At 31.2% G+C, this 72,089-nt stretch overlaps 1 protein-coding gene across 1 annotated transcript; it reads left to right on the plus strand.

The window, feature by feature from the left end:
* Positions 1-24,058: 24,058 nt before the first annotated feature.
* Positions 24,059-25,080, plus strand: LOC139889934 (uncharacterized). The gene is made up of 3 exons (XM_071872847.1): positions 24,059-24,468; positions 24,552-24,723; positions 24,769-25,080. The coding sequence occupies exons 1-3, from the start codon at positions 24,059-24,061 to the stop codon at positions 25,078-25,080; spliced, it is 894 nt and encodes a 297-aa protein (XP_071728948.1).
* Positions 25,081-72,089: the final 47,009 nt, after the last annotated feature.

Consider the following 72,089-nt stretch of genomic DNA (forward strand, 5'->3'; position numbering starts at 1 on the left):
TGTCGAGAGACGAATGGAAAAGATGACTAAAGATATACACTCAATACGAATTAGTTGTGAGCAGTGTGGAGGACCACATTTGACAAAAGATTGTCTTAGTATTGAGCTAACAATGGAACAAAGAGAGAAAATTTCATACATAAACCAAAGGCCTGGAAATAATTATCAGAATAATTATCAACCGCCAAGACCGATTTACAATCAAAACCAGAATTATAACCGAAATGTTCCATACAACCATCAACAAGGTCCTAGTAATCAACAAGTATCCAATAATACTTACAACCAGCAAAGACCTAATTTTCAAAACAAACCACCACAAACCGATGATAAAAAGCCAAATTTAGAAGATATGATGACGAAGCTAGTTGAAACTCAAACGCAGTTTTTCACATCTCAGAAACAAACGAATGAACAAAATGCTCAAGCATTTAGAAATCAACAAGCTTCTATTCAAAATCTGAAACAAGAAGTAAGTAACCTAGCAAGGTTAATAGGTGAAAGAAAACCGGGAAGTTTACCTAGTGATACAAATGCTAACCCCCGGAATGAAACAGCTAAAGCTATTACCACAAGAAGTGGTATTACACTTAAACCACCTGAAATACCTGTAATTTCTAATGAAGTTATTCCTACTCCACAAGAACCACAACCTGAACAAGATAAGGAAAAAGAACCGGTAGTTGAAAAGGTTAATGAAGATAACACAGTTAAGGCTAAACCTTATGTTAAACCATACCAACCACCACTTCCTTATCCGAGTAAAATGAAAAAAGAGAGACTTGAAGTCGAGCAATCTAAATTCTTGGATATGTTTAAATAGATAAATGTAAATCTTCCTTTCATTGATGTGATTTCAGGAATGCCTAGATATGCTAAATTTCTGAAAGATCTAATCTCGAATATAAAGAAAATGGAAGAACTCTCGGATGTTACTATGAATGCTAATTGTTCAGCAGTGCTGTTGAATAAGATACCAGAAAAATTATCAGATCCAGAAAGTTTCACAATTCCATGTTTTCTGGGTAGTCTTAGTTCAATAGAAGCATTGGCAGACTTAGGTGCTAGTATAAATTTAATGCCGTATTCACTATACGCTAAACTAGACCTTGGAGAATTGAAACCAACAAGAATAAGCATACAACTAGCCGATCGATCAATAAAATATCCTAGAGGGATAATGGAGAACATGCTAGTTAAAGTTGGTACTTTAGTATTTCCAGTAGATTTTGTTGTTCTGGACATGGAAGAAGATTCTCAAGTTCCTCTCATATTAGGAAGACCATTCTTAAACACGGCTAAAGCAATGATAGACGTGTTCGGTAAGAAACTGACCCTAAGTATAGAGGATGAGAGTGTTACCTTTTCAGTTGATAGAGCTATGCAACAACCACAATCTGCAGATGATACATGTTATTATATTCAAACTATAGATTCACATGCAGAATTGTTAGAAGAATTTCCATAATTACAAGGAACAGGAGAATGTTCTTTAGGAGAAGGAACTGAACCAATTGATGAAACTGAAATGTTAGCTACACTAATAGCTAATGGATATGAACCAATAACAGAAGAAATTCAAATGCTAAAAGAAGAAGACAGATATCGATATAAATCATCGATAGAAGAACCTCCGACATTAGAGTTAAAGCCACTTCCAAATCATTTGGAATACGCTTATTTACATGGTGAATCTGAATTACCTGTAATAATATCGTCTTCTCTTACTGAAAATGAGAAATCACAACTCATTTCTGTGTTAAAAGCTCATAAACCAGCTATTGCATGGAAAATTCATGATATTAAAGGAATAAGTCCTTCGTATTGCACACATAAAATCCTTATGGAAGAAGGTCATAAAACGTATGTGCAACACCAACGAAGACTAAATCCTAATATGCAAGATGTTGTTAAGAAAGAAATTATTAAACTGCTAGATGCAGGTTTAATTTATCTAATTTCTGATAGTCCATGGGTAAGCCCAGTTCAATGCGTGCCTAAGAAGGGTGGCATGACTGTCATTACAAATGAGAAAAATGAGCTTATTCCTACTAGGACTGTAACAGGATGGCGTGTTTGTATTGATTATAGAAAATTAAATGACGCCACCAGAAAAGATCACTTTCCCTTACCTTTCATTGATCAAATGTTAGAAAGATTAGTCGGAAATAGTTACTATTGTTTTCTTGATGGTTTTTCCGGATATTTTCAAATTTCAATAGCACCCGAGGACCAAGAGAAAACCACATTCACGTGCCCTTATGGTACTTTTGCTTACAAACGCATGCCATTTGGACTTTGCAACGCCCCTGCAACCTTTCAAAGGTGCATGATGGCAATTTTTCACGACATGATAGAAGAATTCATGGAAGTTTTCATGGATGACTTTTCAGTCTTCGGTGATACTTTTGAAACATGTCTAGCTAATCTTGAACGAATGCTTATTAGATGCGAACAATCAAATCTAGTACTTAATTGGGAGAAATGCCATTTCATGGTTAAAGAAGGCATCGTTCTGGGTCATAAAATTTCAAAGGAAGGAATTGAAGTGGATAGAGCTAAAGTAGATGTAATTGCTAAACTTCCACATCCCACCAATGTTAGAGGAGTTAGGAGTTTTCTAGGGCATGCCGGTTTTTACCGACGTTTCATTAAAGATTTTTCTAAAATTGCCACTCCTATGAATAAACTCCTAGAAAAGGATGCTCCATTCATCTTTTCAGATGAATGTACCAAATCTTTTAATATTCTTAAAGAGAAACTCACTAATGCGCCGATCATGATAACTCCAAATTGGAATTTACCGTTTGAACTAATGTGCGATGCAAGTGATTTTGCAATGGGAGCCGTTTTAGGACAAAGGATTGAAAAACGATTTCAACCTATATATTATGCTAGTAAGACGTTACAAGGAGCACAAACAAATTACACAACTACTGAAAAAGAACTCCTTGCTATTGTCTTTGCTTTTGACAAATTTCGTTCATATCTCGTTCTAGCTAAAACGGTGGTCTATACCGACCATTCTGCTCTTAGATACCTATTTTCGAAACAAGATGTCAAACCACGATTAATCCGTTGGATCTTACTATTACAAGAGTTTGATATTGAAATCCGAGATAAAAAGGGAGCAGAAAATCTCGCAGCCGATCATCTTTCTCGTCTTGAAAATCCTGAATTAGAAGTTCTAAATGAATCGGCCATACAAGACAACTTTCCTGATGAATATCTATTGAAGATAGATCATAATGAAATTCCATGGTTTGCAGACTATGCAAACTACTTAGTATGTGGATTCCTTGAAAAAGGATTGTCGTACCAAAAACGAAAGAAATTCTTTAGTGATATAAAACACTATTTCTGGGAAGATCCACATTTGTTTAAAAGTTGTCCCGATGGAATAATACGCCGATGTGTATTCGGAGATGAAGCTAGTAAAATTTTAAACCATTGTCACACAGGACCAACATGAGGGCATTATGGGCCTCAACTAACAGCAAGAAAAGTTTAAGATGCTGGATTCTATTGGCCTACAATTTACAAAGATGCACACCTTCTTTGTAAATCCTGTGATGCTTGTCAAAGGGCCGGAAAAATAAGTCAACGTGATGAAATGCCACAAAATGTCATTCAAGTATGTGAAGTATTTGACATTTGGGGTATTGACTTTATGGGTCCATTTACAAAATCTCATAATAATCTCTACATTCTCGTAGCCATTGATTATGTATCTAAATGGGCGGAAGCACAAGCTCTCCCAACTAACGATGCACGAGTTGTAGTCAACTTTTTAAAACGTCTTTTTGCAAGGTTTGGAACACCGAAAGCTTTAATAAGTGATCGGGGAACTCATTTTTTTAATAATCAACTTGAGAAAGTTCTTAAAAGATATGGAGTAACTCATAAAATCTCCACCGCATATCATCCACAAACAAGTAGACAAGTTGAAAATACCAACCGAGCTTTGAAACGTATTCTAGAGAAAACCGTAGGATCAAATCCGAAGGAATGGTCCATAAAATTAGAGGATACACTCTGGGCTTTTAGAACAGCCTACAAAACTCCAATTGGAACCACACCTTTCAGACTCGTTTACGAAAAAGCATGTCATCTTCCAGTAGAAATTGAACACAAAGCATTTTGGGCTTTGAAGACATGTAATCTTGATTTACATGAAGCTGGACGTCTACGGTTAAGTCAACTAAACGAATTAGAAGAATTAAGACAAGAAGCATACGAAAATTCGTTAATCTATAAGGAAAGAACGAAGAAATGGCATGATAAAAGAATCAGAAGTTCAAAAGAATTTAAAGAAGGAGACAGAGTTCTTCTTTTCAATTCACGATTCAAGCTATTTCCTGGAAAATTGAAATCAAGATGGTCTGGACCATTCATAGTCAAAAGAGTTTTCCCATACGGAACGATAGAATTAATAAATTCAAATGGGATTGAATTTAAGGTTAATGGTCACAGAGTTAAACACTACATAGATAGTCCGATGGAAGTCGACAACGAAGTTAATCACAATTTCAATACCACAGCTAACTAAGTGTGGGGAGAATCAAGTCTTTAAAGGATAATATGTATTTCTGTTAGAGTTAGATTTTCTGTTTTCGTGTAGTTCTCGAAAATGGAACCTGATGATGTAGCGTGAGGGTACGAAATAGTATTATTTTTTTACTAGGAAATACTACAAAATATGACACAAGTTTTATTAATTTACGGATGGGATATACCTAAACCTTGCTACAACACTATAGGCAGTGTACCTAATCGTAGAGTAGTGTAGTTTTTAGTAAGTCCGGTTCGTTCCACAGGGAGCTGGTGATACTTACTATATTTTTAACTATATTTATAAAAAATATATATAATTATATAAGTAGTAATATTATTATAAAAGGGGGGTTTTACCGTTTAATGACCGGTTTGTCGATTCTATATTTTAAGCGTAAAGATAAATGACGATAATTAAAGTGCGTAAAATAATGACAATAAATAAAATGACAGAAAATAAAATTGCGAGTAATAAAATGACAGTAAATAAAGATACGATGAGAAATATAATAAAAGAATTATGCTTATTTAAACTTCCGTAATCATGATGTTTGACGTGTTGATTTTAATTTATTACCATGGGTTAATTGTCCTTTGTCCTGGTTTATTTGATATGTCTATCTGGTTTTTGTCCATAATAGTCCATCGGTCATAAATATAAAGTGCGAGTATCCTCGTCAAATTACCCTTATACCCGAAGTCAAATATTCCAACTGATTAAAGATTTAAACTGTGACGCAGTTATCACTTCTGTCAACAATTACACCAGTTATCACTGTATGTAATCCACCCCTGTTTTAATTAGTTTATGAATATTAATTCATCCACTTGATCAGAATGAATAATCAATTACCCAACCCAATTGATTAATTAAATGATTATAACAGATTCCATATGAACATCACTAAATAGGACAACCATAATCATTATTAATTATTAGGTTAATTAATTTGAAGATAGGTTCGACAGACTCCAATGAGTTGTCACTCAATTAGACAATACCCCCCATCTATTAATAGCCCATAGTTCAATTTCCACAAGTGTCGTTCTTTTGCCCAAACCTTAATTATGGTCCAAAGTTCAATAACCCCTTCTTAATATTTTAGCCCAACATCACGATTACTTCGGCTCAAATAAGCATAATAATAACTTAGCTACGAGACATTAATGTAAAAAGGTTGAACATAACTTACAATGATTAAAAATAGCGTAGCGTTACACGGACAGAATTTCGACTTACACACTCAAATGATCTCTATCATAAATCTTATTATTATCATAATTTAAACTTAAAATTAAGATTATTGTTATATCTTATTACATTAACATTATGATAGAGATATAGAATATAGATATTGATAATTGATATTGATAATTGATCGAAGAAAAAAAGATCGGAGAAAAATTCTCTCCCTCATTCATCGAACATAGATCCCTTTTATAGCGAAATATGAAAATTGAATTTTCATTTACGACCCCTGAACTATGCTCAATTAACAACTTTTTATTATTTAATATTATTCTTATTATGAATTATTTAAATATTATATTTTATTCTTGTGCATAGTTGACTCGTAATTTTTACACCGTTGCGTCGAGCGTTGAGAGTTGGTTCATGTCCTGGTTTCGGATTTTCGAACGTCCTTGCGTACAATTTTATATTTTGTACTTTGCGTTTTGTAACTTGTACTCTTGTCATTTTTAGACGTTCCTCATCAATAATTTGAACCTTTTTAATTGTATCTTGTACATTTGAGCTTTTTGGACGTTTTGGTCTTTCAAATCTTTGTTTTTGTCTTTAAATCTTCATTTTCGAGCGATTTGCGTCTTTCGTCTTCGCACTTATTTATTTAACTATTACAACTAAAAATAAGGAAATTACATTTAAAAACTTTACATATTGGAACGATATTGCTACTAAATATATGTTCATTTGGAGCACTATCAAATATCCCCACACTTGAGCGTTGCTTGTCCTCAAGCAATACAGAACTTGAAATAAAAACATACATGAATCACTTTTTTTATTCATCACATTTTGTACATCAGTGATTTTGATATAGCGGTATAAACAATGATAGTAATGATGGTTAAAGGTGGGTGTGTCATCCACAGTTGCCTTGGGTTTAGGTCAACGACACTTGCAATCAAATAGCCGATTTACTTTCGGTTTCCAAAGCAAAGTGCACATTTGAAAGGCGGTTTACAGTCCCACATGACTATAAAAATTTAGATCCTTTAGGAAATAGGATCTTTATGAAAACATTTGATCTTTTGAAAATTCAATCTAGCTTTTACCCTAGATAAGTTTTCTGATTTGATCCACCATTGGTGTTGCAAAATATATTTGTGGATCAATATTTTGGCTAAAAACATTTAGGTTCGTGTAATCCACTGCTATCCCGGTATCAGAAAGCACACATCCAGTTTACTTGTTCCGTATATTACCTTTCGGCAAACTACCGTCCGGTTGTAAAGGAAAGCGATGAACAAGAAACTGTTAAGGCAATGTCTAATGACATGCTTTTGGTTATGGTCTTTTAACGTGTCGGATGCTAGTACTATCCTTGGTAGGAGCAATAGTAAAGATCATCCTATGATTTTTCGGTCTGGCACAAGGTCCTGTCTCCGACCATGCTATGCAACCACCGTTCTTACGGTTGACACCCGATTTGGTTCAGCTGACCTAATGAATTCCAGGTGAATTCCTAGGATTTTACGTTCAATGGTAATGAACGCATTGAAAATGGATTTTCAGAAAACAAATCGGTTTGCAATTTTGATCAAAATATTTTCTCGTTCAAGCTCGAGTTTAGATATCATTGAATTCCATGAGTTTGAATTCTCAATCTTTAAGGTCAATCTCTAGGATTGAGTAATATCAGTCTTAAAAGCTGATTTTTAATCTTTAAGGAGATTATCCTTTCTGGGGATCTGATTCATTAGTCTTATCAAGCTAATTTGCACGGTGCCCTCCCCATTTTACAAGACAGACCCTCTCATGGTTAGGATAAGTCTGACCACTTGGCGACCCTGTTTGATGCTGAGGTCCGTGGATTTCCTGCTGATTTTAGTGATGACTTTTCTAGGTTTTTCGTCAACCTACAGCTGGTCTGGACGACAACTTCATGACCTAAATCAAGAAGCGCGTGTCTTTTTCGGAAGACTTTACTTCCTTTTAATGATGGAATTGATTCATCGTGTAGATCCATCTTTCTTTCAAATGTATTACAGTAAACCGGGTAAAACTGATTAGTATCGTCCAAAGCAAAAGTACCTGCAATAATCTTGTACAAAAATATGTGATATTTGTTTTAAATTGAATAACTTGGTACATTCTTCCCACACTTAGTTTCTTTCTTTGCCTTTTTATTTTCTTTTATTTCATTTTAAATGAATTCAAGCGTTTTAGGGTGTTTCTCAATTTATGTCCTTTCCGAGGTAACGATAATTTCGGTATTATCACCTAGTTTTCATCGTTCATAAATATGTATAAACATGATTTTGACTTCATTTAATTGAAAATTTTTCAAATTTTCACAAAATTTGGCAAATAAACCAAGTATAAACCTGAGAGAATTTATAACCCTTCCCCACACTTAAGATCATGCAATGCCCTCATTTGCATGAAATCAGACTATAATTTAAATTCATGAGGGTGATTAGCGTAGAAAAGTGATTAAAAATACCGAGTTTGTAATTACAAAGCTCGTCGAATGATAGATGGCGCCTCATCGTTCATTCCTTCATTTGTTATATCATATTTGTTGTTTTGCGTCTTGTCATCAAAATTAGTACCTTTTGCTTAACTTTAATGACAGTCTTTGAAAGTGCATTGTTTTACTCTGTTTTGTACATAAGATAAAATACAAACATATATATATGTATATATATTTTTGAAGTTTGGTTTATAACCCCACTTTTCAAAAATTTATAAAGTATAATATTTTTGGCATACTTTAAATCAATAAAATTAAAAATAATGATAACAAAATTTGTCGCCCCGCCCTCGGGTAAAGTAATTTCGGCTCTATGACCTAGTCTTCAACTTACGACGAATTTTATAAATCATTTTTTTTTTTTTTTCAACTTAATGAAATAAAGTAAATTTTGTTTTTAAATATCACACAAAACTTAAAAGCATATTAATTTCATATAAAACCTAAAAAAAACAAAAATTCAGAATGGGGGGAGAAAACTAGTTCTTTAGTGTCTGCTAGCGGAAAAGACCAATCGGATTCCATTCTCGGAACTACACGAGAACAGAACAACTAACTCTAGATAGCATTTTTTTAGAACATTTGAATCTCCCCACACTTAGGTAGCTGTGGTGTCGAAATTGTGATTAACTTCATCGTCAATTTCTCTTGGTCCATAATCAACTTGCCTATCTGTGACTTTTTCTTTAAGCCAGTGCCCGGCTTCTTCCGTAATATCCCAAAATTCAACTAGTTTCGCCTTTTCTTTAGGCGACAGATTGGATACTAACCGGTTACATAACTTAAAGTTCCCCTTACTTCTAGCATCGATAGCCCGTTTAAAAAGTTTCTTCATTGAACTGTTAATAACGGGGTCATTTAATTTCGTATCAACAACGGGGTTCTTTATTATCATGTCATCATTAGGTGTTACTTCATTTTCCCCACACTTAGGCGTTTTATTATTATTAAGCACTACCGTTGGAGTTGGTAAAACAACATGGTTCTTACCAAGCGTTTTTTCTGGTTCAACGGTCTTGGTTGGTGGAGATTTAGACTTTCGAATCATAAAGGTGATAGATTTGTTACCACTTTTAAGTGTCATTCTTCCATTTCCTACATCAAATAACGCCCCGGTGGACGCTAAGAATGGCCGACCTAAAATTAGAGGAATGTTTGGGTCCTCTTCTATGTCAATGACAATAAATTCGACTAGAAAGGTTAAATTGCCTACTTGAACGGGTAGGTTGTCAGCAATTCCAACTGGGTGCTTAATGGTTTGATCAAAGAGTCGAACACTCATATCCGTTGGACTTAACTTACCTACACCTAATCTCTTATATAAGGAAAGAGGCATAACACTTACACTTGCACCTAAATCTGCTAGTGCATCATACATGACACAATCACTAAGTAGACAAGGAACAATAAATTCACCCGGATCACCTACCCTAGGTGGAGGTTTTGGTGGAACTGTATTCACCGGGTTTACTTCTACGGCTTTTGTTTCTTGTACTTTCTTATTCTTTTTCTTCTTCTTCTTTCCAGAAGTATCACAATCTTTATTTCTTATTACTTGCTCATACTCAACTCCTTTTCTTGGAAACGGGATGGGTGGTTTGTATGGTGTCACCACTGGCTTTACATACTCGGGTGGTGGTGGTGTAACTTCTTCATTGTTACTCTCATCTAAAACCTTCCCATCTTCTGATGCTGGTTTTTCAGAATTCGTTGACACCATATTAACATTCTCATTCCGAGGATTTACTTCAGTATTACTCGGTAGCTTTCCTTGTTCCCTCTCACTCATCATGCTAGCAAGAGTACCTACGTGTTTTTCTAGATTCAAAATGGAAGCTTGTTGAGTTCTTAATGACTGATCAAACCTCTCGTTCGTTTGGGTTTGAGTTTCAATAAATTGTGTTTGAGATTCAACTAGCTTTGCCATCATTTCTTCTAGATTTGGCTTTTTCTCTTCGGGTTGTTGTGGTGGTTTATACAAGCTAGGTCTTTGTTGATTGAAAGTGTTGTTTTGAGTTGGTTGGTTATTCGGACCTTGTTGGTTATACCAGTTATTTTCGGGTCCTTTTGGATTGTAAAGAATGTTTTGATTTCGATTTAAGTTTAGCCTTGGCGGTTGATAATTATTTTGATAATTATTTCCCGGCCTTTGGTTCATATAGGAAACATTCTCTCGTTGTTCCATCGTTGGTTCAATGTGACAATCTTTCAATAAGTGTGGTCCACCGCATTGCTCACAACTGATTCGTATTGCGTGAATATCTTTATTCATCTTTTCCATTCGTCTTTCGAAAGCATCTATTTTTGCGGAAACGGAATCAAAGTCAGGGCTAGAATCGGCTCTAGCCGCTTTAGATGATCGAAAGATATCTTTTTCTTGGTGCCACTCATGCGAGTGGGAGGCTGTGTTATCAATAATTTTGTAAGCTTCAGTTGCGGTTTTCTTCATAATGGATCCACCAGCGGTTATGTCGATGTCTTTTCGTGTGGCGATGTCTACGCCTTTATAGAAGATTTGTACTATTTGAAAAGTATCTAATCCGTGTTGAGGACATCCTCTCAACATCCTTCCGAATCTTGTCCACGCCTCATATAATGTTTCATTTGGCTTTTGCGTGAACGTAACAATTTCTCCTTGAAGTCTCACGGCTTTGGATGCCGGAAAGAATCGTTTAAGAAATTTTTCAACTAAAACATCCCATGTGTCAATCGCCCCTTCAGGTAACGATTCTAACCAATCTTTGGCTTCTCCCTTTAAAGTCCAGGGAAACAACATGAGATAGATCTGCTCATCTTCCACTTCTCGGATTTTGAATAGTGTACAAATTCTATTAAACGTACGAAGATGTTCGTTTGGGTCTTCATTCGGTGCACCACTGAATTGGCATTGGTTAGTTACCATGTGTAGGATTTGTCCTTTAATTTCATAATCTGGAGCATTAACTTCTGGTTTAATAATGGCGTGACCTTGGCCAGTGCGCTTAGCTCTCATTCGTTCTTCCATACTTAGAGGTTCCAGATTTTCCATAATTGAATTTGTTGAATACGAATCACTAGAAGATTCTGATTTAATGGTTTGTGGTTCAGGAGGAATGATTAGTGGTTCTGGATCTTGGAATTGTCCCTGAATATTCTCCGGATTCTCAATTGTGAGGTCGGGTTCAAAAGATGGATTATCGGAAATTTGAGTTGGAGTTCTTGGTCGACTGGATGACGATTCTAAAGAAAAATCAACGGCGGTTATATTTGCTAAATGTCTTGATCTAGTTACAGGTGGTGAACGTATGACCGGCGGCGAACGTCTTGCTCGGTGCATTCACTGAATATCCTATTAGTTTTTAAAAAGGAAAGAAAAATTATAATAAGTTATCCAATTAATAGACTTTTCTGATTTTGCCCACGTTTCGAATAGCCAAAAGATGCAGCAGAGGGGCAGGATTCGTTTGGTCTCAATATAATTGAGGACTGTTTGGCTCCAATAACCCGGTCCACGTACAAATCCAACTATTACTACGAACCAGAAAATTTTTATGTCTATCAATTTAACCACTTAAAATAAATTTTCGTAATTTTAAGAAATTTAGAGAAGAAGTAGAAAAAAATTCTAAGTCCTAAAAACTAGAATGGCGAGAAATAAGAAAGAAATAGATTGCGCGTCGAAAAATGTCGAAAAATAAAAGGTCGAAAAATAGGCGTCGAAAAATAAAAATAAAAAAGTAGTGCGAAATACGGCGTCGTAAAATTCTAAAGCACCTAAAACTTAGTCTAAGGAATAAGCACTTAAGGGATTTTACGGCAAAGCCTAAAAATTCTAGAAGTAAAAATAACTATGGCAAAACTAAACTTAATACTAAAAGTTGCGACTATAGTCTAAAAATCTAAAGGTAATAAAACTAAAAAAAAACATTTTTTTTTATAGACAAAATTTTAAAAATATATATATATTTTTTTTAATAATTTTATATTTTTTTTTTTTTTTTTTTACGTTTTTTTTTTTTTTTTTTTTTACGTTTTTGTTTTTACGTTTTTTTTTTTTTTTTTTTTTTTTTTTTTTTTTTTTTTTAAAAAAAAAAACGATTTTTTTTTTTTTTTTTTAAAAAAAACGATTTTTTTTTACAAATTAATAATTTTTTTATAGTTATAATTTTTTTTTAAAACTTTTTTTTTTTTTAATTCATTTACTATTCATGAATAGTAAATAAAAATAAATTAATTAATTTACTATTCACATGAAAGCGACATGATAGCAATTATTAATTATAAGTTACATAATATACCCCTGAAGTATTTAATAAATACGACTTTTTTTTTTTAAAATTTACGTAAAGATTCTTAAATATTATTATATTATTATATTCTATTTCAATATTATTATATTATTATATTTTATTTCAATATTATTATAATTAAAAATATAGCGTTTTAGCGCTCCCCGGCAGCGGCGCCAAAAACTTGATGATGTAGCGTGAGGGTACGAAATAGTATTATTTTTTTACTAGGAAATACTACAAAATATGACACAAGTTTTATTAATTTACGGATGGGATATACCTAAACCTTGCTACAACACTATAGGCAGTGTACCTAATCGTAGAGTAGTGTAGTTTTTAGTAAGTCCGGTTCGTTCCACAGGGAGCTGGTGATACTTACTATATTTTTAACTATATTTATAAAAAATATATATAATTATATAAGTAGTAATATTATTATAAAAGGGGGGTTTTACCGTTTAATGACCGGTTTGTCGATTCTATATTTTAAGCGTAAAGATAAATGACGATAATTAAAGTGCGTAAAATAATGACAATAAATAAAATGACAGAAAATAAAATTGCGAGTAATAAAATGACAGTAAATAAAGATACGATGAGAAATATAATAAAAGAATTATGCTTATTTAAACTTCCGTAATCATGATGTTTGACGTGTTGATTTTAATTTATTACCATGGGTTAATTGTCCTTTGTCCTGGTTTATTTGATATGTCTATCTGGTTTTTGTCCATAATAGTCCATCGGTCATAAATATAAAGTGCGAGTATCCTCGTCAAATTACCCTTATACCCGAAGTCAAATATTCCAACTGATTAAAGATTTAAACTGTGACGCAGTTATCACTTCTGTCAACAATTACACCAGTTATCACTGTATGTAATCCACCCCTGTTTTAATTAGTTTATGAATATTAATTCATCCACTTGATCAGAATGAATAATCAATTACCCAACCCAATTGATTAATTAAATGATTATAACAGATTCCATATGAACATCACTAAATAGGACAACCATAATCATTATTAATTATTAGGTTAATTAATTTGAAGATAGGTTCGACAGACTCTAATGAGTTGTCACTCAATTAGACAATACCCCCCATCTATTAATAGCCCATAGTTCAATTTCCACAAGTGTCGTTCTTTTGCCCAAACCTTAATTATGGTCCAAAGTTCAATAACCCCTTCTTAATATTTTAGCCCAACATCACGATTACTTCGGCTCAAATAAGCATAATAATAACTTAGCTACGAGACATTAATGTAAAAAGGTTGAACATAACTTACAATGATTAAAAATAGCGTAGCGTTACACGGACAGAATTTCGACTTACACACTCAAATGATCTCTATCATAAATCTTATTATTATCATAATTTAAACTTAAAATTAAGATTATTGTTATATCTTATTACATTAACATTATGATAGAGATATAGAATATAGATATTGATAATTGATATTGATAATTGATCGAAGAAAAAAAGATCGGAGAAAAATTCTCTCCCTCATTCATCGAACATAGATCCCTTTTATAGCGAAATATGAAAATTGAATTTTCATTTACGACCCCTGAACTATGCTCAATTAACAACTTTTTATTATTTAATATTATTCTTATTATGAATTATTTAAATATTATATTTTATTCTTGTGCATAGTTGACTCGTAATTTTTACACCGTTGCGTCGAGCGTTGAGAGTTGGTTCATGTCCTGGTTTCGGATTTTCGAACGTCCTTGCGTACAATTTTATATTTTGTACTTTGCGTTTTGTAACTTGTACTCTTGTCATTTTTAGACGTTCCTCATCAATAATTTGAACCTTTTTAATTGTATCTTGTACATTTGAGCTTTTTGGACGTTTTGGTCTTTCAAATCTTTGTTTTTGTCTTTAAATCTTCATTTTCGAGCGATTTGCGTCTTTCGTCTTCGCACTTATTTATTTAACTATTACAACTAAAAATAAGGAAATTACATTTAAAAACTTTACATATTGGAACGATATTGCTACTAAATATATGTTCATTTGGAGCACTATCAGAACCCGAATGGTCTTTCCCTAGCAGACCCTAAAGAACTAGTCTTCTCACCCCATTCTGAATTTTTATTTTTTTTAGGTTTTTACGAAATGAAGACTTCCTGTGAACTAAACCATGGTCTAATGCTACACGCTTTGATTACTAAACGTAATAATGACACACTTCCGAGTGAACTGGTATCAATAATCAGAGATAAATTGGACGGAGTAAGAAAAGAATCCAGATGCGAAGATAATAAGTTACAATTTGGTAAAGAAAAATCAAAATCCGCAGCGAAAAGAAGAGCACGACACCTTGAAAAATGTCACAAATGCGGAAAATGGTCACACAAAGGTAAATGTTCAAATAATCAAACCTATTCAAACACCGAATTTGTTACTTTATGCAGAGATGGACCGTTCATATGTTTAGAAGAAAAAACATTAAATGCTCGAGGTTACGCCTATGTAGCCATGGAAAATCAATTAGTCCGACTATCTTATGAGTGGGCTAGAGCATATCACTAAGAAATCTATTTCACAGGTAAGTTTGTACAGTTTTTATTTTTATTTTTATTTTTTATTTTTAACCTTTTGATAATAAACGCTAATTTGTTCGCTATAAAGTATTAAATTGGTATTCGATGAAATTAGGTCTTGCGACCAAAATTATTGATATCATACAAAAATTTATTACATCACTGCGAAATTTAACGTTTATTCTTAAGGTATAAATATCTTTAATCAATCAACTCAAAATATTTCAAAAATTCGTCATGAGTTAAATTAGGTTATGGAACCAAAATTACTTTACCGAAAAGAGGGCGTATATTTTTGATAATATTTGATTGATTAAAGTGGGATAAAAGCCAAAAAGATTTTTACTTTTATTTTTACCATGTTTTTAAAATTAATATATAAATCTTAAATTGATATTGTAAACTTTTTAAATCAATATATTTAAAATTGTAAATATTTGAAAAATTAATATTTTTAATATAAGTTTGTATGTATAAAAACAAAATTAAATTTAAGTTTGGTGTGAATTTTTAATATTAATTTTGAATTTTATGCATTTTAAATTAAGTTGTGTGAATTTAAAAACAAAAATTTACTTTATCTCATTAAGTTAAAAATACGATTTTTAAAATTCGTCGTAAGTTGAAGACTAGGTCGTTGAGCCGAAATTGCTTTACCCGAGGGCGGGACGAGAATTTTTATTATCATTATTTTTAATCTTATTGACTTAAAGTATGCCAAAAAAAAAAAAAAAAACCCAAAAATCTTTGCTTTTAAAACCGCGCTTTAAATTGACAAATTTTAAAATTATGTCGAGGGACGGACTAGGACATCGTTCCCAAACGACCTCGTCCTAAATAACAAGGGAAACAAAATTTTAAAATTAATTTATTAATATTGTTTTTATAAGTTAAGATTTTTATAAAAAAATAATAATAATAATGCAAACACCGCGACTCGCGGAGTTTGTAATAGGTAAATACCGCGACTCGCGGAGCATCAAAATTCCAGAAAAAAAATATAAACTGATCGAACAGATCAGTATCCACACCCACACCCCAAAATACTGCGAAAATAAACCCAAAAACACACACAAATCCGAATTTTTTTCACCATTTTTCATCAAATCTTTCACAAAATCATGTTGAGAAGGATGCTATCAAGGAATTACTCAAGGAAAACGGTAATTTCTTCATCAAAACACCCATTTAATCCGAAAATTAGTGTTCTTGAACAAATTTATACCCAATTCAATTTTGATGCCTTTTAGTGTAATTATGCTTAAATTGCTTATATATTATGCCTGTATAACCTAGATTGATACTATTTAACATGATTAGAAGCCTTAAACTTCAAATTTTGAGTAATCTAGGGTTTGTGTTCTTGAGCAATTTGGGGCTTTTTGATATAAACAGGTTATGGCCGATTTTTGTCATGAATTATTGCTAAATTAAGTAGTGTAACATGTTTAGGTAGTTAAATGATCCAAACTTTGAGCCTAAACATGATTTTTGAGAATTAAAGTGGACTTTTTCAAGTCTAAAATTCATGAACTTGATTTTTGAGAGATAATGCCATTTAAAACTTATTTAATTGCTAATAATGATTATTTTGACATGTTATTTGAGTTGAATGCTTATGAACTTGGAGAACATTTTCGTATATGCTTATTTGAAAAAGTGTAGATTTGATTAAAATATGAAAATGAGCATAAGTTTGATATAAATTGAACATGTCATTGTAATTATTTTGATTGATGATTTTGCTGACACTAATGCATATTTGGATGCACAAAAATTGTGTTTGATGTGTTTTACAGACTGAAAGGGGTGAATCTTCATCCCAAGCTCGCATTGCTCCTCCTGAGAATGCGGAACAACAGGATGTTGATAACTATTACAAATAAGATATACCTCATCCGGTTATGACATTTTCAGATATGCACGTGGAAGATTTGCACCCAAACTTGAGATTAGACAGACGTTGGATAGATTATCCAAAATACCAAAGGAGCTTGCACACTCTTCATTCTAAAGCTGTTGAAGTACCTAGGGTAATAGAATGGGAACCGTTAGAAGCCGTAGGATTGGGCAAACGGATTAGAGAATTACTTACACAGAGGTATGGTAATTCTACTTTTAACGATTGGGTACGATTATTCAACATGCGTAGACCTGTATATAAAGTATGGTGTGAAGAATTATTGTGTAGTATAGAAATAAATGATCGGGTAGCTACTTTAACCGATCGAACTTTTATTAGATTTTTGTTAGGAGGTTCGATGCGCCACATGTCTCTACTAGACATGGCTCAGGCCTTACGTATATATACGCCTGAGGAGCTAGCATCTGCCGATTGTCAAGGGTTGATATTAAATGGTAGGAAGATTGATGAAAATTTTGATACGCATGGTGTATGGAGTCAAATGACTAGCCATCACCGATTTAAAGGGGGAAATTACTCTTATACGGATATAGATAGAGCTGAGTTAAGAGTAATTCACAGGTTTCTAGCGAACTCGATTACACAGCGAGGTAAAAATAAGGAAAAGGTAAATGAGCAAGATTTATTTTACCACATGTGTATTCGAGACCCACAAAGCGCTGTAAGTATACCTTATTGTGTGGGTTATTATTTATCGGCTATGGTTAGGGTGATGAGACCGCACAGTATAATATGAGGTGGTATATTTATTACATTAATTGCTGAGTATCTCGATGTGAATATAAGTCGGGGGGATTATTAATCGAAGAACCAGAACCCCACGATACAATTGGTTTAAATGTATATCATGGTGCTAAGGTTTTGAAGAGGCGAAATAACGCCGCAGTACAATATAATGGAAGACATCCACAGGTTGAAAGAAATCAACAGCCAGGTAATGTGGGAGGGAGAAATGAAATGACAGAAATGCAAAGGTTTATAGCTTCACAAGAGTATGAAAATGCTAGACATCAAGCATTTGAAGATTGGCAAGTTCATCAAAACCACATCATAGTTCATTGCCAACATGTAGGTAGAAACTATATTCCTACTCCAAAGCCCGTATTTCCTCCCTGGTCTATAGAGATTCAACCACCGTATCCTACTTATAACCCAGCTGAAGCATTCTATAACACATACGGTTATGCATGGAACCCCTACTGGTATCAGTATCAACCCTAGTTTATTTAGTTTTATTTATTTTATTTTTGTAATGTTACTACATTTAACACTTATGTTGATATTGTAATAGTTTTTATAATTTTTTAACTTTTATTATTAGATTATAATAATTTTTGAATGTGGGGTAATATACCAAACTTCAAAAAATATGTATATATGTTTGCAGTTTATCTTATGTACACAACAGGGTAAAACAACGCATTTTCAAAGACTGGCATTAAGTTCAGCAAAAGCAACTAATTTTGACGACAAGATGCAAAATATATGTGATGTAACAACAAACGGAATGAACAAATGATGTGCACCATTTATCATTCAACAACAAAGAACAATATGTTTGGAAACTTTGGTAAAATTTAATCATTTTTCTACGCTGATCACCCTCAATAATTTAAATTGTTACTGATTTCTTGCAAATGAGGGCATTGCAAGATCTTAAGTATGGGAAGGGGTTAAATTCTTTCGAATTTTTAAAATTTTTACTTTATACACTTGGTTACCATTAGAAATACTAGTAAAGGAGTAGTTGTATTAGAATCTAGTGCTCTCTGATAATAAAGAACAGCCCTAGTCTTATATACTGACTACCCAATTCTAGTAAAAATTTTCAAAATTTTCAATTAAATGAATTCAAAATCATGTTTATACATATTTATGAACGATAAAACTAGGTGTTAACACCGAAATTATTGTTACCTCAGAAAGGACATAAATTGAGAAACAAACCAAAATGTTAGAATTCATTTAAAATAGAATAGAGGACAATAAAAAGGCAAATAAAAGAAAATAAAAGCCAAGTGTGGGAATATTTACCAAATTATTTTAAACATATGTCACATATTTTTGTACAAATAACTGAAGATACTTTTGTTTTGGACAATTTCTAAAAAGTTTTACCCGATTTTCTGTAAGAAAGATGGATCTACACGATGAATCAATTCCATCATTAAAAGGAAGTAAAGTCTTCCGAAAAAGACACGCGCTTCTTGATTTAGGTCATGAAGTTGTCGTCCAGACCAGCTGTAGGTTGACTAAAAATCTAGAAAAGTCGTCACTAAAATCCGCAGGAAATCCACGGACCTCAGCATCAAACAGGGTCGCCAAGTGGTCAGACTTATCCTAACCATGAGAGGATCTGTCTCGTAAAATGGGGAGGACGCCGTGCAAATTAGCTGGATAAGACTAATGAATCAGATCCCCAGAAAGGATAATCTCCTTAAAAGATCAAAAATCAGCTTTTAAGACTGATATTACTCAATACTAGAGATTGACCTTAAAGATTGAGAATTACAAACTCATGGAATTCGATGATATCTAAACTCGAGCTTGAACGAGAAAATATTTTGATCAAAATTACAAACCGATTTGTTTTCTGAAAACCCATTTTCAATGCGTTCATTACCATTGAACGTAAAATCCTAGGAATTCACCTGGAATTCATTAGGTCACCTGAACCAAATCGGGTGTCAACCGTAAGAACGGTGGTTGCATAGCATGGTCAAAGACAGGACCTTGTGCCAAACCGACAAATTATATGGGTGAGCTTTACTATTGCTCCTACCAAAGATAGTAATTGCATCCGACACGTTATAGACCATAATTAAAAGCATGTCAGGGGACATTGCCTTAACAGTTGCTTGTTCAACGCTTTCCTTTACAACCGGACGGTAGTGTACCGAAAGGTAATATACGGAACAAGTAAACTGGATGTGTGCTTTCCGATACAGGGATAGCAGTGGATTACACGACCCTAAAAGTTTTAGCCAAAATATTGATCCACAAATATATTTTGCAATACCGATGGTGGATCAAATCAGAAAACTTGTCTAGGGTAAAATCTAGCATGAATTTTCAAAAGATCAAATGTTTTCATAAAGATTCAATTTCCTAAAGGATCTAAATTTTTATAGTCATGTGAGACTGTAAACCACATCGTTACTATCATTGTTCATACCGCCGTATTGAAATCACTGATGTACAAAGTGTGAAGAATAAAGAAGTGATTCAAGTATTTTTATTTCAAGACTATATTGCTTGAGGACAAGCAACGCTTAAGTGTGGGAATATTGATAATGCTAAAAATGAACACATATTTCATAGCATTATTCCTCAAGAAAGACAAGATTTTAGTTGAAAATTGTTCTATTTACAAGTGATATTCGTTTAAATATTAAAAGGTGAAGACAAAAGACAGATTCGACGAATTTAAGACGCAAACGAACAAAAAGCTCAAAAGTACAAAGTACAATCAAAGTGGTTCCAATTATTGATAAGAAACGTCTCAAAATTACAAGAGTACAAGTTACAAAACACAAAGTACACGATATAAAATAGTACGCAAGGACGTTTGAAAATCCGGAACCGGGATCAAAGTCAACTCGCAACGCGCGACGCAACGGAGCGAAAGTTGCAAATTAATTATATATATAAATATAATATAATATATAATTAATTATATAAATTATATATTTATATTATATTTATATTATAAAATCCGTCGGCAAGAAAGGATCTAAAGATGTGTGAGCTGTAAATATTACCTCCGCGACTCGCGGAGTTTGAAGGCAACAAGCTGAGTTTGAGACATCACAAGCTGACTAGCAAGTTGACCAATTTGTTTCTCCAAATTCTGAATAGATGCTTATTGATTTCGAAACATTTGATCGTTCTTCTCATTGTTCTGAGTAACAGTAGTAACAAGCTGAGTTTGAGACATCACAAGCTTTTCGATCATAGCTTCAAGGTTGGACTTTTTCTCTTCGGCTTGGGGCTTTTGAAAATACCCGGGAGCTTGCTGTTGATATCCTCCACTAGAACCTGGCTGGAACCTCGAACCTTGATTACCTTGAGGATTGTAGGGATTGTTGAAATTCCTATTAAACTGCGCACGTCCCTGAAACTGATTGTTGTTCTGTTGACTAATATAAGCGATCTCTTCTTTCTGATTCATAGTCAAACCCGCATCACAATCTTTTACTAAGTGTAATCCCCCACAATAGTCACAACCAACCTTAATACCATGCATGTCCTTCTCCAACTTCTCCAAGTGTCTACCAAACTTTTCTAACTTAGCATTAATAGTCCCGTAATCATCATATGCACCAGTGGTTTTGGTTCTCTTAACTGACGCTGAACGAGTTGACTCATGATCTTGATGCTATTCGTGAGTGTAAGCAGCTTGCTTTTCAATAATCTCTAGTGCCTCTTCTTCGGTCTTATCCATCAAAGTCCCACATGCTGCTTGATCAATACTCTGACGAGTTGGGATGTCACACCCCTTATAGAAAATATGGACCTTTTGAAAATCATTCAACCCGTGTTTCGGACACGAGCGTAACAAATTAGAATAACGGTCCTAAGCATCAAATAGTGTCTCGCTGCTCTTTTGTCTGAATTGAGAAATATCTGCTTGAAGTCTAGCAGCTCGAGACGCGGGAAAAAACTTTGATAAGAACTTATCTACCAACGTATCCCAAGAAGTAATCACTCCTTCTGGTTGCTTATCTAACCATCTCTTAGCTTCTCCCTTAAGAGTCCAGGGAAAAAGCCTCGTCTTGATCGAAGTATCGGCAACCTCATGCAGTTTGAACAAGTTGCAAACATCGTTGAAAATACGAAGATGCTCGTTAGCATCCTCACTATCCTTGCCATGAAATTGGCAGTCAGAAGAAATCAAACTCAGGATCGGCCCTGTAATTTGAAAAGGCTGAGTGATGTTCGGTTGAGTAATCGAATTGCCTTGGCCCCCTCATGTGGCCTTCAACTTTTCTGCCATAGTCTGAGGACGATTCGGTTGATCAGCTTGGTCAGCCATATCTCCAGTCTCGAAAAGATCTAATGAAAGATAAGATTCTTCTTCTTCTCTGATTTCAGGTGGTATATCGGGCACCACAGTCTCAGAACTACTACCCAAATTAATTATATTAGCACTTGAAGAAAAAGATGAATCCACCGTAGACTGTTGCTCTTGACTTAACGCTCTGAATAACTCTCTTTCGGGTTCTGCAAATGGTTGAAGAATCGGAGAATCAGAAGAACGCGTATGTGTCGTGCACTACCTGTTATCTGCGAAATCACAACTAACAACTGATTAAACGCACCGATTCAACTGAGAATAAACAAAAAGAAATAATAAACTATAACTAAAACTAAACTAAGAACAATTAGATAACAATCTTAATTTTCGACACAACTGTCCCCGGCAGCGGCGGCAAAAACTTGATGTGTGAAATCGCGTCTATAATTTATATAATGGGAAATATCGGTTAAAAGGATTACTACACAATAACGGGCAGGGTACCCGATTGTGCAATAGTATAAAGTTGGTAAATTCGTATTCGTTCCAATGACAGTTTAGACGTGAAAATTAAGATTATAACTAATGGAATTAAACTAAGTTAATCTAGAAAATGGAGATTACGAGATAATAGTTTGGGTGGCCATTTAACGATTAGCCAAATCAAAGATAGCTTTCATTAATAACAAGAAGGAACAATATTTTTGGTATTTTAAGATTTAAGCTTTAAAGCAAACAGACAAATAAAATAAGATAGTTTAAATCAAATAGGAAAAACGAATGTTCGTCTAGACTCTTTACACCTAGTCTTGGATGCATTTAGTTTAAGCCCCAGTTATTATCTAACCTATGTGAATTATTTAATCGGTTCACCTGGAATTCCCCAGCGCAAACACTTCAATTAAAATTACACGACACGGAATTCCCCGTAGCCTAAGACCTCCTAATTGTGACCAAATATTTCAACTGAGATGAAGACTTGAATCGCAATCACACCAACTCTCGTTGTGAGTAATTCACCCCTATTTTGTCTAGCCTTTTGAACTCAATTTACTCTCGTCTCCGAGTAAGCAAACAACTAATTAAGACAAACCAATTGTAAATTTATGCATTAAATTAATGAACTCTCGTCCTATCAAACAAATACACAACCAATTGAATCGAAAAGTCTAGCTTTAATAAGAATCGTTCTTTAATCCAAACATCAAATCATCATAAATAAAATGAATAACTGTTAAGTAGCATCCAAAACATAGGTTTATAAGTCTAGACAAACATTAAAATAACTAGCCAATAACCATGGCAACAAAAGAAATCAAAGTAATAAATAATAGAGAAAACATTGTTGGATAAGTAAGAATCAACCTAGCACAATGAATCTTGATTATTGCTTGAATTGATCCTTGATAGCTTAATGATTGGAGCGTTAGAATAGCCTTGGAAATCCCCAAAAGTACCCAAAAATCGCCCCAAGTGCTCAGAAAATCGGCTGACAAAAAGTGATTAAAAGTTAGGGTTGTATTTCCCTATTTATACCCTCAAAAACCGACACAGATACAACCCGCGCCGCGGGCCATACAGCTGCGCCGCAGCTTAATACTAACCAGCACTCCAACCATTATCAATATGCTCGACCTTCAGTTTCAGTTATAGCCCGCGCCGCGGCTTAATACAGGAACAGAAATTTCTTCGTTTTACTCCATAAAAATGCCTAAAACCACATCGCTTCATCATATTAAGGCACCTCTGATAAAGTTACATAAAATATACCTCAAAATGATCAAAAAGGCGTATAAAAGATCTTCTCGGCTCTCAAATCATAATCTTCCCAAATTATCACGAATAAAGACCAAAACCGTATCCGAATGGACTATTAATGACGGATATTGCCATGATAAATATATGAAAAATGTTCAATATCATTGCTCTTCCGCAAAGAGGACCTTAGGACCTGTAGGGACTGTAAGGTCCTTCCAGCCTTGACCTGCTCCTCCCAACACAGGTTGCTGGTCATGGTTTTAGCCACTCAGGGAAGAGTAAGCAGGACGACGAGGGCGGTACAACCTACTAGAATCCTTTGGAAGAAGCTAAATAGAGTGAAGGCAGATACTTTTAGATCGACAGTTGCTAAAAGAATGAGTGTAGAAGTGAAATACGTAGCCCTTATTGACGCAGACCAGATGTGGAACCGCTTGGCGTCCACTGTCAGAGAGTCGGCCAAAGAGGCTTTAGGGGTAGTAGTTGGGACAACGAGAGCGCATAAGGGTAGTAGAGAATCGTGGTGGTTTAGCGAAGATGTCCAATCGAAAGTCGCGTTAAAGCAGGCGAGGTTTAGGGAGCTCACCAATTTTAGAGATAGGACACCCCAGAGAGAACACAGGTGGAAGAAAGGTATAAAGAAGCCAAAAGAGAAGCAAAGAAGGTAGTAACTCTTGCAAAAGATAAAGCATATGAAGAGTTATATAGGAAACTAGACTCCAAAGTGGGAGCAAACGACATTTATAGGATATCCAAAGCTAGAGAGCGAAGAAGAAGGGATATAGATAACATCATATATATCAAAAATGAAGCGGGTCATAGTTTAGTGAGAGAAGACGATATTTGGAAGAGATGGGAAGAGTATTTCTCATCTCTTTTCGGTAGGGAAGGATCCGAGCAGAGCGGTGAACTACACGAGGTACCCTATTATCAAAACAACTATTTTTGCACAAGGATTAACTAGGAGGAAGTTAGATCGGCTCTACGAAAGATGGGGCGAAACAAAGCAGTAGGACCGGACCAAATTTCTATAGAGGCATGGCGGTGCCTAGGCGGAGTTGGGGTTAGATGGTTGATAAACCTTTTCAACGCGACTTTTAGAGGCACAAAGATGTCAATGGAATGGAGACTCGGTGAGGTTATTCCCATCTACAAGAACAAAGGGGGCGCACAGATATGCAGTAATTATAGAGGTATAAAGCTGCTTAGTCATACAATGAAGCTTTGGGAGAGAGTGATTGAGACTAGGTTACGTCGGGATACAAAGGTTTCGTAGAATAAATTCGGCTTCATGCCAGGACGCTCGTCGATGGAGGTGATCCACATTATTAGAAGCCTTATGGAGAAGTATAGGGAAAAATAAAAGAACTTACACATGGCGTTCTTAGACTTGGAGAAAGCCTATGATAGTGTCCCGCGTGAGTTAATTTGGAAGACCCTTAATGTTAGGAGAGTCCCAAGTAGGTATATAAGGACTATTAGAGATATGTATGAGGGAGAAAAGACTCGTGTACAAACGATAGTGGGAAATACTGAGTTTTTCCCGGTAGAAGTAGGTTTACATCAGGGATCTGCCCTTAGCCCATATCTTTTCGCTTTGATCCTGGAAGAGCTATCACAAAGGATACAGGAGAGCATCCCATGGTGCCCAATTTTCGCCGATGATATTGTTTTAGTTTCGGAGTCCCAGGATGAGCTAAATAGAAGGCTGAAACAATGGAAGATCGCCTTAGAACATAATGGACTACGGATTAGCAAACATAAATCGGAGTACCTTAGATGCGATTTCGAGACGGTCGAAGAAGAACACAACAATATAGTGAAATATACAAATTGGGGACCAAATCTTACCACCACAAGACTCTTTTAAATACTTAGGCTCGATGCTTCACAAATAGGGAAAGATAGATGAGGATGTGACTCACCGTATTCGAGTAGGATGGTTGAAGTGGAGAGCAGCGAAAGGGGTTCTGTGCGACAAGAAAGTACCCCTTAAATTGAAAGGGAAATTCTTTAAGGTGGCAATCAGACCAGCTATGTTGTATGGTTCGAAGTGCTGGCCAATGACGAAAGCCCAAGAGAGGAGGATAGAGGTGGCAGAAATGAGAATGCTTAGATGGACGTGTGGTAAGACCATGCAAGATATGATTCCAAATGATGTTTTTAGGGAAAACTTAGAAGTTAAGAACATTACCCTCAAGATGAGGGAAGGACGACTTAGATGGTTTGGGCATGTTTTGAGGCGCCCATCTACAGCTCCAATTAGGAGAGTTGAGACCCTCATGGTTGGCGGCGTAAGGTGAAGGGGAAGACCTTGACGTAAGTTGTAGGATAGATTGAAGCTTGACATGAAGGAGCTTCTTTTGACCGAGGACATGACTTCTGATAGGAATACGTGGAGGAGTAAGATTAGGATTATAGAGTAAGACCATGGGTATGTATTTATGGGTTAGGTCTATAGTAGTAGTAGTAGTAGTAGTATTATTATTATTATTATTATTATTATTATTATTATTATTATTATTATTATTATTATTATTATTATTAATAAATAAATAATAATGATGAATTATTATTATTAGTAGGATTTATTATTATTATTATTATTATTATTATTATTATTATTATTATTATTATTATTATTATTATTATTATTATAATAAACTTAAAAGTTTTAAAACTTACAAAAAATTAGTGGGAAGCCTAGAGACAATCTGGGCCCCCACACCTCTAGCAATAGCAAAACCTATCCTAGTAAAAATATGAGCAGCAGCACCAGCACCAATATCTTGCGCCATCGAACTCTTCTGCACCCGCTTTAGCAAAGAAACAGCCTCCTTCTCTAATTCCCCAAGGGAAGAAAATGAGAAAGGAATGAAACCATAACCAATCGCCTGACAGCTAGATTCGTACTTGACCCGATTCCGACGAGCCGCATCAACCACAGCACGTCCAAGGATAAAGTCAGAAAGCCTAGACTGTGTCAAAGGAGAAGACCCTATCAAGTCAACACAAACATCGCGACCACACTCCCAGGAATAAATTAACACATCTGCAGGTCTGAGGGCCCTGTCGTTCCCTCCAGACAACCCAATGTCAACCTCCTTTCTTGCTAAAATCCCAGATCAATAACAAATATAAACAAGGGAATCCCGAACAACATTATGTCAATGCTTAATACCCACCATACCAGCACAAGACATCGCGTGATCCCCGAAAATATCCCCAGTAAAAACCCTTGAACAGGCAGAGCATGCCGTCGTGATAGAGAACAATGGAACATCCAACCGGTCGCACAACACACATCGGTAAGTCTTTGCGTTCATCGTCTGACCCAACCCCAAAATAGGGACTGCCCTTAGCTAAGCAGAGGTGTGATCACCCTGCTGTGATTTCCATAAGGCCGATTGTCGGGGAGATAACAAAAAAGTGGATTCTGCAGAAGCGGTAACCTTTGTGAAATAAACATCTGCCAATTTCTTCATGAGTATTAGGGCAGCGACCTCACTCGGATTACCTAAAATATTAAACCCAACTGTTTTATTAAACAGACCCAATGCATCTTCAAAAGCACGACCAAGACCAACAATACCTGCATGACATAGGAGCTTGGTCTACAACCCAGCAGACTGTAATCGAGAAGCCACAAAAGCATAATGATGAACATCTCCCGCAGAATAAACACCAAGCCCTCCAAAAGCAAATGGCAAGGTGGCAAGCCGCCACTGCCAATCACCAAATCCAAGCCCGGAAGCAGTAACAATACGCTCCAAGGAAGATCGAAGGGCTCCATCGAAAGCGCTTTGAGCCGCCTCAAATATACTAGGAGGACAAGTACGCAAGGTAAAGTAGAGTTTAGAAACTCCCGTACATGCCCTAAGCAACAACAACTCACACTGAGGATCATCAAGCTTAGCAACCTTATCCATAAGCGCAATGGACTTGGTCACCCTTTACATCACCAGTTCACTACTAAAACCAGGATCGGAACTTGCGGGGGCCCCAAGAAACTTAACACCATTTAAAGGTCGAGCAATATTAGGAGGAAAGACATCTACTTGCCTGCTGCGAGGGTCCTCCGTAGGCCAGAAAATTTCTGTTTTTTCCACGTTGAGATGTAGCCCAAAACGAGGCCCATCCTCCATAATCAAATGCAAAACCTTCCCCACCACCAAAGTGTCCCCAATAATAGTGCCATCATCCAAATACCACGCCTGAATACAAACCTCAAAATTATCTCTGATTTTAGAAACCAAGGGTTGTAAGACCAAAGCAAAAAGCAGCGGACCAAGGGGATCACCCTGTTGCACCCCCTGAGAAGACCATATTATTGTTGTTGTGATTGGTATTGTTGTTATTGTTGCTATTATCATTATTATTATTATTACTATATTATATTATCGTTATTATTATTACTATTATTATTATTATTATTATTATTATTATTATTATTAGTAGTAGTAGTTTTTTTTTTATGTTCTATTTTTATCTTACTATTTTTTTTTTAAAGAAAGAAATTTCCTACTTTTTGGTCGGAGGTCCACTCGGAAGCAATCTCCTTATCTGTCGAATAGAGAGAGAGATGACTTTCTCTACTTTTGTGAGTGTTTTCACTCTGGGTGGACAAATGACTTATTCTATTCTTGGATAGGGGAATGATTGTCTACATCTCACCTCCCATGATAATGCTAAAAATGAACACATATTTCATAGCTTTATTCCTCAAGAAAGACAAGATTTTAGTTGAAAATTATTCTATTTACAAGTGATATTCGTTTAAATATTAAAAGGTGAAGACAAAAGACAGATTCGACGAATTTAAGATGCAAACGACCAAAAAGCTCAAAAGTACAAAGTACAATCAAAGTGGTTCCAATTATTGATAAGAAACGTCTCAAAATTACAAGATTACAAGTTATAAAACACAAATTACACGATATAAAATAGTACGCAAGGACGTTCGAAAATCCGGAACCGGGATCAAAGTCAACTCGCAACGCGCGACGCAACGGAGCGAAAGTTGCAAATTAATTATATATATAAATATAATATAATATATAATTAATTATATAAATTATATATTTATATTATATTTATATTATAAAATCCGTCGGCAAGAAAGGATCTAAAGATGTGTGAGCTGTAAATATTATCTCCGCGACTCGCGGAGTTCGAAGGCAACAAGGGTCGCGACTCGCGGAGCCCCAAATTTCAGTGTGGGCCTATAAAAGGCAACGCATTTTTTCTGAATTCAACACATCTTTTTCTTCATTCATCAACGTAGTATATGTATATATATTTATTTTAATTTTAAATTTTAATTTTAATTTCCAATAATAAGGGTATGTTAGCGAATGTTGTAAGGGTGTAAGTTGAAATTCTGTCCGTGTAACGCTACGCTATTTTTAATCATTGTAAGTTATGTTCAACCTTTTTAATTTAATGTCTCGTAGCTAAGTTATTATTATGCTTATTTAATCCGAAGTAATCATGATGTTGGGCTAAAAATATTTAAATTTGGGTAATTGGGCTTTGTACCATAATTGGGGTTTGGACAAAAGAACGACACTTGTGGAAATTAGACTATGGGCTATTAATGGGCTTTATATTTGTTTAAATAAATGATAGTTTGTTAATTTTAATATAAAGATTTACAATTGGACATCCCTATAAATAACCATATACACTCGATCGGACATGATGGGCGGGGTATTTATATGTACGAATAATAGTTCATTTAACCGGACACGGGAATGGATTAATAGTCACTAGAATTATTAAAACAGGGGTGAAATTATGTACAAGGACACTTGGCATAATTGATAACAAAGTATTAAAACCTTGGGTTACACGCAGTCGATAACCTGGTGTAATTATTAAACAAAGTATTAAAACCTTGTTACAGTTTAAGTCCCCAATTAGTTGGAATATTTAACTTCGGGTATAAGGATAATTTGACGAGGACACTCGCACTTTATATTTATGACTGATGGACTGTTATGGACAAAAACCAGACGGACATATTAAATAATCCAGGACAAAGGACAATTAACCCATGGGCATAAAACTAAAATCAACACGTCAAACATCATGATTATGGAAGTTTAAATAAGCATAATTATTTTATTTCATATTTAATTTCCTTTATTTTATATTTAATTGCACTTTTAATTATCGCACTTTTATTTATTGTTATTGTATTTAATTGCATTTTTAATTATCATACTTTTTAATTATCTCAAGTTTATTTTATCGCACTTTTATTTATCGCAATTTCATTATCGTTATTTATTTTACGCTTTAAATTAAGTTATATTTATTTTTAATATTTACATTAGGTTTTAATTGCGACTAAAGTTTCAAAATCGACAAACCGGTCATTAAAAAGTAAAAACCCCCTTTTATAATAATAATATTACTTATTTGTATTTTTATAAATTAAAACTAATATAGCGTTAAGCTTTGTTTAAAGATTTTCCCTGTGGAACGAACCGGACTTACTAAAAACTACACTACTGTACGATTAGGTACATTGCCTATAAGTGTTGTAGCAAGGTTTAAGTATATCCATTCTATAAATAAATAAATATCTTGTGTAAAATTGTATCGTATTTAATAGTTTTTCCTAGTAAAAAATAAAGCTATTTCATATACACCTCGCATAACATCATCCCTCATACACCACTCATGTGGTATTGAGTTTGTTGTTGTTGTTGTTGTTGTTGTTGTTTATTGTTGTAAGTTTCATTCGAATATGAGTAATTGCTTTTTCATATTTTAAGAACATGAACTCAAATATTGAATTCGAATTTAAGACTATTATAGCTCTCGATTACAACATGAAATAAGTTGTAAATGATTACTAGAAACTATCTGAATCATCAATTAAACTTAAAACATAAAAACAAGTTCAAATTTTACCATGAACGATTCGGTTGACTTTTTGAAAATAATCTTTCACTTCAAAATTTAGATTAGATATAGCAATTTGAGACCAGAGTTTTTGCAGAAAGGTTGAGTGAACAAATCTTAACAAAACTGCATTTTTAGTTTTAGAATTGGATTAAAAATCGAGCTATGGTAATTTCACGGTTGAAACAGAGGTATCATATATTTTTTTTTATATATTTGGTTTTTAATTCAATTACAATGCAACTGATGATATATATTAAGAAAGATTCGTGATTGATATAGACTTGTAACAAAATTCCGACAGAAACAAAAATTGTAAAAGCTCGATGGTGAAGTTAAACAGAATTGTACCCGTTCTTGACTTTCTCTCTTTTTTTTATAAGTTATATAATTAAATTAATATTAATAATAATTATTATTATTATATTAATAATAAATAATAATGACACTAGAAATCATAAAATTAAAAATAATAATAATAATAATAATGATAATAATTTGTATTATTTTCTAATAATAATAATGATTTTTAAAATAATAATAATACGAATATTATATATATTAAATTTTATATTTATATATATATCATTAAATAATAATATTCATAATACTGATATTAATATTAATATTTATTTTAATGAAAGTAATGGTAACATTATTAATGAAGTAACTATATTTTTACTTGCAATTACATTTATTCATATTAAAATTTATAATTATGTAGTATTTAATAGTTATATAATTTAATATCTAGTATTTATACATTACAATATATATACAAATAATAATAATAATAATAATAATAATAATAATAATAATAATAATAATAATAATAATAATAATAATAATAATAATAATAATAATAACAATCTTATTAATAATATTAATAATAATACCAATAATGATAATAATATTAATGTAACAATTATATTTAACCTTGTAATTAAGTTTAATATATTACTATTTATTTATAATTTAGTGAATCTTTAATACTTATTATATATATATATATATATATATATATATATATATATATATATATATATATATACACATATATATTACAATATATATAATATTACTTATGTATAGAATTCATATATATTTACATATTTATTTATGCACCAATGTTAGTGAATCGTCGGGAGACAGTCAAAGGCTAATTTTTAATATATGAAAAGAGTTCAAAAATTTTGAGACTCGACATTTGTTACACCCCCAAATAGGGCCTAGGGTATTTGTGACTAATTATATTAAATCAAAATTGTATAAACGAGAACGACTCTATATGAGACGTTTGATTGAGTTTTGCAGCGGAAGATAAATAGATTACATTGTATTTAATAAACAACGCATTAAATATCTTTAACTGATATGATATGTAATGAAGACTCCAAGCATAGCAAGCAATCATCATCAAATTAGCAAATGCAAGTCCTTCAAATTATCCATGAATGACTCGTTGAAATGTTGCTTTCAATTAGCAAATACACAGTGGAAGCATTATGTAGGACCTGAGAATAAACATGCTAAATAGTGTCAACCAAAAGGTTGGTGAGTTCATAGGTTTATCATAAATATGATTTCAATAATAATGTTAGACCACAAGATTAAATAAAGTTGATATAGAAATATCCATATAAAGTGTTGATTGATATAGAAATACCAATCTAAAAGTAATGCTGAGTTTGTAATATCGCGACTAAACAAAAGTTACCCCGTGGCACTTGTTATTCATGTCGTTGAATCATTATTATGTAGTCAAAGACCTTGCATCTTATACCTCAGCAATTAACGATATTACGGCAGGGATTTAGCATGACAAAGTATGTATATAGCATAAAAGTTTGAGTACTTGTGTCTAAATGTAAAACAGTTATAAAAGTTGCGCATGTATTCTCAGCCCAAAAATATATATATATAAAGGGAGCTATGAAAACTCACGATACTGTATTTCGTATTTTATGAGTATGATGGCACTGTATACTCGATAATAATAATTTACTAATTATTATAATAATAAAATAATAATAGTAATTTTAATATAAATGGTAGTTTTACTAATAATTATAAAGTAAAGATGATAGTTTTAATAATAGCAAAAACGATAATTTTTGTAAAATGATAATAACGGTAATAATACTAATATTAATAAATTGTGTTATTTTCATAATGATAATATTGATAATCATAATCTTAATAATGATAATAATATTTAAATGATAATATTAACAATAATACAATAACGATACTACTAGTAATAATAATATTTGATAATACTAATAATTTTTAAGTGATAATACTAGTAATGATAATAATATTAGTAATAATGATAATAATAATAATAATCTTACTTGTAAATATAACTAATACTTTTTCAATAATAATTATAATACTTTGTAATAATAATAGTAATATTACTAATATTTAATAATAACAATAACAATAATAATAATAATAATAATAATAATAATAATAATAATAATAATAATAATAATAATAATAATAATAATAATAATAATAATAATAATAATAATAATAATAATAATAATATATAACTACCTCAAGAGTTTATAAAGTTTTTCCAAAAAAATAGCCACTGCAAGGCTCGAACCCGCGACCTCTCTTAAACCCGAACACCCCTCAAACCATCCCTCTATTTCTCTCATTTCTGTTTTAAATCAAAACTTATATTTATTTACCCCTTTCCTTTCTGCTATTTCTTCTTCCTTCTTCTTCAAAAAGTAATCGACTAGGGAACTTCCCAACAGCAAGTTACGAATTGGATTTCGAACTTAGACAAAATATAAACAATTTAAATGGGTGATTGTGATTAATAGCAAACGAGTGAAAGAAGAAAAAAAAATTAAAATTAAATAGCAGTAGTATTTATCTATTCGTAAAAAAAAATAAAAGAACTCAAAACTGGAATTTGATTTTGGGAACGTTTTAGACAAAATTTCCAACACGAATTGGATCTCAAATCACTATTAGAAAGTTTCTCAATCATCAATTGAATCTAAAACGTCAAAACGAACTCTAATTTTAGCAAAAACAATGAGTTGACTTTTAAAAACTAAAACTTTGACTTCAAAATTACGATTCGATAGCAAGAATTGAGAAATGATATTTTGCAGATAGTTTGCATAAAGGATTCCTAACAACTCTGCAATTTTAGATTTTGAAGATTGATACCAAATCGAGGTTTTGATAAAATGCCTATATAACAGAGGTATCGACTTTAAAAATATATATATATTTGTTTTTAATTTGTGAATTGCTGTTAATGCAGTATTTGTAACTAATCAAACTTTATTGTATATTGATTATTGATTCAAAAACAACAAATTTGTGACCAGTAGAAATTAAAGTATACATTCAGGATATATAAAAAAATTTAAAAGCTGAATCGTGATAAAAAAAAATTAAAAGCAGATCTGATTTAATTAAAATACTTAAAGTAGATTTAGTTTTTAAAAAATTAAAAAGTAGTTAGTACATAATTTTTGACTTTTATTTTTAATTGAAATTGATAATTAATAATAATAATAATACTATTAATAATAATTATATTAGTAAAAATAATAATAATAATTGTATTAATAATAATAATTATAATAATAATAATACTTTTGATACAACAATTATATACATAACAAGAATAATGATATTTGTTAATAATTATGTTAATAACAATAATATCATTAATAATAAATGATATTTTTATAATAATACTTATGAATGAATGATATTAATGTTAATATTAGTAATCATATTATTATTATAATATTGATGATAACAATATTAATATGATAATAAAAAAATGATAAGTTTAATTTTAATTAATAATAATGATATTAATTATTGATATATTGTTAAAAAGGATATTAATAATAATAATATTAACATATCAAATAATTGCGTAATTATTTACAAATAATGGTTCGTGAATCGTCGAAATTAGTCGAGGTTAAATGAAATCATGTAAAGATTTGGTTTAAATTTTGTTGGAAATTTCCGGGTTGTTATAGTACCTACCCGTTAAAAGAAATTTCGTCCCGAAATTTAGTTGTTGCCATCAATCGGCGTTGTTCGTACATAGATGAGGATATTTTCATTTTATTTGGTCTTCACGTTCCCAGGTATGCTCGGGGCCTTTCGTGAATTCCAACGGATAGAATATTGTTTTGTTTCAAGCGTTTAAGTCATACGAACCATAATTTCTACAGGTTCTTCGATGAAGTGCATTTTATTATTAATGCAGAGATCATTCAAAATGATGATGTTATACAAGTCATTTTAGTAAATTGGATACATGAAATGTGTTATGAATAGTATTGAGCTAATTTAAAACCTTGAGCGTTTATGCCACAAGATTAGGGCAGACAAAACAAAGAGGAGTTCATGAAAATCATAGCCATGAAGTTTGATAGAGATCGTCATTCTTTACAACAAGAATGTTGAATATGAGTTGAAAAATAGAGTTTTATCTCCTTTGAATAATATAATTTTAATGATTCGATTATAGGAAGAGTATAAACGAAGCTATCGTAAAAGAGTGAATGAGAAAAGTAAATGTTCGCCTTAACTTTTGACGTAGTCACGATTAATTTCCAGAATTCAAGGGATTAAAGGAAATCTTCGTAATCTATAAGATTTGATTCTCCGGTATTCACGGAATTTTGAGATTTCTTTGATTAAATGCGGTGAATTATCTTGATTGACGTGTTTGGAAATTTTGCTATAAATTAGCTTCTTCCGTTTCATTATCTTCACCACTTCTATGCTTTCTTCCTAAATTCATACTTCCAAAAGATTTGTTAATATGCTCAATCCTGTATTGATACTTGTTATTATATTGACCATATATGCAGTCATTCTTCTTTTTCTTTTACCACCAGAGGAATCTATTTACTTCTACTATGCTCTTGGGGTTATAGTGTTTTTAATTCTCCCGTGTCTTTATGTTGCTATACACATTGATATACACGGTTTGTAATTTTCGTGTTGTTATCGGGCTTTATATTTTCCCTTATATGTCGGAGCTCTTTGCCTTTTTATTCTCCTCTCGACTCTAAGTAAAGCGAGTAATGGTCCAGAATTTGTAGGTATGAAGTTTCGAATGATCATAATGTTCTAAGTAGAAAGGAACATAATATCATGATTTGATTTGTCAAATTACCAGAATATCCGGAAAAGACCGAATCATCAAGAAAAATATTTTCTTGATATGTTTAGAGGTTAAATAGAATGTAAGAGTCATGTAACATGGCACATGATGATTGTAAAGTCTATGAATCATTATCTTCCATTAAAAATTTAGCATAACTTACTGTAATATAATCACGTTGGCCTGACGTCATTATATTATACTAACTCATGCTTCAATTCTCAACACTTCTTTAAAACATTTATAATTTAAACTTGAATTTTACAGAATATAGAAACTAAAACAGTTTCCTTTATGATGTGATAAAGATATCGCAAAGAGATAACTAATTGCGGACAAGAATCGTTATGAAGATATCTTTAGAAATATAGAGGATATTTATAACGAAAGATACGATGATATCTTAGAATTTCTAAGATCAAATGATAATGAGGAAAATTCTTCCGTAAAGATTTAGAATGCGTAAAAAGATCTTTTGTGGTTTTCATCAGAAATCGAATCATCTAGATTCTTTGATTACAGGTTTAGTCTTTGTGATTTGTCCACAGCTTCCTTCATTATTTGCTCAATCCGTTTTCCAGTTCCAATTCTGAGCTTTTTCAATGAGTCATTCTTTATCATCAAACTTTTGGCCATTAAGACCATCTATAGTTTCTGCTGCTTCGTCAGCATTCTCAAGGTTAACGAATCTAAATCATTGATTATCAATCCGAGATGGTTTCAAGAAATTTTATTTTTAGATGATTAAACGCTGATTGTAACTGCCAATGGATCTAATGGTTAACGAATAGGCGTTGTTGATTTCAAAAATAATGAATGATAATTTTGGTGGTTTGATGTGATAATTCATTATAGAATACGAATGAATATAATTCATGAATGTAGTGATCTTTAGGAAGATAACACTTGCTAAAGCTTTACTTAAATTCGGATATGTCAAAATCAGAATATGTAATTGAAAATGGTTGTTCTTTAGTGAACGGATATATATATCTTGTGAATATAAGTAGTATAGTTAATAACTGCTGAATCAGAATGGAAGAATGTGCAATGTAACATATTTATATGAGATATGAATATCTCTCGGGTTTTACCTACCCGTTAAAATATTTTCACAATTAACAGTTTGTACAAAAGAGAAGATGTACGTTCATATATGTATTCTTCAGATATAGATTTAATGAGTTAATATAATATTAAACTCATTTGATTTGCGGTTGAAACGAGAATAAATAATCTCCAAAACCTTAGAGATTTCATAATTGTCGTGAAATATTTTGCAAATGAAGTTATGAATCAATATTTCATTATTTGTTGTTATTGATATACCTCGGTATATGATGTTGGCGCTCGTGGAATCCTTGTGAAATTCACAAGACACGAATAATGTTTTCTAGAAAGTTTCGAGTATGTCAAAAATGAAAGTGTAAAACCAAACATGTAATTGAATAATACACTTGGTTTATTATGAAATGAAGTTTATTGTGTTGAAGCAGTGATTAACGATTGTTAAGTCGTTAACAAAGGATATACATCATAGCATATTGTGATATGAATTAACCAAGTAGTACATACTAGTTAAGATTCACACGTAATAGCTTAGTACGAAAAGATTTATTATTGTTCCAATCAATATATATAAAGTATACATATATAGTTCTTCAAGAAGAATGAGTTAATACATCTTAACTTATTATTACTAATATTCCTTGGTATCTATGGCGCGTATGATGTTGATGCTTGAAGTACAGATTGTGGTGTTGAGGCTTGTGATGTGGTTGTTGTTGTTGGTGAAGATGATGCTGTTGGTGGTGATGCTGATGGTACTGGTGGTGCTGGTTATGCTGCTGGTGCTGCTGATGCTCTTAGATTTCACACCATATTCTCCAGAGCCACTACTCGAGCACGAAGCTCGTTGACTTCTTCTATTATTCTGGGATGATTGGTGGTTCGGACAAGTGGATGAATAAGATCTAGAATTTTATATATTATATATTCGTGACTGGATATCCTAGAAATGATGGTGAAAATAGTGTTCCGAACGGGTTCGCCAGTAAGTGCTTCAGGTTCTTCACCAAGAGGTGAATTCGGTTGGTGGAAGGGATCACCTTCTTCTTGTCTCCATTGATTGAGTCGGCTATGAACCCACCCCCAATTCATCCAAAATAGATGATGGCTAATTGGTTGGTTCATTCCGGTTACACTGCTATTGGAGCTCGAGAAATCAGATGAGAAATCCATATTATGTGATCGGATAAGGGTTTCGATATGAGATGAGTTGTTGAATACTGAATGATATATTTGTCTCCTTGAATATGTGTATATAGCAAAAGGATTTCCGTAATTTACGGAGAAAATTTAGGAAAAGTGTTAGACAAAGTCTATTGAGATAGATATGATAAGATATAATAAGATATGATGTGTCTATACTCCAATAATGGCAGTATGACGTGTCTAGATGATAAGTATGTAATTGGATAATCTTTTGATTAAATATTTTCAATTCGCAATGGCCTATTCAGGTCTAGGGGCTTGAGCTATAGGATTCTTTAAATCGGTAATCCAAACCCTTCCATTCTAGAGTTTCGTAGACGCCATCCGTCAAAAAAAGTTCAATGATCAAAATAACGAGAAATCAAAGATTTAAAAGTATTGAATATGAGTAGTGATTATAATGTCTTTGAGATTCTCAATAACTCAATGACATTTTCCAGTTCGCAAACCGATGCATAAAGGCATAAAGCATATAGGTACGTGATATAACAGGGAGTTATATACGTTTGAGTATGAATAGTAACAAATATAGGAGTTTCAAAATTCATGGATAATATTTCATGTAATACATATGTAATACACAAACCATGATAGTTGACTTAGGAATGTCAAGAATTTCAGAAATCATAGTGTGCATTTAGATGCGGTGGCATAATTGAATAATACTTAGGAGAATTAGCAGAGTTCTTAGATTGGCTCGACATTCCAAGATAAGTAAAGTTCCTAAAGTATAGTGTAGCATTTAACAATTAAAGGCAACAATTAAAGGCACTATAGTCAAGAAAAGTTGTAGTCCTACATTGCTAAGGTACCTAATTGTATAAGGCACACTTAATATGCAATCCTGGTTCTCTACAACAGTCTGTTCTGATACCAATCTGTCACACCCCCAAATAGGGCCTGGGGTATTTGTGACTAATTATATCAAATCACAATTGTATAAACGAGAACGACTCTATATGAGACGTTTGATTGAGTTTTGCAGCGGAAGATAAATAGATTACATTGTATTTAATAAACAACGCATTAAATGTCTTTAACTGATATGATATGTAATGAAGACTCCAAGCATAGCAAGCAATCATCATCAAATTAGCAAATGCAAGTCCTTCAAATTATCCATGAATGACTCGTTGAAATGTTGCTTTCAATTAGCAAATACACAGCGGAAGCATTATGTAGGACCTGAGAATAAACATGCTAAATAGTGTCAACCAAAAGGTTGGTGAGTTCATAGGTTTATCATAAATATGATTTCAATAATAATGTTAGACCACAAGATTTAATAAAGTTGATATAGAAATATCCATATAAAGTGTTGATTGATATAGAAATACCAATCTAAAAGTAATGCTGAGTTTGTAATATCGCGACTAAACAAAAGTTACCCCGTGACACTTGTTATTCGTGTCGTTGAATCATTATTATGTAGTCAAAGACCAACGGTCAACTGACTAGAGACGTCACTCTCAGTAGCGCTACTCACAATAACTAAGTTTGCATCTTATACCTCAGCAATTAACGATATTACGGCAAGGATTTAGCATGACAAAGCATGTATATAGCATAAAAGTTTGAGTGCTTGTGTCTAAATGTAAAACAGTTATAAAAGTTGCGCATGTATTCTCAGCCCAACATTATATATATAAAAAGGAAGCTATGAAAACTCACGATACTGTATTTTGTATTTTACGAGTATGATGGCACTGAACAAGTGTAGAGTTGTGTTGTCCTCGGATTCACGAACCTATATCAACTATATATATTAACACGTATACTCGTAATCGAATAAGTTTATATATGTTATTTCAATTGTTATATATTTCTGTAGTTATATTAATATATATATATATATATATATATATATATATATATATATATATATATATATATATATATATATATATATATATATATATATATATATATATATATATATATATATGTACATACATATATATATATATATATATATATGTATATATATATATATATGTTTGATTGGTATTATATTAAAAATACCTAATTTGTTATATATGAACATTTATATAAAAATGTTGATATGAAATTTAATTGTAGTATATGAAATAAGTGTATTCAATGTACAAAATATTTATTTGTAAAAATAATAGTTTTGATAATAATAATTTACTAATTATTATAATAATAATAGTAATTTTAATATAAATGGTAGTTATATATATATATATATATATATATATATATATATATATATATATATATATATATATATATATATATATATATATATGGTAGTTTTACTAATAATTATAAAGTAAAGATGATAGTTTTAATAATAGCAAAAACGATAATTTTTGTAAAATGATAATAACGGTAATAATACTAATATTAATAAATTGTGTTATTTTTATAATAATAATATTAATAATCATAATCTTAATAATGATAATAATATTTAAATGATAATATTAACAATAATACTATAACGATACTACTAGTAATAATAATATTTGATAATACTAATAATTTTTAAGTGATAATACTAGTAATGATAATAATATTAGTAATAATGATAATAATAATAATAATAATCTTACTTGTAAATATAACTAATACTTTTTCAATAATAATTATAATACTTTGTAATAATAATAGTAATATTACTAATATTTAATAATAACAATAACAATAATAATAATAATAATAATAATAATAATAATAATAATAATAATAATAATAATAATAATAATAATATATAACTACCTCAAGAGTTTATAAAGTTTTTCCAAAAAAATAGCCACTGCAAGGCTCGAACCCGCGACCTCTCATAAACCCGAACACCCCTTAAACCATCCCTCTATTTCTCTCATTTCTGTTTTAAATCAAAACTTATATTTATTTACCCCTTTCCTTTCTGCTATTTCTTCTTCCTTCTTCTTCAAAAAGTAATCGACCAGGGAACTTCCCAACAGCAAGTTACGAATTGGATTTCAAACTTAGACAAAATATAAACAATTTAAATGGGTGATTGTGATTAACAGCAAACGAGTGAAAGAAGAAAAAAAAATTAAAATTAAATAGCAATAGTATTTATCTGTTCGTAAAAAAAAAAAAGAACTCAAAACTGGAATTTGATTTTGGGAACGTTTTAGACAAAATTCCCAACACGAATTGGATCTCAAATCACTATTAGAAAGTTTCTCAATCATCAATTGAATCTAAAACATCAAAACGAACTCGAATTTTAGCAAAAACAATGAGTTGACTTTTAAAAACTAAAACTTTGACTTCAAAATTACGATTCGATAGTAAGAATTGAGAAATGATATTTTGCAGATAGTTTGCATAAAGGATTCCTAACAACTCTGCAATTTTAGATTTTGAAGATTGATACCAAATCAAGGTTTTGATAAAATGCATATATAACAGAGGTATCGACTTTAAAAAAATATATATTTCTGTTTTTAATTTGTGAATTGCTGTTAATGCAGTATTTGTAACTAATCAAACTTTGTTGTATATTGATTATTGATTGAAAAACAACAAATTTGTGACCAGTAGAAATTAAAGTATACATTCAGGATATATAAAAGAATTTAAAAGCAGAATCGTGATAAAAAAAATTAAAAGCAGATCTGATTTAATTAAAATACTTAAAGCAGATTCAGTTTTTAAAAAATTAAAAAGTAGTTAGTACATAATTTTTTACTTTTATTTTTAATTGAAATTGATAATTAATATTAATAATAATAATATTATTAATAATAATTATATTAGTAAAAATAATAATAATAATTGTATTAATAATAATAATTATAATAATAATAATACTTTTGATACAACAATTATATACCTAACAAGAATAATGATATTTGCTAATAATTATGTTAATAACAATAATATCATTAATAATAAATGATATTTTTATAATAATACTTATGAATGAATGATATTAATGTTAATATTAGTAATCATATTATTATTATAATATTGATGATACTATGATAATAAAAAAATGATAAGTTTAATTTTAATTAATAATAATGATATTAATTATTGATATATTGTTAAAAAGGATATTAATAATAATAATATTAACATATAAAATAACTGTGACGACCCGAAAATTTTTGACCAAATTTAAACTTTAATCTTAATATTATTCTGACATGATAAGCAAAGTCTATTAAATCAAGTCTCAAAATGTTTAAACTATTATATGAAACCATCTGACCATTGACTATTCCCAACGATTCACGAACCTTGATTGTAAATTTAAATGTGTATATATATATATATATATATATATATATATATATATATACTATATATATATATATATATTATAAATTAAACATATTAATAACCTATTATGTAATTTAGTAACATGACTTAAACTTGTTATTTTGAATATGTAGAGTATATCGAATATAAATGATTTCAAACATAAATTTTTCAACGATAACAAAGTATAAAATATATGATGTTATACTTTGAGTTTAATTATTTTGATATATATATATATATATATATATATATATATATATATATATATATATATATATATATATATATATATATATAATTAATACATTTATCCAAGTAATAGAACTCGATATTTAAAACATAATTATATATGTAGTAGTTTGAATATATATGAGATATATACATATATATATATATTAAGAAAATGTATAAATACTAAATATACAATATATGTTATTATATAAGTATTAAATAATTAATAATATGTAACATTATTATATTAAAATTTAATTACAAGTAAAAATATAAATGCTATACTGATATTATTAGTAGTTACATTATTAATGATAATATTAATACCAATATTATTAATATTAATATATAATACAAAGATATGAAATTAGAAACATGTAAATTGTTATATTAATATTATTACTAATATTATAATTATAATTAACAAAATTAGTACTACTATGACTAATATTATTATTAGTAACATTTATAATATTATTACTATCATTTTATTTTCAATATTATTAGTTATTAATAAATTTATTAAAATTATTATTCTCATTATTACTCTTATTATTATTATTGTTAATATTGTTATTAATATTAAAATTATTAACATTAATATTTATTTATTTATTAAATAAGAATAATAGATATAAATATAAAATATATAGCAGATGTAAATGCGTATATACTTCTAATCAGTTATTCGCCTTCTCCTTCTGTTTTCTTATGACCCGTGATTTCATATCAAACCCTACACACTTTATTTATCAAAATTTTTTTACTTCAGTATCACTCATTTAATCACAATAGGTATATCGATCGTTATTAGCTGCAAGATTAAAAACAGATGCTGAGAAAAAATATATTTTTTTTCTCTCGTTCGGTATAAACTCAAAAACCATTTAGCACTCGATCTAATTTGGAGTAAATTGAGGAAAAGTAAGAATTCAAATCTTTTCTTATTTATGTCGTGATTGTATACGCACAATTTCAGATTTTAATTAGATAAAATGAAGATGAATTTCAGAAGTCAAAGTTTCAATTCAGAAGTCAAACAGTTCATTTTTTTTAAAAATTCGAAGTCATGTTGGTATTTTGAGATCAATTAAGCATGGAGAAGGTTTCTAGGAAGGATTTCAAGCTAATCTCATGTAGAAATTTCGGTCTAAAACCCTCTTAATTTTAAAATCAGAATATGAGTTCATTGGGGTGTTCATCGAGTCTGTTACAGATTTTTTTTTTCTGTTAAGAAATCAAACTCAATCAATTTATTGTTGTATCTGTCTCATATAAAGATATGAAAACCAGAATAATAAAACTGTTAGTAAACAGTTTTGATCCTTGGTCGATAATGGTACTGATTGAGAAGAAGAATGAGCAGATTAGGGAACAAGTAAAACGGGATATAGCTAAACAGAATCATAATAAACCAGAAATGAAAGGGTGGTGGGATGGTTAAGGGTGTTAGCGGGTTTGAAAGTGGTCACGAGTTCGAACCCGGTTCATGCCATTTTCTTTTTAAAACAAGACTTTGAGGTAGTTATTATACTTTTAATTATTGTTGCTTCCTTATTATTATTATTATTATTATTATTATTATTATTATTATTATTATTATTATTATTATTATTATTATTATTGTTATTGTTATTGTTATTATTATTATTATATTAGTATTAAGTATTATAACTATTATTATTATTATTTATACAAATATTAAGTATCATTTATTATTATTATTATGAATAGGGTTACAATTACTATTATTATTATTATTATTTATATTATTATTAATGTTATTATTAAGTATTAAGTCTTATTATCTTTATTATCACTATTATTATTATTATTATTATTATTATTATAAGTATTATTATTATTATTATTATTATTAATAACATTATTATTATCCTTATTAGTATTGTTATTATTAAAAATAATTATTTTTATAACTATATTATTATTATTATTATTATTATCATTATTACTTTCATATTAAAAATATTATTATAACAAATAAATATTTTTCTATATAAGAGTATATTATGTACAACTACCTCAATACCTTTAATTGTATATATTAAGATTATTTATATAATAGCTACATATAACAAATTGTTGATTGTTGATATAATATTAATCAAATGTATATATATAAAACTATATAAACATTAACTATATTAAATATATACAAATTAAATATATAAGATATATAATTTAGGATATAATATATAAATTTATTCGATTACGATTATAGGTATTAATATACATATGAATGATATAGGTTCATGAATCGGAGGCCAACCCTGCATTGTTCAGTGTCGTCATATGTATTTTTACTACAAAATACATTATTGTGAGTTTCATTTGCTCCCTTTTTAAATGCTTTTGCTATATATATATATATATATATATATATATATATATATATATATATATATATATATATATATATATATATATATATATATATACATATATATATATTTTTTGGGGCTGAGAATACATGCGCTGCTTTTATGAATGTTTTACGAAATAGACATAAGTACTTAAAATTGCATTCTATGGTTGGATTATTAAACCGAATATCGCCCTTCAAGTCTGGTAACCTAAGAATTTAGGAAAATGGCCCCTGATTGACGCGAATCCTAAAGATAGATCTATAGACCTTGACAAGTCCCATTCGGGGTACGAATGCTTTAGTACTTCGAGATTATTATACAGACGAGAGGTTCTGTTTTGGGGATATTCTATGCATTAAAGTTAACGTCGGTTACCAGGTGTTCAATCCATATGAATAATTTTTATCTCTATGCAGTTTGCGAAATGCCTGATATGAGATAATGTTTATGATAAATAAAATGAAAATCTTGTGGTCTATTAAATTAATGAAAATGATTGTTATGATAAACTAATGAACTCACCAACCTTTTGGTTGACACTTGAAAGCATGTTTATTCTCAGGTACGAAAGAAATCTTCTGCTGTGCATTTGCTCATTTTAGAGATATTACTTGGAGTCATTCATGACATATTTCAAAAGACGTTGCATTCGAGTCATTGAGTTCATCAAAATTATTATTAAGTCAATTATAGTTGGATATATTATGAAATGTTATGCATGCCGTCAATTTTCGATGAAATGAAAGTTTGTCTTTTAAAAACGAATACAATGTTTGTAAAATGTATCATATAGAGGTCAAATACCTCGCGATGTAACCAAATGTAATGTATTCGTCCTGATGGATTAGGACGGGTCATTAGAGTTGGTATCAGAGCGGTGGTCTTAGCGAACCAGGTCTTGTATTAGTGTGTCTAACTGATAGTCGTTAGGATGCATCAGTGAGTCTGGACTTCGACCGTGTCTGCATGTCAAAAGTTTTGCTTATCATTTCTTGTCGGAAATCATCTGATTATCATCCTTAGAAAATCACTTGCTTATCATTCTTAGTCTAGACACATTTTACTGCTTTGATTGCATGAATAGTGTATAGACAAATTCATATCTTAGCGTATCTGATAATCCATATCTTAGCGTATCTGTTACTGTAGACTTTATCTGACACGTTTCCTTAATTTCCTCCGTAATCTACGGGATCTTCTGTACTATATTAGATATTCTATATAATTAGAATATTATCCGATAACCGAAAATCATTTCATATCGAAAATCCTCTAACTGATCATAAGATATGGATCCTACACCTAACTTGGATTCCATTAGTTCCGGAAGCGATTTTGAGATGCGTATTGAAGTAGACTCCGAAGTCAATGAACCCAAAGTGTCTCCACCGTTTAGCTATTTTTCTTTCTGGAGGAGATGGGGGTGAGTCCGAGACTTACTCACTCGATGGAGAAATGAAGAAGGCGAGCCCTACCGCGAACCAAACTTACCTCCTATCATTGGAGAAAATGATGTACTCACCGGTGAACCTATGCGCAACACTGTATTCACCCTTCTTGCTAAAGTTTTGCACCTCGAAGGTCGCATTAGTGCAATCTCAGAAAATATTCAACCTCTACTTTCGAATATCAATCAAAGGGGAATATTAGAAGAAGTTAGGGAACTTCGAATTGATAATCAAGATCTATCGAATCAGATGAGTGGATGGATAGAAATGATAGAAGGTAGGATAGAAACCCTGACAAGAATGGTGTGTGATCTACAAGCTACACTTACTACACCAACATCATCACCAACCTCAGCACCAACAACACTTGTAGCACCGACAACAACAGTACCACCATCAGCAGCACCAGCAGCATAACCAGTACCAACAACAACAATATCATCACACGTCTCAACCTCGCAATCTATACCTCAAGCATAATCATCGTTCTACGAATCGTTCTACATAAACTATCTTCGTTCTTCATGGCGATTATGTAATCTCTAATGTTTTAGAGATTATGTATTCTAGTTATAACGGTAAATCAAATGAGATTAATATTATATTAACTCATTAAATCCATGATTACGTCTGAAGAAAATATATATGTATATATGTTTTCATAAAGATTGTAATTAAAATTTTTATTGTACAAACTGTTAATGGTGAAAATATTTTAACGGGTAGGTAATACCCGAGGAATATTTAGATTTCACATTAATAAGTTACACTGTACATTCTTCGAATTTGATTCAACGATCATTTACTATCCTATTTACAACCACCGATATACGTATTCATTCACCAAAGAATAACTATTTTCATTCAAATTCAATTTCATATTTGGATTTTGACCTATCAGAATCCAACAAGTGGCATAATGAAGAAATAATGAACACAATAAAAATTGATTAGAAACAGACTAATTAACAATATGAAATTTTGTTGAGAAACCACGCTAACAAGATGCTAACTGTTCATAGCTAACTGTTAATTCCTTATTACATTTTATTTATCGCAGTTTATTTATCGCAATTTTATTTATCGTCATTTAATTTCTGTTATTTACTTTACGCACTTTATTTATCGTCATTTAATTTCTGTTATTTATTTTACGTACTTTAAATATCGGGACACGTATACAAGGTTTTGACATATCATATCGACGCATCTATATATATTATTTGGAATAACTATAGACACTCTATATGCAGTAATGATCGAGTTCTCTATACAGGGTTGAGGTTGATTCTACAATAATATATATAGTTTGATTTGTGATCGAGTCTGAGACATGTACACGGGTCACGATACGTATTAATTAATTTGAATATTATATATTAAACAATATATGAATTATTGGACTGTTACTGTGGACTATCGACTGTGGACTAATAACATTGGACAATTAAAATGAATTAAAATATTGATTATAACATATGAAACTAAACATTTCTTCAAGTTTGCCACTTGATTTCATTTTAAACCTCATTTGTATTTTGACGATTATAATCTGCGTTCAAACATTTCATAATTCTTAAAAACACCTCAATCGAGAGTATGAACCAACCGCACTTCATCTACAGCAGAAAAGATTAATGCATATAGTTATGCACTTGAAAATACTCAGAAACTGAGTAAACGTTTAACACATATCTATGCTAGCTCCTTTGGCGTTATTATTACCCAAAATAACTTTGCAATCCCTTTCCAAATTAGCAAATTTTGTCACAGCTTCAACAAGCCAACTTCGACTTTTCATTCAAAACAACCTTATTATAACCTTGATATATATGCGTGCTCATTTATTGTTATCAAATAACCTTTCGTATTGCACCAAATTACCATCAGTGTTTAATCATCTAAAAACACAATTCTCCTAAAACCACCTCGAATTGATAACCGATGATTCAGATATCGTAGCATTGAATGCAGAGGAAACAGAAACATGGTAGATGGTCTTAACGGCCAAGAGTTTGATGATAAAGAAAGGAGTGTTAGGAACGCTCGATAGAAAATTTGGTACTGAAAAATGGATTGAGCTAACCATGAAGGAGGCCAAGGACAAATACAAGGACCAAACCCTATATTCAAAGAATTCAGGTAATTCTGGATCCGTCGAAATCTTTAGAGAATATCTTGCTCCGAAGTCATGTTAAAATCTTGCGGAAATTTTTTTTTTCATCAACCATCGAATTTGGAAATTCCAAAATACCATCATAAATATCTTCGATATTTCTGAGGATATTTTTATAAATATTCTTGTCCGAAATTATCTTCGTGTTTTCTGTATTCCATTATATTGAAAACTTCTGTAAAATCTAAGTATAAATTATGAATGAATTGTGGAGAAGTGTTGAGAATTGAAGCATGTGTTAGTATAATATAATGACGCCCGACCAACGTGATTATATTACAGTAAGTCATGCTGAGTTTCTAATGAAACATGATGATGGTTCACAGTAGATCATACCATCATCATGTGCCATGTTATATAACTCTTTCATTCTACTTAACCTCTGAACATATCAAGAAAATATATTCTTGATAGTTCCATCCTCAGGAATTTTGGTAATTTGACAAATCAAATCGTGCTATTACAATTCTTCCTGCTTAGAACATTATAATCATTTGAAACTCCATACTTACGAATTCTGGACCATTACTCGCTTTACTAAGAGTCGAGAGGAGAATAAAAAGGCAAAGAGCTCCAAAATATAAGAGAAAATATAAAGCCCAATAACAACACGGAGGTTACAAACCGCGAATATTAATACGAATAGCAATATAAAGACACGGTATAATTAAGAATAGTATCACTCAAGGTAATAATAGAAGTAAACAGATTTTTCTGGTGGAAGAGAATGATGACAGAATTGATAATTAGAAAAATATTAAGGATTAGAACGGGATTAAGCATTTTCACAATCTTTTGGATGTATGAACTAAGAAAGAAAGTATAGGAATGGTGAGAATAATGGAACGGAAGAGTTTAATTTATAATGGAAATATCAGACAGAGTAATCGAGGCAGATCATCGCATTTAATTAAAGAGATCCTAATTTCCTTAAGTCTCGAAGAAATCAGATCCTATAGATTTCCAAGATTTTCTTTAAATCCCTTGAATTTCGGAATTCAACCATGACTATGTCAAAGTTTATGACAAACTTATTCCACTATTTTGTGACAGCTTCACTCGTACTCTTTGATTAAACGAATTGTTTTATCCATATTACTCAATGACGATAAAATCCTAATTTCCAACCCATATGAGTCATGAAAACATACTTAATTTCAGCCATGACCATCCCAATCAAATTTTGAGACGAAATTTCTTTAACAGGTAGGTACTGTGATGACCCGAAAAATTTCGACCAAATTTAAACTTTAATCTTAATATTATTCTGACATGATAAGCAAAGTCTATTAAATCAAGTCTCAAAATGTTTAAACTATTATATGAAACCATCTGACCATTGACTATTCCCAACGATTCACAAACCTTGATTGTAAATTTAAATGTATATATATATATATATATATATATATATATATATATATATATATATATATATATAATTATATACTATAAATTAAACATATTAATAACCTATTATGTAATTTAGTAACATGACTTAAACTTGTTATTTTGAATACGTAGAGTATATCGAATATAAATGATTTCAAACATAAATTTTTCAACGATAACAAAGTATGAAATATATGATGTTATACTTTGAGTTTAATTATTTTGATATATATATATATATATATATATATATATATATATATATATATATATATATATATATATATATATATAACATCGAGTTTAATTATTTTGATATATATATATATATATATATATATATATATATATATATATATATATAATTAATACATTTATCCAAGTAATAGAACTCGATATTTAAAACATAATTATATATGTAGTAGTTTGAATATATATGAGATATATACATATACATATTAAGAAAATGTATAAATACTAAATATACAATATATGTTATTATATAAGTATTAAATAATTAATAATATGTAACATTATTATATTAAAATTTAATTACAAGTAAAAATATAAATGCTATACTAATATTATTAGTAGTTACATTATAAATGATAATATTAATACCAATATTATTAATATTAATATATAATACAAAGATATGAAATTAGAAACACGTAAATTGTTATATTAATATTATTACTAATATTATAATTATAATTAACAAAATTAGTACTACTATGACTAATATTATTATTAGTAACATTTATAATATTATTACTATCATTTTATTTTCAATATTATTAGTTATTAATAAATTTATTAAAATTATTATTATCATTATTACTCGTATTATTATTATTGTTAATATTGTTATTAATATTAACATTATTAACATTAATATTTATTTATTTATTAAATAAGAATAATAGATATAAATATAAAATATATAGCAGATGTAAATGTGTATATACTTCCAATCAGTTATTCACCTTCTCCTTCTGTTTTCTTATGACCCGTGATTTCATATCAAACCCTACACACTTTATTTATCAATTTTTTTTACTTCAGTATCACTCATTTAATCACAATAGGTATATCGATCGTTATTAGCTGCAAGATTAAAAACAGATGCTGAGAAAATATATATATTTTTTCTCTCGTTCGGTATAAACTCAAAAACTATTTAGCACTCGATCTAATTCGGAGTAAATTGTGGAAAAGTAATAATTCAAATCTTTTCTTATTTATGTCGTGATTGTATACGCACAATTTTAGATTTTAATTAGATAAAACGAAGATGAATTTCAGAAGTCAAAGTTTCAATTCAGAAGTCAAACAGTTCATTTTTTTAAAAAATTCGAAGTCATGTTGGTATTTTGAGATCAATTAAGCATGGAGAAGGTTTCTAGGAAGGATTTCAAGCTAATCTCATGTAGAAATTTCGGTCTAAAACCCTCTTAATTTTAAAATCAGAATATGAGTTCATTGTGGTGTTCATCGAGTCTGTTACAGATTTTTTTTTATTTTCTGTTAAGAAATCAAACTCAATCAATTTATTGTTGTTGATGTCTCATATAAAGATATGAAAACCAGAATAATAAAACTGTTAGTAAACAGTTTTGATCCTTGGTCGATAATGGTACTGATTGAGAAGAAGAAGGAGCAGATTAGGGAACAAGTAAAATGGGATATAGCTAAACAGAATCATAATAAACCAGAAATGAAAGGGTGGTGGGATGGTTAAGGGTGTTAGCGGGTTTGCAAGTGGTCACGAGTTCGAACCCGGTTCATGCCATTTTCTTTTTAAAACAAGACTATGAGGTAGTTATTATACTTTTAATTATTTTTGCTTCCTTATTATTATTATTATTATTATTATTATTATTATTATTATTATTATTATTATTATTATTATTATTATTATTATTATTATTATTATTATTATTGTTATTGTTATTGTTATTGTTATTGTTATTGTTATTATTATTATTATTATTAGTATTAAGTATTATAACTATTATTATTATTATTATTTATACAAATAATAAGTATCATTTATTATTATTATTATGAATAGGGTTACAATTACTATTATTATTATTATTATTTATATTATTATTAATGTTATTATTAAGTATTAAGTCTTATTATCTTTATTATCACTATTATTATTATTATAAGTATTATTATTATTATTATTATTATTATTAATAACATTATTATTATCCTTATTAGTATTGTTATTATTAAAAATAATTATTTTTATAACTATATTATTATTATTATTATTATCATTATTACTTTCATATTAAAAATATTATTATAACAAATAAATATTTTTCTATATAAGAGTATATTATGTACAACTACCTCAATACCTTTAATTGTATATATTAAGATTATTTATATAATAGCTACATATAACAAATTGTTGATTGTTGATATAATATTAATCAAATGTATATATATAAAACTATATAAACATTAACTATATTAAATATATACAAATTAAATATATAAGATATATAATTTAGGATATAATATATAAATTTATTCGATTACGATTATAGGTATTAATATACATATTAATGATATAGGTTCGTGATTCGGAGGCCAACCCTGCATTGTTCAGTGTCGTCATATGTATTTTTACTACAAAATACATTATTGTGAGTTTCATTTGCTCCCTTTTTAAATGCTTTTGCTATATATATATTTTTAGGGCTGAGAATACATGCACTGCTTTTATAAATATTTTACGAAATAGACACAAGTACTTAAAATTACATTCTATGGTTGGATTATTAAACCGAATATCGCCCTTCAAGTCTGGTAACCTAAGAATTTAGGGAAATGGCCCCTGATTGACGTGAATCCTAAAGATAGATCTATGGACCTTGACAAGTCCCATTCAGGGTACGAATGCTTTAGTACTTCGAGATTAGTATACAGACGAGAGGTTCTGTTTTGGGGATATTCTATGCATTAAAGTTAACGTCGGTTACCAGGTGTTCAATCCATATGAATGATTTTTATCTCTATGCAGTTTACGAAATGCCTGATATGAGATGATGTTTATGATAAATAAAATGAAAATCTTGTGGTCTATTAAATTAATGAAAATGATTGTTATGATAAACTAATGAACTCACCAACCTTTTGGTTGACACTTGAAAGCATGTTTATTCTCATGTACGAAAGAAATCTTCCGCTGTGCATTTGCTCATTTTAGAGATATTACTTGGAGTCATTCATGACATATTTCAAAAGACGTTGCATTCGAGTCGTTGAGTTCATCAAAATTATTATTAAGTCAATTATAGTTGGATATATTATGAAATGTTATGCATGCCATCAACTTTCGATGAAATGAAAGTTTGTCTTTTAAAAACGAATGCAATGTTTGTAAAATGTATCATATAGAGGTCAAGTACCTCGCGATGTAACCAAATGTAATGTATTTGTCGTGATGGATTAGGACGAGTCATTATAATAATTGCGTAATTATTTACAAATAATGGTTCGTGAATCGTTGAAATTAGTCGAGGTTAAATGAAATCATGTAAAGATTTGGTTTAAATTTTGTTGGAAATTTCCGGGTTGTTATAACATTACAGACTTTTCTTATCGTGTCGAAATCATAATATGATTAAGTTTAAATTTGGTCAGAAATTTCCGGGTCGTCACAGATCGTACTATTACAATCTCTCTCTTAGAACATTAGTCATGTTCATTCGAAACTCCATACCTACGAATTCTGGACCATTACTTGCGAAGAGAAAACAAAAGCATGAAACTCTGAAATAGAAATGGGAGTATAAATCGCAGCAAATAGGAGAGAACATTAACTGTGGATGTCAATGATTATAGAAAGACAGAAGCAGAAACATCAAAATATAAGGGAAGATATAAAACCCAACAACAACTCAGAAATTACAAATCGTATATATCGATGCATATAGCAATATAAAGACAGGGGAGAACTAAAAACACTATAAAACCAAGAGTATAGTAGAAGTAAATAGATTCTTCCGGCGGGAGATGAAAAAGAAGAATGACAGATATGAAAGTTAGGAGTATATCTAGAAGCAGAACTGGATGGAGCATATTGACGAATGCTTTAAAATATGAATTAGGGGAGAAAGAATAGAATGTATGAGCTGTGGAAAATAAGGAAATGAAGAGGGTGGATTTATAGTGAAATATCCGACAGAGCAATCAAAATAGATTATCGCATTTAACCAAAGAAGATCCTATCTCCTTAACTACCGAAGAATCAAATCTTATTACGAAGATTTTCCTCTAAATCCCTTGAAATCCAGAAATCCACCATGACTACGTCCAACGTTAAATCTCTATCTCAACCTTTTGTGACAGCTTCACTTGTACACTTCACATAATCGAATCGTTTTATCTATATTAGTCAATAATGATAAAACTCTATTTATCCACTCATATTCGTCATATAAACATTTTTATTGTTAGCCATGACGACCTCACTCAAATTTCGGGACGAAATTTATTTAACGGGTAGGTACTGTGACGACCCGGAAATTTCCGACCAAATTTAAACTTAATCTTTATATGATTCTGACACGATAAGCAAAGTCTGTAATGTTGAGTCTAGGAAAATTTGGAACTATGTTCATATATTCAATTACCCTTTTGACTATGCTCGACGATTCACGAACATTTATGTGTATATAGATATGTATATACAATATATAGTTATAGTAATTGAAAACGTTAACAAAGTATTAGATGTATAATACTTTACATGAACGTATTTGTTTCAATATATCTTTAATATATTTATCGACGAAATTAAAAGATAATCTCAAATGATTTAATTATCGGATACATTATAATATGATTACGGGTCTCTGTTATGAGGTCCACTGTGAGTTAAGAAATCCGTTTTATTCGAAAAATGATAAAATAATTTACAAGTAAGAACAAATGTGTCAATTAACGGGAACTATACAAGGGTTAGTGGAGATTCCTATTTGATTTCCAATTCTTGCTTTACAATAATTTCCTCGTGGTTCTTGATAATTAAATTATTTAACTTTCATAATATTTAATGAAAAGTGAAAACATGTGGTATAAATAACTTGAGACGTATATTTAAAACGTGTCTATGAATATTGAATATATATGTATTAATAACGAGAAAATGATTTAATGAAGCAAATGATCAAAACACTCAAATGTATAAATTACATTTCTTGTAATATAAATTATTGGCGAATAAGTTTAATTATTAGTAAATATACGTTTCGCGAGACGTAAAGTACAAGTTTTCTTAGCTTACGAAAGGACGTTCGAAAAACCGGAACCGAGACATAAGTCGAGCGTCAACGTACAAGTTATCGGAACTAAAATTACAAGTCATCTATACATGAGAATATAATATACTATATATATAATTAATATATATTATATACATATTATAAAAATATGTCGACAAGCAAAATAACAAAACACAATTGAGCTGGCAGGAGCAGCCATGCGATCGCATGGCAAATGGGCACAAAACCCATGCGATCGCATGGGGTCTGAATTCAGGATACATCTATAAAGCTCGCTTATTTTCTGCCGAATCCATTTACTCTTATCTCTCAATCTCATAATCTCTCTACATATATATTTATATTATTATTATTATTATTATTATTATTATTATTATTAAGATTAATATTATTATTAATCTTATTATTATTATCAGTAGTATAATAGTTATTAGAATTATACATAAAATACTATGACGAGGTTATGTCCAAATGATTTCAAAACAAGCTTTTCGAGCGGGATAGAGCTAAGGAAATTATGAGTTATAATGATGTCAAAGCTAAGGGATACGAAATAGTTTATATTTTACTAGGAAAAACTATTAAATACGATAAAATTTTACACAAGATATTTATTTATTTATAGAATGGATATACTTAAACCTTGCTACAATACTTATAGGCAGTGTACCTAATCGTAAAGTAGTGTAGTTTTTAGTAAGTCCGGTTCGTTCCACAGGGAAATCTTTAAACAAAGCTTAACGCTATATTAATTTACTTTTATAAAAATACAAATATATATATAAGTAATATTATTATTATAAAGGGGGGTTTTTACCGTTTAATGACCGGTTTGTCGATTTTAAAACTTTAGTCGCAGTTAAAACCAAATGTAAAATATTAAAAATAAATACAAGACTTAAATTAAAGCGTAAAGTAAATAACGATAATGAAATTGCGAATAATAAAAGTGCGATAAAATAAAATGGCGATAATTAAAAAGTACGATAATTAAAAGTGCAATTAAATAACAATAAATAAAAGTGCGATAATTAGAAGTGCAATTAAATATAAAATAAAGGAAATTAAATATGAAATAAAAGAATTATGCTTATTTAAACTTCCGTAATCATGATGTTCGACGTGTTGATTTTAGTTTTATGCCCATGGGTTAATTGTCCTTTGTCCTGGATTATTTAATATGTCCGTCTGGTTTTTGTCCATAACAGTCCATCAGTCATAAATATAAAGTGCGAGTGTCCTCGTCAAATTATTCTTATACCCGAAGTTAAATATTCCAACTAATTGGGGATTCGAATTGTAACAAGGTTTTAATACTTTGTTTAATGAATACACCAGGTTATCGACTGCGTGTAAACCAAGGTTTTACTACTTTGTTAACAATTACACCAATTACCCTTGAATGTAATTCACCCCTGTTTCAACAAGTTTATTAACTATTAATCCATTTCCGTGTCCGGTTAAATGAACGATTATTCGTACATATAAATACCCCGCCTATCGTGTTCGATCGAGTGTATATGGTAATTTATAGGGACGCCCAATTGTAAATCTTTATATTAACATTAACAAACTATCATTTAGTTAAACAAATATAAAGCCCATTAATAGCTCATAGTCTAATTTCCACAAGTGTCGTTCTTTTGTCCAAACCCCAATTATGGTACAAAGCCCAATTACCCAATTTTAGTAATTAGCCCAACATCATGATTACTTCGTTTTAAATAAGCATAATAATAACTTAGCTACGAGACATTAATGTAAAAAGGTTGAACATAACTTACAATGATTAAAAATAGCGTAGCGTTACACGGACAGAATTTCGACTTACACCCTTACAACATTCGCTAACATACCCTTATTATTAGAATTATAATTAAAATTAAAATATAAATTATAAATATAAATTTTACGTATGAATGAGGAAGAAAAAGATTATTGTTTGCGATCAGAATTCGGTTGCATTTATAGGAAAAGTCGACTTTTGGGGCTCCGCGACTCGTGGCATTTTTGCCTTCAAACTCCGCGAGTCGCGGAGAATGAAATTACAGCTCAGTCCCTTGGAGTCTTTCTCTGCCGACGGTTTTTATTTATAAATATAATATATATATATAATTAATATAATTAATTATATATTATATTATATTTATATACATAGTTAACTTGTAATTTTTAGTCCGTTGCGTCGAGCGTTAAGAGTTGACTCTGGTCCCGGTTCCGGATTTTCGAACGTCCTTGCGTACAATTTAATATCTTGTACTTTACGTTTTGAATCTTGTACTCTTGTAATTTCGAGACGTTTCTTATCAATAATTGGAACCTTTTTGATTGTCTTTTGTACTTTTGAGCTTTTTGGTCGTTTGCGTCTTCAATTCGTCGAATCTGTCTTTTGTCTTCACCTTTTATTATTTAAACGAATATCACTTGTAAATAGAACAATTGCAACTAAAAGCTTGTCTTTCTTGAGGAATAATGCTATGAAATATATGTTCGTTTTTAGCATTATCAAATATTCCCACACTTCAACGTTGCTTGTCCTCAAGCAATATCGACTTGAAATACTAGAATCACTTCTTTATTCTTCACACTTTGTACATCAGTGATTTCTATACGGCGGTATAAACAATGGTAGTAACGATATGGTTTACAGTCCCACATGACTATAAAAAATTAGATCCATTAAGGAAATTGGATCTTTATGAAAACATTTGATCTTTTGAAAATTAAATCTAGTTTTTACCCTAGATAAGTTTTCCGGGATAACCCTTTACCGGTGTTTGCAAAATATTTTTGTGGGTTTGGTGGGTTTCAGATTTGAAAATTTTAGCTCAAAACTTATGGTTTTGTGTCACCCACTTGCTAACCTTGTATTTGGAAAGCAACACGTTCAGTTTACTTGTCCCGTATATTACCTTTCGGTAAACTACCATCCGGTTGTAAAGGAAAGCGTTGAACAAGCAACTGTTAAGGCAATGTCCCCTGACATGCTTTTAATTATGGTCTGTAACGTGTCGGATGCAATTACTATCCTTGGTAGGAGCAATAGTAAAGCTCACCCTTATAATTTTTCGGTATGGCACAAGGTCCTGTCTTTGACCATGCTATGCAACCACCGTTCTTACGGTTGACACCCGATTTGGTTCAGGTGACCTAATGAATTCCAGGTGAATTCCTAGGATTTTACGTTCAATGGTAATGAACGCATTGAAAATAGGGTTTTCAGAAAACAAATCGGTTTATAATTTTGATCAAAATATTTTCTCGTTCAAGCTCAAGTTTAGATATCATTGAATTCCATGAGTTTGTAATTCTCAATCTTTAAGGTCAATCTCTAGGATTGAGTAATATCAGTCTTAAAAGCTGATTTTTAATCTTTAAGGAGATTATCCTTTCTGGGGATCTGATTCATTAGTCTTATCCAGCTAATTTGCATGGTGCCCCCCCATTTTACAAGATAAATCTTTCTCATGGTTAGGATAAATCTGACCACATGGCGACCCTGTTTGATTGTGAGGTCCGTGGATTTCCTGCTGATTTTAGAGATGACTTTTCTAGATTTTTGGTCAACCTACAGCTGGTCTGAACGACAACTTCATGACCTAAATCAAGAAGCGCGTTTCTTTTTCGGAAGACTTTACTTCCTTTTAGTGATGGAATTGATTCATCGTGTAGATCCATCTCTTCTTTTCTTTCATCGGGTAAAACAGTTTAGTTTAGTCCAAAGCAAAAGTATTTTCAGTTATTTGTTACAGATATATGTGACATATGTTTAAGATAACTTGGTAAATTTTCCCACACTTGGCTTTTATTTTCCTTTTTAACGTCCTATATTCCATTTTAAATGAATTTTAACATTTTGGTTTGTTTCTCAATTTATGTCCTTCTTGAGGTAACAATAATTTCGGTGTTAACACCTAGTTTTATCGTTCATAAATATGTATAAACATGATTTTGAGTTCATTTAATTGAAAATTTTGAAAAATTTTACTAGAATTGGGTAGTTAGTATATAAGACTAGGGCTGTTCTTTTTTATCAGAGAGCACTAGATTCTAATACAACTACTGCTTTACTAGTATTTTTAATGGTAACCAAGTGTATAAAGTAAAATATTTTAAAATCCGAAAGAATTTAACCCCTTCCCACACTTAAGATCTTGCAATGCCCTCATTTGCAAGAAATCAGGAATAATTTCAATTATTGAGGGTGATTTGTGTGAAAATGATTAAATTTTACCAAAGTTTCCAAATATATTGGCGTTTGTTTGCTGAATGATAAATGGTGCACATCATTTGTTCATTCCGTCTTGTTGTTATTTCACATATATTTTGCATCTTGTCGTCAAAATTAGTTGCTTTTGCTGAACTTAATGCCAGTCTTTGAAAATGCGTTGTTTTACCCTGTTGTGTACATAAGATAAACTGCAAACATATATACATATTTTTGAAGTTTGGTATATTACCCCACATTCAAAAATTATTAAAATCTAAGAATAAAAGTTAGATAATTATAAAAATGATTACAATATTAACAAAAGCATTAAACGTATCTATAATTACAAATTACAAAAAAAAAAAAAAAAATAAGTATACTAGGGATGATACTGGTACCAATAGGGGTTCCAGGCATAACCATAGGTGCTATAGAATGCTTCGGTAGGGTCATACGTAGGATACGGTGGCTGCATCTCTATAGACCAGGGAGGGAAGATGGGTTTCGGTGTGGGAATATAGTTTCTACCTATATGTTGGCAATGAGCTATGATTTGGTTCTGATGAACTTGCCAATCTTCAAATGCTCTCTGTCTAGCATTTTCGTATTCCTGAGAAGCTATAAACCTTTGCATTTCTTGCATCTCATTCCCCCCTCCTACATTACCTTGCTGTTGGTTTCTCTCCACCTGTGGATGTCTACCATGGTATCGTACTGCGGCGTTATTTCGCCTCTTCAAAACTTTCGCACCATGGTATACATTTAAACCTATAGTATCGCGGGGTTCTGGTTCTTCTACTAATAATCCCCCCCGACTTATATCCACACCGAGATATTCACCAATCAAAGTAATAAAAATACCACCTCCTATTATGCTATGCGGTCGCATCCCCCGAACCATAGCTGATAAATAATAACCCACACAATATGGTATACTTACAGCGCTTTGTGGGTCTCGAATACACATATGGTAAAACAAATCCTGTTCATTTACTTTTTCCTTGTTCTTACCCCTTTGTGTAATCGAATTAGCTAAAAACCTATGTATCACTCTTAATTCTGCTCTATCTATATCCAAATAAGAGTAATTTCCCCCTTTGAAACGGTGATGGCTTGTCATTTGACTCCACACACCGTGTGTATCAAAATTTTCATCTATCTTTCTACCGTTTAGTATCAATCCTCTACAATCGGCAGACGCTAACTCCTCAGGCGTATATATACGTAAAGCCTGAGCCATGTCCATTAAAGACATGTGGCGCATCGAACCGCCTAACAAAAATCTAATAAAAGAACGATCGGTTAAACTAGCTACCCGATCATTCAACTCTATACTACATAACAATTCTTCACACCATACTTTATATACAGGTCTACGCATGGTGAATAAATGTACCCAGTCATTAAAAGAAGAATTACCATACCTCTGTACAAGTAATTCCCTAATTGGCCCGGCCAATTCTACAGCTTCTAAGGGTCCCCATTCTATGACCCTTGGTACCTCAACAACCTTAGAATGAAGAGTATGCAAACCCCTTTGGTATTTTGGATAATCTATCCAAAGTCTGTCAAATCTCAGGTTCGGGTGTAACTCTTCCAAGTGCATATCGGAAAAGGTCATGACTGGATGAGGTATATCCTGCTTGTAGTAGTTATCCACCTCCTGTTGTTCCAAATTCTCAGCAGGAGCATTGCGGGCTTGGGATGAAGATTCACCCCTTTCATTCTGCAAAACACATTAAACACAATTTTTGTGCATCCAAATATGCATTAGTGTCAGCAAAATCATCAATCAAAATAATTACAATGACATGATCAGTTTATATCAAACTTAAGCTCATTTTCACATTTTTATCAAATCTACACTTTTTCAAATAAGCATATACGAAAATGTTCGCCAAGTTCATAAGCATTCAACTCAAATAACATGTCAAAATAATCATTACTAGCAATTAAACAAGTCTCAAATGGCATTATCTTTCAAAAAATCAAGTTCATGAATTTTAGACTTGAAAAAGTCCACTTTAATTCTCAAAATCATATTTAGGCTCAAAGTTTGGATCATTTAACTACCTAAACATGTTACACTACTTATTTTAGCAACAATTCATGACAAAAATCGGCCATAACCTGTTTATATCAAAAAGCCCCAAATTGCTCAAGAACACAAACCCTAGATTACTCAAAATTTGAAGTTTAAGGCTTCTAATTATGTTAAACAGCATCAATCTAGGTTATACAAGCATAATACATAAACAATTTAAGCCTAATTACACTAACAAGCATCAAAATCAAATTGGGAAAAAAATGACTCAAGAACACCAAATTTCGGATTAAATGGTGTTTAGGTGTAGAAATTTACCGTTTTTCTTGAGTAATTCTTAGATAGCATCCTTCTCAACATGATTTTAGCAAAAGATTTGGTGATTAACGGTTAAAAATTGTGATTTTGGGGTTTTTTTCGTGTTTTTCGTGGAGGTTTTCGCAGTTATTTTCTGTTTTGGGTGTGTGAAACTGAGCTGTTGCAGCTCTTTATTTTTTTTCTGTATCCGATATCTCCGCGACTCGCGGTGAATAACCCTTCAAACTCCGCGAGTCGCGGAGTTTGATATATTTTTTTTTTTTTTTTATAATCATTAACTTATAAAACAATTAAGTACTTAATTTTTAAAATTTTGTTTCCCTTGTTATTTAGGACGAGTTCGTTTCGGATCGATGTCCTAGTCCGTCCCTCGACAAAATTTTAAAATTTGTCTTTTTGTAGCGATTGTTTTAAAAGCTAAGATTTTTAGGTTTTTTCAATGTTTTTGGCATACTCTAATTCAATAAGATTAAAAATAATGATAATAAAAGTTCTCGTCCCTCCCTCGGGTAAAGCAATTTCGGTTCAATGACCTAGTCTTCAACTTACGACGAATTTTAAAAATCATATTTTTAACTTAATGAGATAAAGTAAATTTTTGTTTTTAAATTCACACAATTTAAATATAAAATTCAAAATTAATATTAAAAATTCACACCAAACTTAAAATTTGAAATGCATAAAATTAAAAAAATTCATATTTTAAAAATTAAAAATTCACACCAAACTTAATTTAAAAATTTATAAATTCATACCAAACTTATATTAATTTTCAAATATTTACAATTTTAAATATATTGTTTTTATAAAGTTTACAATATTAATTTAAGATTTAAATATTAATTTTAAAAACATGGTAAAAATAAAATTAAAAATCTTTTTGTCTTTTTATCCCACTTTAATCAATCAAATATTATCAAAAATATGCGCCCCTCTTTTCGGTAAAGTAATTTCGGTTCCAAGACCTAATTTAACTCATGACGAATTTTTGAAATATTTTGGGTTGATTGATTAAAGATATTTATACCTTAAGAATAAACGTTAAATTTCGCAGTGATGTAATAAATTTTTGAATGATATCAATAATTTCGGTCGCCAAACCTAATTTTATTCAATACCAATTTAATACTTTTTAGCGAACAAATTAGCGTTTATTATCAAAAGGTTAAAAAAAAATAAAAAAAAAATAAAAACAAAAACTGTACAGACATACCTGTGAAATAGATTTCTTAGTTATATGATCTATCCCATTCATAAGATAGTCGGTTTAATTGGTTTTCCATGGCTACATAGGCGTAACCTCGAGCATTCAGTGTCTTTTCTTCTAAACATATGAACGGTCCGTCTCTGCATAAAGTAACAAATTCGGTATTTGAATAGGTTTGATTATTTGAACATTTACCTCCATGTGACCATTTTCCGCATTTGTGACATCGTTCTAGGTGTCGTGCTCTTCTTTTCGCTGCGGATTTTGATTTTCCTTTACCAAATTGTAACTTATTATCTTCGCATCTGGATTCTTTTCTAACTCCGTCCATTCTTTCTCTGATTACTGATACTAGTTCACTCGGTAGTATGTCATTATTTCTTTTAGTGATCAAAGCGTGTAGCATTAGACCATGGTTTAGTTCACAGGCAGTCTTCATTTTGTAAAAACCTAAAAAAAATAAAAATTCAGAATGGGGGGAGAAGACTAGTTCTTTAGGGTCTGCTAGGGAAAGACCATTCGGGTTCCATTTTCGAGATTTACACGAAAACAGACAATCTAACTCTAACAGAAATACATATTATCCTTTAAAGACTTGATTCTCCCCACACTTAGTTAGCTGTGGTGTCGAAATTGTGATTAACTTCGTTGTCGACTTCCATCGGACCATGTATGTAATGTTTAACTCTGTGACCATTAACTTTAAATTCAATCCCATTTGAATTTATCAATTCTATCGTTCCGTATGGGAAAACTCTTTTGACTATGAATGGTCCAGACCATCTTGATTTCAATTTTCCAGGAAATAGCTTGAATCGTGAATTGAAAAGAAGAACTCTTTCTCCTTCTTTAAATTCTTTTGAACTTCTGATTCTTTTATCATGCCATTTCTTCGTTCTTTCCTTATAGATTAACGAATTTTCGTATGCTTCATGTCTTAATTCTTCTAATTTGTTTAGTTGACTTAATCGTAGACGTCCGGCTTCATGTAAATCAAGATTACATGTCTTCAAAGCCCAAAATGCTTTGTGTTCAATTTCTACAGGAAGATGACATGCTTTTCCATAAACAAGTCTAAAAGGTGTGGTTTCAATTGGAGTTTTGTAGGCTGTTTTAAAAGCCCAGAGTGCATCCTCCAATTTAATGGACCATTCCTTTGGATTTGATCCTACGGTTTTCTCTAGAATACGTTTTAAAGCTCGGTTGGTATTTTCAACTTGTCCACTTGTTTGTGGATGATATGCGGTTGAGATTTTATGAGTTACTCCATAACGTTTGAGAACTTTCTCAAGTTGATTATTACAAAAATGAGTTCCCCGATCACTTATTAAAGCTTTCGGTGTTCCAAACCTTGCAAAAAGACGTTTTAAAAAGTTGACTACAACTCGTGCATCGTTAGTTGGGAGAGCTTGTGCTTCCGCCCATTTAGATACATAATCAATGGCTACGAGTATATATAGATTATTATGAGATTTTGGAAATGGACCCATAAAGTCAATACCCCAAATGTCAAATACTTCACATACTTGGATGACATTTTGTGGCATTTCATCACGTTGACTTATTTTTCCGGCCCTTTGACATGCATCACAGGATTTGCAAAGAAGGTGTGCGTCTTTGTAAATTGTAGGCCAATAGAATCCAGCATCATAAACTTTTCTTGCTGTTAGTTGAGGCCCATAATGCCCTCCTGTTGGTCCTGTGTGACAATGGTTTAATATTTTACTAGCTTCATTTCCAAATACACATCGGCGTATTATTCCATCGGGACAACTTTTAAACAAATGTGGATCTTCCCAGAAATAGTGTTTTATATCACTGAAGAATTTCTTTCGTCTTTGGTACGATAATCCTTTTTCAAGGAATCCACAAACTAAGTAGTTTGCATAGTCTGCAAACCATGGGATTTCATTATAATCTATCTTCAATAGATATTCATCAGGAAAGTTGTCTTGTATGGCCGATTCATTTAGAACTTCTAATTCGGGATTTTCAAGACGAGAAAGATGATCAGCGGCGAGATTTTCTGCTCCTCTTTTATCTCGGATTTCAATATCAAACTCTTGTAAGAGTAAGATCCAACGGATTAATCTTGGTTTAGCATCTTGTTTTGAAAATAGGTATCTAAGAGCAGAATGGTCGGTATAGACCACCGTTTTTGCTAGAACGAGATATGATCGAAATTTGTCAAAAGCAAAGACAATAGCAAGGAGTTCTTTTTCAGTAGTTGTATAGTTCATTTGTGCTCCTTGTAATGTCTTACTAGCATAATATATAGGTTGAAATCGTTTTTCAATCCTTTGTCCTAAAACGGATCCCATTGCAAAATCACTTGCATCGCACATTAGTTCAAATGGTAGATTCCAATTTGGTGTTATCATGATCGGCGCATTAGTGAGTTTCTCTTTAAGAATATTAAAAGATTTGATACACTCATCTGAAAAGATGAATGGCGCATCCTTTTCTAGGAGTTTATTCATAGGAGTGGCAATTTTAGAAAAATCTTTTATGAAACGTCGGTAAAAACCGGCATGCCCTAGAAAACTCCTAACTCCTCTAACATTGGTGGGATGTGGAAGTTTAGCAATTACATCTACTTTAGCTCTATCCACTTCAATTCCTTCTTTTGAAATTTTATGTCCAAGAACGATGCCTTCTTTAACCATGAAATGGCTTTTCTCCCAATTAAGTACTAGATTTGATTGTTCGCATCTAATTAGCATTCGTTCCAGATTAACTAGACATGATTTAAATGTATCACTGAAGACTGAAAAGTCATCCATGAATACTTCCATGCATTCTTCTATCATGTCGTGAAAAATCGCCATCATACACCTTTGAAAGGTTGCAGGGGCGTTGCAAAGTCCAAATGGCATGCGTTTGTAAGCAAAAGTACCATAAGGGCACGTGAATGTGGTTTTCTCTTGATCTTCGGGTGCTATTGGAATTTGAAAATATCCGGAAAATCCATCTAGAAAACAATAGTAACTATTTCCGGCTAATCTTTCCAACATTTGATCTATGAAAGGTAAGGGAAAGTGATCTTTTCTGGTGGCGTCATTTAATTTTCTATAATCAATACACACACGCCATCCTGTTACAGTCCTAGTAGGAATAAGCTCATTTTTCTCATTTGTGATGACAGTCATGCCACCCTTCTTAGGTACACATTGAACTGGGCTTACCCATGGACTATCGGAAATTGGATAAATTAAACCTGCATCTAGCAGTTTAATAATCTCTTTCTTAACTACATCTTGCATATTAGGATTTAGTCTTCGTTGGCGTTGCACATACGTTTTATGACCTTCTTCCATAAGGATTTTATGTGTGCAATACGACAGACTTATTCCTTTAATATCATGAATCTTCCATGCAATGGCTGGTTTATGAGCTTTCAACATAGAAATGAGTTGTGATTTCTCATTTTCAGTAAGAGAAGACGATATTACTACAGGTAATTCAGATTCACCATCTAAATAAGCGTATTCCAAATGGTTTGGAAGTGGCTTTAACTCTAATTTCGGAGGTTCTTCTATCGATGATTTATATCGATATCTGTCTTCTTCTTTTAGCATTTGAATTTCTTCTGTTGTTGGTTCATATCCATTAGCTATAAGTGTAGCTAACATTTCAGCTTCATCAATTGGTTCATTAACTTCTCCTAAAGAACATTCTCCTGTTCCTTGTAATTCTGGAAATTCTTCTAATAATTCTGCATGTGCATCTATAGTTTGAATATAATAACATGTATCATCTGCAGATTGTGGTTGTTGCATTGCTCTATCAACTGAAAAGGTAACACTCTCATCCTCTATACTTAGGGTCAGTTTCTTACCGAACACGTCTATCATTGCTTTAGCCGTGTTTAAGAATGGTCTTCCTAATATGAGAGGAACTTGAGAATCTTCTTCCATGTCCAAAACAACAAAATCTACTGGAAATACTAAAGTACCAACTTTAACTAGCATGTTCTCCATTATCCCTCTAGGATATTTTATTGATCTATCGGCTAGTTGTATGCTTATTCTGGTTGGTTTCAATTCTCCAAGGTCTAGTTTAGCGTATAGTGAATACGGCATTAGATTTATACTAGCACCTAAGTCTGCCAATGCTTCTATTGAACTAAGACTACCCAGAAAACATGGAATTGTGAAACTTCCTGGATCAGATAGTTTTTCTGGTATCTTATTCAACAGCACTGCTGAACAATTAGCATTCATAGTAACAGCCGAGAGTTCTTCCATTTTCTTTCTATTTGAGATTATATCTTTCAAGAATTTAGCATATCTAGGCATTCCTGAAATCACATCAATGAAAGGAAGATTTACATTTATCTGTTTAAACATATCCAAGAATTTGGATTGCTCGGCTTCAAGTTTTTCTTTCTTCATTTTACTCGGGTAAGGAAGTGGTGGTTGGTATGGTTTAACATAAGGTTTATCCTTAACTTTGTTATCTTCATTAACCTTCTCAACTACCGGTTCTTTTTCCTTATCTTGATTAGGTTGTGGTTCTTGTGGAGTAGGAATAGCTTCATCAGAAGTTACAGGTATTTCAGGTGGTTTAAGTGTTGTACCACTTCTTGTGGTAATAGCTTTAGCTGTTTCATTCCGGGGGTTAGCATTTGTATCACTAGGTAGACTTCCCGGTTTTCTTTCACCTATTAACCTTGCTAGGTTACTCACTTCTTGTTCCAGATTTTGAATAGAAGCTTGTTGATTTCTAAATGCTTGAGCATTTTGTTCATTGGTTTGTTTCTGAGATGTGAAAAATTGTGTTTGAGTTTCAACTAGCTTCGTCATCATATCTTCTAAATTCGGCTTTTTATCATCGGTTTTGTTGTGGTGGTTTGTTTTGAAAATTAGGTCTTTGCTGATTGTAATTATTATTGGATATTTGTTGATTGCTAGGACCTTGTTGGTTGTTGTATGGAATATTTCGGTTATAATTCTGGTTTTGATTGTAAATCGGTCTTGGCGGTTGATAATTATTCTGATAATTATTTCCAGGCCTTTGGTTTATGTATGAAATATTCTCTCTTTGTTCCATTGTTAATTCAATACTGAGACAATCTTTTGTCAAATGTGGTCCTCCACACTGCTCACAACTAATTCGTATTGAGTGAATATCCTTAGTCATCTTTTCCATTCGTCTCTCCACAGCATCTATCTTTGCGGAAATGGAATCTAAGTCATGGCTAGAATCGGCTCTAGCTGCTTTAGATGATCTAATGATATCTTTTTCTTGGTGCCACTCATGTGAGTGGGAAGCAGTGTTATCAATAATTTTGTAAGCATCAGTTTCGGTTTTCTTCATAATAGAACCACCAGCTGCTATATCTATGTCTTTCCTTGTAGTGATGTCGCATCCTTGGTAGAATATTTGTACTATTTGACAGGTGTCTAAACCATGTTGCGGACATCCTCTTAATAACTTTCCATATCTTGTCCACGCCTCATATAGAGTTTCATTTGGTTTCTGTGTAAACGTAACAATTTCTGCTTGAAGTCTTACGGCTTTAGATGCAGGAAAGAATTGTTTAAGAAATTTGTCAACTAAAACATCCCATGTATCAATCGCCCCTTCAGGTAACAATTCCAACCAATCTTTGGCTTCTCCCTTTAAAGTCCAGGGAAATAACATGAGATATATCTGTTCATCCTCCACTTCTCGGATTTTAAATAGTGTGCAGATCCTATTAAAGGTACGTAGATGTTCATTTGGATCTTCCTTCGGCGCACCACTAAATTGGCATTGATTAGTCACCATGTGTAGAATTTGTCCTTTGATTTCATAATCTGGCGCATTAATGTCTGGATGAGTAATTGCGTGACCTTGGCCAGTGCGTTTAGCTCTCATTCGGTCTTTCATACTTAAAGGTTCCAGATTCTCCATAATTGAATTTGTTGAATCGGTATCACTAGATGATTCTGATTTAATGGTTCGTTCCTCAACAATCTCTGTTTGAATGATTGGTGGTTCCGGAGGAAAGTTTAATGGTTCAGGATCTACGAACCGTTCCTGAATATTCTCCGGATTCTCAATTGTGAGGTCGGGTTCAAAAAAATGGATTATCGGAAATTTGAACTGAAGTACTTGGTCGACTGGATGACGATTCTAAAGAAAAATCAACGGCGGTTATATTTGCTAAATGTCTTGATCTAGTTACAGGTGGTGAACGTACAAAAGGTGATGAACGTCTTGCTCGGTGCATTCACTGAATATCCTATTAGTTTTAAAAAGGAAAGAAAAATTATAATAAGTTATCCAATCAATAGACTTTTCTGATTTTGCCCACGTTTCGAATAGCCAAAAGATGCAGCAGAGGGGCAGGATTCGTTTGGTCTCAATATAATTGAGGACTGTTTGGCTCCAATAACCCGGTCCACGTACAAATCCAACTATTACTATGAACCAGAAAATTTTAATGTCTATTAATTTAACCACTTAAAATAAATTTTCGTAATTTTAAGAAATTTTAGATAAGAAGTAGAATAAAAATCTATGTCCTAAAACTAGAATAGCGAGAAATAAGAAAGAAAAAGAGTTCGTCGGAAAAAGGTTGAAAAAGAAAAATGGTTGAAAAAAAAAATAAAAGGTGACGGAAAAATAAAAGAAACTTATAAAAACTTAAAAATACTTGACTAACCTAACCTTATTACTACAACTAACTTAAAATTATAATCGCAAATTGAAATTACTAATTGGAATGATAATTGATACATAGTAAAAAGTGTCTAAAAATATTAAAGCTTACAGGAAAAACTAAATCCCAAATGGAAATAACTTAAAAAGAAACTAAAACTTAAAAAGGCGTCGCAAAATTCTAGAGTACCTAAATCTTAGTCTAAAGAAAAAGCACTTAAGGAATTCTACGGCAAAGCCTAAAAATCTAGGAGTAAAAATGACTATGGCAAAAACTAAGTTTAAAATTAAATATGAGCGAAAAATATAAATATTACGCTACAATGATTAAAAAGGGACAAAATATAAAAATATACAAAAAGTTGTAAAAAGTACAATTTTTATAAAAATATTATTTTTATATTATTTATTTAATAAAACTACTAATTTTACAATTTAATAAAACTAATTAATACTAAATACATAAATTAAATAAAAAAGTAAAAGTTAAAATAAAATTAATTATAATAATAATAATAATTAGGGTTAATAATAATAATAATTATTAAATAACCCGTAATTAATGCTGAATTAGGGTTTCTGTCTCGTGTCAGAGTCACTCCGCGACTTGCGGTATTTAATGCTTCAAACCCCGCGACTCGCGGGGTTCAGAAATTCAGATGACAGCTTATTAAATTCGACGCGTTTTTTTTTTCTTTATTTTTTTTTTTTATTTTCTGTTTTCTGTTTTTATATAAATAAAAGATATTTAAATAAAACTTATATTTTTATAAACTAAAATAAAAATAAAGAAACTTATAAAACTTAAATATTTAACAAAATCTTAAAAATACTTATATTTTTGTTTTTCTTTTTATATTTTTGAATAATTAAAACGTATTTTTACAAAAACGAATTTTAATAAAAGTTAACTAAAAATCTTTTTTTTTTTTATATTAGCGTTGCGCTTCCGGTGTTTAAGAGTGTCCCCGGCAGCGGCGCCAAAAATACTTGATGTCAAAGCTAAGGGATACGAAATAGTTTATATTTTACTAGGAAAAACTATTAAATACGATAAAATTTTACACAAGATATTTATTTATTTATAGAATGGATATACTTAAACCTTGCTACAACACTTATAGGCAGTGTACCTAATCGTAAAGTAGTGTAGTTTTTAGTAAGTCCGGTTCGTTCCACAGGGAAATCTTTAAACAAAGCTTAACGCTATATTAATTTACTTTTATAAAAATACAAATATATATATATATAAGTAATATTATTATTATAAAGGGGGGTTTTTACCGTTTAATGACCGGTTTGTCGATTTTAAAACTTTAGTCGCAGTTAAAACCAAATGTAAAATATTAAAAATAATACAAGACTTAAATTAAAGCGTAAAGTAAATAACGATAATGAAATTGCGAATAATAAAAGTGCGATAAAATAAAATTGCGATAATTAAAAAGTACGATAATTAAAAGTGCAATTAAATAACAATAAATAAAAGTGCGATAATTAGAAGTGCAATTAAATATAAAATAAAGGAAATTAAATATGAAATAAAAGAATTATGCTTATTTAAACTTCCGTAATCATGATGTTCGACGTGTTGATTTTAGTTTTATGCCCATGGGTTAATTGTCCTTTGTCCTGGATTATTTAATATGTCCGTCTGGTTTTTGTCCATAACAGTCCATCAGTCATAAATATAAAGTGCGAGTGTCCTCGTCAAATTATTCTTATACCCGAAGTTAAATATTCCAACTAATTGGGGATTCGAATTGTAACAAGGTTTTAATACTTTGTTTAATGAATACACCAGGTTATCGACTGCGTGTAAACCAAGGTTTTACTACTTTGTTAACAATTACACCAATTACCCTTGAATGTAATTCACCCCTGTTTCAACAAGTTTATTAACTATTAATCCATTTCCGTGTCCGGTTAAATGAACGATTATTCGTACATATAAATACCCCGCCCATCGTGTCCGATCGAGTGTATATGGTAATTTATAGGGACGCCCAATTGTAAATCTTTATATTAACATTAACAAACTATCATTTAGTTAAACAAATATAAAGCCCATTAATAGCTCATAGTCTAATTTCCACAAGTGTCGTTCTTTTGTCCAAACCCCAATTATGGTACAAAGCCCAATTACCCAATTTTAGTAATTAGCCCAACATCATGATTACTTCGTTTTAAATAAGCATAATAATAACTTAGCTACGAGACATTAATGTAAAAAGGTTGAACATAACTTACAATGATTAAAAATAGCGTAGCGTTACACGGACAGAATTTC

Source organism: Rutidosis leptorrhynchoides, chromosome 2, assembly GCF_046630445.1.
Source record: "Rutidosis leptorrhynchoides isolate AG116_Rl617_1_P2 chromosome 2, CSIRO_AGI_Rlap_v1, whole genome shotgun sequence".
NCBI classification, from domain to species: domain Eukaryota; kingdom Viridiplantae; phylum Streptophyta; class Magnoliopsida; order Asterales; family Asteraceae; genus Rutidosis; species Rutidosis leptorrhynchoides.

Excerpts from the sequence above, each read along its gene's own strand:
- LOC139889934 (XM_071872847.1), top strand. The coding sequence starts at position 24,059 with ATGGTTTTAGCCACTCAGGGAAGAGTAAGCAGGACGACGAGGGCGGTA. Across the intron at positions 24,469-24,551 it reads CCAAAAGAGAAGCAAAGAAG|GATATCCAAAGCTAGAGAGC; the intron begins GTAGTAACTCTT and ends CGACATTTATAG. Across the intron at positions 24,724-24,768 it reads AGAGCGGTGAACTACACGAG|GAGGAAGTTAGATCGGCTCT; the intron begins GTACCCTATTAT and ends AGGATTAACTAG.